Source organism: Neomonachus schauinslandi, chromosome 9 (assembly GCF_002201575.2).
Source record: "Neomonachus schauinslandi chromosome 9, ASM220157v2, whole genome shotgun sequence".
Classification (NCBI taxonomy): Eukaryota; Metazoa; Chordata; class Mammalia; order Carnivora; family Phocidae; genus Neomonachus; species Neomonachus schauinslandi.
Genome location: NC_058411.1, coordinates 89,601,878 through 89,673,966, shown reverse-complemented (window position 1 = coordinate 89,673,966; position 72,089 = coordinate 89,601,878). Strand labels below are relative to the sequence as shown.

Here is a 72,089-nt window from a genome sequence, read left to right as displayed (position 1 = left end):
GCTTAACCAACTGAGCCACCCAGGCGCCCCTACCCAAGATTCTTTTTAAGATATTTTAATTTTCATTGAAGTCTGAGAAATCAAATAGCAGTACAATGATATAAGGGATAAGAGCCATCCCCACTACGGAGTCCCACTTCCCAGAGGCAACTTTAAACACATTTTGCTGTTTCTCCTGGTATTTATGTCCATAATTCTAAATTGTATGTATAAACTGCTATCAATATTTTAGATGGCATCTATAATTTTTGGCTATAAAATATTAGGATATAGCTTTTTCACACAGCCCAACCTCCCCCACTATACATACACACACTTTCCTTCTATGACCTCATACCTATTATCTCAATATAATTATAATTCAGTCTTTAGCTGTACAGAATAACATTTATATCACTATCAAGACATAAATAGAATATAATTAGAATCACATAGTGTGTATTACATTTGTTTTCTTGTACAGCTTTTGTTTTCCTTGGAGTTAATAATAGCTTAAATTTGTCAATGCTTACTTTTTTATGCACTAAACTCAAACTTAGCCCAAATTCTTCTAGAGAATTCTAAAACCCTTTTCAATTTTATGTCAAACACAACCAAAAAAATTGTAAGTTCCATATTATTTTTTCCTTAAAGGTAGCCTTTCTGAAGCCTTCTGTCCTCTTATTTTGATCTCAACTAGTTACTGTGTAGTCTTACTACTCAGATATTGTCCTAGGATTTTTATTTACTGTCATCATGGGATTTCCTTCACATCTCCTCTATTGTCTTCTCTAGGTCCTAGATTCTAGGTCTTTCTCTTTCTTGATTTAATCCCTTACATTGGCAGAGCACATTTTTTAGGACTTTGGGAGGAAGAGTGCATGGGTAGTATATACAGACTCCTAAGTACCACAGAGTCACACCATTCATAAAAAAACAAACAAACAAAAAACAAAAAAAAAACTAACATTTTTAGAGCTAGAAGAAAATTTTGAACTACCCCTCATTTTACAAATGAAGAAAATGAAACTGAAATAGGTAAAGAAACTCTCATTAAGGTTATGCTGTTATTAAACCTATAATACTATTCCTATAAAGAATAAAGAAAAACTCTTCTTTGTTTAACTTTGGGAGGAAGCTTGCAAAAATAAAACCAAATAAATTAAAACTTTTCTGAAGAGTCTAAACAAGAAACAGATATATATATAATAATTATAATAATTATAAAATAATATTTCTTCTTCATATCTAGGCCCAAATCAATTACTTTTCGAACATTTGTTTTGAAATGACTGTTTAAGAAAAACTAAAGTCTTGGCATTTTCACCTGACTCAGCTACAAGGATTCAGGAGTGACAGTTTTCCCCTCCAGTGCTAACTGTACAAAAACTTCTGTCTTCCCTTATTTCCTTTTTTATCTTCTTTTTTCTCATTTATAAGGAAGATGGCTCCCTGTGTTTTTTGTGAATATAAGGATTATAAATTAGCTGTTGAAAGTGAATTCACTATTAAGTAATTAGTTTGGCCAATGTTTTCACCAAACAGATTTGCTTGATCCAAATAGGCAGGCTTTGTGGCAAGATGTGGATTTAGTAAGCTGAGACAAAATGGTTTGTTTTTGGATTTTTAACTCAGATGTATTCACTAGTCTTTCTAGACTTCTTATTTTGTTTTCCTTTCGGTTCCTATGTAACCTCTTAACATGAGAAACCAGGAAACAGATATATTATTAATTATTATTATTTTACCTGGAATACGAAATCAGTCTGGCAGGGGTTGATTAACACTGTTTCTCAGCTTCCTGGACAATGAAACCATTTTCCATTGCCCATTTTAATCCCAAAACAGGATAATTAACCCAATTCTGTTTTATAATCATAAGCTTCCACTTAACAACTGTTCTATAAAATCATGTTCTATGTCATAAAGTGAAACTCTTCCAAACAGAGAGGGAAAAATAGTAAGAATAAAGCCATCCCCACAATTTGAAAAGGCAACTGTATGTGCCTTACTGATGGTTGGTCAGGGCCATCTTCATTCCATTTTGGTAAATATAGATTCCCTGCTGTATGCTGAGCTTTGTGCCCAATTCTATGAAGGACACCATATCTTGCCCCCTTAAGGAGCTCAAAATTATATGACAGGGATAGGGAAGGCATAATGAAAAATAATCACAAATAGCTACAATAGAAGATATTATGTGATAAATACTATTAAAATGACACAAAGACATGTGAAAGACAATGTAAGCAAGATAGGCTTGAGCCACCTTGTGTTCATTTTCTTAGTGCTTGGTAATATATGTCTATACATGTCTATGTACATAGATGAAAATATACATGAGTAATACCATCTGACTTACTCGTGGATATGCAAGAAAATAAATTAATTGGTAACAAGGCTTTCCTTTAGACTCCTTTTCCATGCAGAGAAACCTTGGATATAATGAACAAATTCAGATGGTTTGGTTTTCCCAGCCATAGTTCCTTCCTTTTTCTCTCTTAGTGACATATCACCTTCATCCTCTGTCCTCTTTGTCTTCATTCATAAAGTCTCCATTATAAAGAGATAGATTATGTGCCAGGTTGCAGTATAATTTCAACCTCTGCCAACAGAATTCCACCCATCTTGTTCCTAAGGAATGGATCCAACATGAAGGTACCTTGACCCACAGCAGCTGGTGCTTTTAGGATCTTACCAGAACTGACCCTGTATGGTTCAGGAAATGTTCAAATGCCAAGTTGATTGACAGTGACCACAGTAGAGGGTAAGTAAGAGCACTCTCTGCCCCACAGTAAAAAGTGACAACACTTCTAATGATTGTTTTTGGATTTCCCATTACATGCATTCTAACATGCTCACAGCACCTCAAATTCTCACTAAATTATAGTGAGTATGTTTGGGGACATGTATGCATTTAAAGATCAAATGTTGTATGTTTAGTCAAGTTCCCTAGAAGCAGAGCCTGAGATAGGAATTCTTGATCAACTGATTTATTGGAGGAGTGCCCTCAAGGGAAGGGGAGTGAAAAAAGCCATATAGTGCAGAGGAACTAAGTAAAGGAAGAATAGGTTACTGGGTGAGGTGGCTTTTGTTTGGCTGAGAGAAATTCTCTGGGGAAACAAGAAAAAGAAGCAGTGATATATTAGCATCTAGGGGATGGCTATCCTGGATGGTGAAGGGCATCCATGTAAGGTACCAGCAGTGTCCCCTCCATGATACTGTTTCTAAAGAACTGTCACTTTTGGGTAAGAGAAAATTCATTTTGGGAAGCAGATGTCTTTAAAACCTGGTAGAAGTTGTTAAGCTGTGATTCAAATATACAATGAATGATCTTGAAAATGTAACTATTAAAATTTTTGCTTGAAAATTAATTGGTTGGCATTGTGTATCCCCAAAAATCTAATATGGTCTATAGGCACTATTCAGTTAACAAATATTCAAGTTATCAACACTTTATATATAAAAATAGGAAGTCTGATGCTTTACAGAGGAGAGCATAGAGGTTTCTTGGAATTTGTTCACCAATGTGATACAGATAATATAACTACTTGATTATTGAATATCAATTGTGATAATAGTCTAAAATGCTTTGTAAGCAGTATATTGCTTTAAAATTTAATATAGCATTACGGTGATGATGGTGATTAATGAATACATAAATGATAGATAGATAATTGGTTATGGGAGAGGAATAGAGAAGAAATGTTTCTCTATGTTTATGCTTGTGTTGTTTATATGGTGTATTATAATCACCTCATCTTAACAATTTGTTTTGTTTGGTTAAACATAGTTAAGATAATCAGGGCTAGCTTTGTTAAAAAAATAGAGAGAGAGAGAGAGATGTACCTGTTTACTACCACACATTTCGGTCAAGTGGCAATGAAGAGTTTTGGGAAAGGAGGGCTATGTGGACAAGCAATAAGGCTGGTTCCATTTTAGGGTCTTGCAAAATTGTTTTTCAGTCTTGAAATCTACCCTCCCCCCCCCCAGTTATACATTTGGTAAATGCCTTTACCTCTTTTATATCTCTGTTCAAATGATACCTTCTCAAGGGTCTTCCCTGACCTACTTAATATGCAAACTGCACTACCCCTCCAAACACATATTCCTGAAACCCCTAAACTTGCTCTATTTTTCTCATAGCATTTGTCCCCTTCTAATATGCCATACTATTTACTTATTTATTATGTTCACAATTTATTTTCTCTCTTTTCCACTAGAATATAAGTTCCACGAGGACACGGATTTTAGCCTGTTTGAATATGTGTATATCTTTTTCTGGGTCTTTACTCATTTGTAAGTATTGAAGCAAGGATTCAGTGGTATCATAATGGTAAAGTACTTGTTGAACACTTAGATAAAGCTCTTTTTATACTCTTTTCTCACTGTGTCTTCCCCAGTGATGAAAGTAAGTGATGGCATCTAGAAAATAAAGTATCTGGAGTGCTCAGACTCATATCTTCAAGATCAAGAAAGCATATTTGTTTTAAGGTCAAAGGTGGAACATTGGGAACTCCAGAATCAAAGCCACTCTCATGGCATGGTGCTCATGCATGTATGTACTTTCTTTTTCTCCCTCTATCTTTGTCTCTTGGCAAAAACCTTTCGTATTGATTTCATCCTCAGGCAGCAAAGAGGGTCCCAGGAACTTCAGCCTATTTGTCCTTTAGAATTTAGTATCTTACAAAAAGAGAGTCTGTTTCTCCTGGGCCCATTTGAATCCCCAAAAAGAGGACCCTTTGCAGCATATCTATGTCAAATACCCAAGCTTGGAAAAATCACTGTATCCAGAAGAATTGGCCAATCTGGGTAACTTCTGACTCTTGATGTGGGAAAATCGGGACTATGTGATTAAAACCTTGCCAGTGGAAGGAGTATCAATTCCAAAAAGACAAGACGTTGAACAAGCAAAATACTTAACAAATTTCCCAGTATAAGAACAATACCTGGACTGTTGTGGCACTCAATAAATGGACATATGCATTATATTCTCATTTTTCTTGGTCACACATCTCAGTAGTTCATTAGTATTTTCAGGGAACTGTTTTATTTATCATCCATTTTTAAATTGTCTTCCTATTCATTAATTTCCAATATTATCTTTATAAATTCCTTCCTTTTTTTTTTTTTGGTTTTCTTTTGTGTTTTCTTTTTCAGATTCATTTGAATCTTAGCCCAGTTATTTTCCACCATTCCGTCCACAAATATATGTATTGGTGGCATTCTATAAGTTTTGATGTATTATGCATTCATTGTATTTCTTTTTTTTCTAATTTTTAAAATTTTATTTTATTATGTATATTATCACCATACATTACATCATTAGTTTTTGATGTAGTGTTCCATGATTCATTGTTTGTGCATAACACCCAGTGTTCCATTCAATTCGTGCCCTCTTTAATACCCATCACCAGGCTAACCCATTCCCCACCCCATCTCCCCTCAAGAACCCTCAGTTTGTTTCTCAGAGTCCATAGTCTCTCATGGTTCGTCTCCCCTTCTGATTTCCCCCCTTCATTTTCCCTTCCTACTATCTTCTTCTTCTTCCTTTTTTTTTAACATACAATGTATTATTTGTTTCAGAGGTACAGGTCTGTGATCCAACAGTCTTATACAATTCACAGCGCTCACCATAGCCCATCCATACCCTCCCCAACATCTATCACCCAGGCACCCATCCCTCCCACCCCCCACCACTCCAGCAACCCTCAGTTTGTTTCCTGAGATTAAGAATTCCTCATATCAGTGAAATCATATGATACATGTCTTTCTCTGATTGACTTATTTCGCTCAGCATAATACCCTCCAGTTCCATCCACGTTGTTGCAAATGGCAAGATTTCATTCCTTTTGATGGCTACATAATATTCCATTGTGTGTATATACTACATCTTCTTTATCCATTCATCTGTCGATGGACATCTTGGCTCTTTCCAGAGTTTGGCTATTGTAGACATTGCTGCTATAAACATCGGGGTGCATGTACCCCTTCAGATCCCTACATTTGTATTTTTGGGGTAAATACTCAGTAGTGCAATTGCTGGGTTGTATGGTAGCTCTATTTTCAACTTTTGAGGAACCTCCATACTGTTTTCCAGAGTGGCTGCACCAGCTTGCATTCCCACCAACAGTGTAGGAGGGTTCCCCTTTTTCCACATCCCCGCCAACATCTGTCGTTTCCTGACTTGTTAATTTTAGCCATTCTGACTGGTGTGAGGTGGTATCTCATTGAGGTTTTGATTTGGATTTTTCTGATGCCTAGCAATGTTGAGCACTTTTTCATGTGTCTGTTGGCCATTTGAATGTCTTCTTTGGAAAAATGTCTGTTCATGTCTTCTACCCATTTCTTGATTGGATTATTTGTTCTTTGGGTATTGAGTTTAATAAGTTCTTTATAGATTTTGGATACTAGCCCTTTATCTGATATGTCATTTGCAAATATCTTCTCCCATTCTGTTGGTTGTCTTTTGGTTTTGTTGACTATTTCTTTTGCTTTGCAAAAGCTTTTTATCTTGATGAAGTCCCAATAGTTCATTTTTGCCCTTGCTTCCCTTGCCTTTGCCAATGTGTCTAGGAAGAAGTTGCCACCACTGAGGTCGAAGAAGTTGCTGCCTGTGTTCTCCTCTAGGATTTTGATGGACTCCTGTCTCACATTGAGGTCTTTCAACCATTTTGAGTCTATTTTTGTGTGTGGTGTAAGGAAATGGTCCAGCTTCATTCTTCTGCATGTGGCTGTCCAGTTTTCCCAACACCATTTGTTGAAGAGACTGTCTTTTTTCCATTGGACATTCTTTCCTGCTTTGTCGAAGATCAGTTGACCATAGAGTTGAGGGTCCATTTCTGGGCTCTCTATTCTGTTCCACTGATCTATGTGTCTGTTTTTGTGCCAGTACCATACTGCCCTGATGATAACAGCTTTGTAATAGAGCTGGAAGTCCGGAATTGTGATGCCACCAGCATTCATTGTATTTCTAAATAGATTTATAAACAATTTGGTTTCTTCTTTTGCTCACAGAGATTATTTGTTATTGAAATTTCTAAGAGAATAAACATTCTGGACTATCTTTTTGGTTTAATTTCTAATTTAATTGCATTTTGGTCAGAGAATGTAGACTCAGAGATTTGATTTGCTTTATGACCTACATAATCAATTTTTAAAAATGTTCCAAGAGTTTTGAACAGTCTATTTTTCTCTGTTTTATGTACCTATCATTGTTTATTTTTTTCATTTTCACCTTCAATAAATTTATTTTTTCTGTGTGCTTGATCCATCAGTTTCTGAAAAGAATATATTAAAAGCTACTATGAAGACTGAATTTCTATACATTTTTTGTGTTTCCAATTATTCTTTTCAATACATATTGTGTGGTTATATTGTTTGATACATAAACACACACTTGTGGTATCTTCTTTGTTATATTTAATGATCTCTTAAAATTCTACTTTGTCTGATATTAACATCATTTTTTTTTTTTTAAGTAGGCTATGGGACTTGAACTCACGACCCTGAGATCAAGATCCGAACTGAAATCAAGACTTGGACACTTAATTGACTGAGTCACCCAGGCACCCCTAACATTATCATTTTTGCTTTAACTTATCATTTGCTTAGTTCAACTTGGTTCATCCCTTATTTTTCAAACTTTTGGAACTACATATGGAGTCAGTTACCAAGGCATAATAAGTTTGGCATAGGGTACAATTGTAATAGACACCTCAATACAGATATCCAGAGTCTGACTGAAAGGAGATATAGTTCCCTCCACTCCCTTTCTCTTCCTCAGTCACTGACCAGCCATAGTTACAAGTTAGCATTTGTTTTGGAGTTTTTAACTAATTTCTACAATGAAATGGTGGAAAGTAGGAGAGATAAGAGTGGGCTTAGCCTGAGTAGGTGATGAAAACAGAGATGTCCTTGTGGGGGGTGGGAGGGAGAGGAAGTTATTCAGCTGTTCAAGATAATAGGCAACACTTTGGAAAGACTGTGGTGTTAAGAAGTCAGAGGAGCAAGAGTGCCTCCTTTGCAGTAGTCTCTGAGCCAAACCCTGTACATGTTCTCAATCATCTGCTCAAATACTGTGGGCTCTAGTTCCCATTTTTTGTGTTTCCAATTATTCTTTTCAATACATATTGTGTGGTTATATTGTTTGATACAGAGATGTCCTTGTGGGGGGTGGGAGGAAATGAATATCCCATTCAGACCCAGAATGATCCAGAATATCTACCTACAACAACTCCTACAAATAATTCCCTCATCCCTGTGGCCCCAGAGACAGAGCATCCTGGCTGGTGCACTGACAATTATGATGCATTTTACAACTACAAGAACTAACATTTTAATGTCAAAATGAGGCATGGGGTGGAGATGGGGTAAGGGTCAGTTGCACTCCTTGCCACTGCGCTCTGGTCTGGTGAGTATCTCCAAGAAGAGCTCCTAAGGATTTTCAGGCATATAGTGATAATAAAAAGCAGGCTAACAACTTTCATTTGGCTTTACTATTTTTAAAAATTCTCTACAGAAAATGCACCCTCCTATTTCCTGCACCCAGAGCAAATGGCTTCCACAGCCCCTCACTCCCTCTCCTTGGGAAGCCACTGCTGGGTTCTTTCAAAGATCTCAGAAACTCGTAATGGAGGTATCCCATATAACTCCACCATCCTCTTTCACCAAAAATTCCTCTCACAGACTTGCCAGCTTTGGCTGCTATTTGAGGAAAGCTGAGAAATCTCCGGTCTTGCTGCCTGCAGGAGATTCCAGAGAGGGGTGGGTATTGTTTCCTTAGATAGAAGTTTGGGCAGGATTAGTCAAAAAGAGTTTAATGAAGAAGGCTTTGATCAAGGTCAACAGAGTCCAAGTGAGGCTTTCTCTCAATAGTCATAGTATTTTCTTGATTTCATATCAAAAAGAGGAAACTGGACACAGTGACTGTTGACTTCAATGTATCATATTCACTTGTATGAATGGGAAATTCCATTGGGAACCAGCAGACCTGGATCCAGACCTAGCATCACCACTGATTTTATTATCTTAAATAAATTATTAAATTAATATGTATCTCAGACTCCTCTTTCTAAGATGGGTTGATAATATCTGTCTTATTGGGAAAGAAATGTCTTTCCCAAGGGCTGTTCTGTAACAATATGAAGGCAACTGAAGAATGGCTGGGCAGTGTGGCAACAAGAGCTGGAGACAACCTTTCTGCCTATTACTCACTGAAAAAAGGCTAGGCTTTTGGGCCTCCAATTCCCAAAGTAAACAAATAACCTCTTACTAAAAGGTATATTCCACTGCTCCTACTAGGTATATATACTCATTGTATATTATATTATTATATTATATACTTATTGTCTATTGCCATACAGACATGTATCTATTGATCTTTATTTTCTTTGTGCTAAATGGCATTTTGATCCAACATGGGCCTAATATCATGATTATCATTATTTCTTTTTACTGAAGTAAAACATACATATAGAAAAGTATATAAATTATAAGGGTATAGGTCATTTGTCAAAAATTAAGCACATCCATGTAACCAGTACCAGATCAAGAAACAGAGCACAAGCAGCACCCCAGAAGTCTCCCTCATGCCTCCTTCCAGTTACTACTAACCTTTCCTCCCAAGAGTAACCACCACCCTAACATAACCATATATATATATATATTTTTTTGGTAGCTCTTTAACAGAATAGACATGCTACTTCCATGTAGTTGCTAATAGTGCTCTCATCTTTGCCATGTGAGCTTTTGATGATTTAATAAAGTGGGGAGAGGTAGAAAGAGTACAAGCAGACACAGAAGATAGGACTGGAAATTATCTTCTCTATAAAATACTGTCGGTTAAGATCAGTGTGTCATTTCCAGCAGGCATATGATCTTACAACATTTTGGAGAAAGGAAACTTAATGATGTTGGAACTACTGTGTTTCTTTTGTCTCAGATAAATTACCAAATACCATTTATAGAAAATTTTTTAAGAGAAGGAAAACATTTCTTTGTGGCTTAACTTGGTACTTGTCCATACTTGGAGAGAGTTAGAGATGTACAGTATAATATTGTTATCTTAGATTTTTTAAAGGCCCTTATAGCACAATATTCCCAAGAAGATAAACAAAATCCAAATGCCAGATCTTACCCCATTCACCAGTATATTTCCTAGGTGATGAGGAGAGAGTTGGAGACTGGAGATGGGGGAAGGGAAGGGACCTGGGATTACGTGCCAACTGCCTCAGGACAGGAAACCAAGTTCCCTCTCCTTTCCCCCCATATCAAATCCCCAACTGCATTCCATTGTCTGACTGGGCTGGCCACAGCTGTGGCTGTTTCCAAAATGAAGATGGAATCTAGCCACACTTGGATTTAGTATTCTCTAGAACCGCTGTTCCTCTGGGCATTATTTTTAGAAGTATCACATTGCAGAGGGGCCCAATTTTTCTAACCAGCTTTGGAAAAATTTGCAATCCTTTTTCCCCCCCTAAGTATAAAAGATTGGTGTAAAAGGCTTCTATTCATATTTTCCCTTTGGAATATCTTTATCCCAATGGAAAAAGAGAACACGATTACTTGACCCAGCTATCCGCCTTAAATAACATTGTTGGTTTTTTTTTTTCCTAATGCAGATAAAGTATATATCATAATAGCACAACACAGCTGCGTATTTGAGCTTAAGAGTTACAAAGTGAAAGACTGCATGGTGACTTCTTATTACAGTTCTATGTGACTTAGATCGACCAACATTCTCTAACAGTTTATGGTGTACCAGGCACAGTGTTAGATACAGGTGACAAAAGGACAAGACTTTGCCCCTGTCCACAAAAAGTTCACAGATCAGTGGCACAACAAACACAAAACCAATAATTAGCATATAACAATTAATGTTATAATGAAAGTACTATGTACAATGTTTTGCAGAAGAAATTAACTGTCATAGAATGCAGGGCCTGGGAAGAAGTCACAGAGGAAGTATCACAGCATAACTGGCCAACAAAGACAAGGACCAGACATGCCAGGGAGAATAATGCAAAAGCAAACAGGAATGACATAGCCCAGTGTTTTCAGGAACTGAAAGGAAATGTAAATCACCTAGGCATAAGATAAAGGGTGGCAGTTGGTGAGACTAAAGCAGAGGACTGGGGTCAGATCATGAACAGACTTCATCCTCCAAAGAATTTTAAGAAAGGACCATCATGGTTAGATTTGCAGTGCAAGGACTGACTCTGCCATGGAAGGGGCTCAATCAGAGGAGGATGAAAATAGAAGCAAAGAGATCAATTAAGAAATAATGCTGATCTCAGGCTTAAAATATGCCAGGACTTTAGTCTCACACACACTCTCATTCTTGCTGTGGCCCATTTCCTTGCTCATTCCCTCGCTTCTATTTCTATTGCTGCCTTTCTTTCTCCGTACCTCTATAAACCTTACTCATATTTTATATAACATTATAGGGATTCTAGGAAAACTCTTTGAAATATCCTGCATCATCCCACAGTCAATATACTCAAGATCCAAAAACAACTTAGAGAAAAAAGAACTGGGTTTATATGACCCATTGAAATAATATGTCATGTTACTTTTTCCCATTATTTCAAATATGTTGGGAAAGATACCTGTTAAAGAATAGATTTGTCTGGTCTTCTCTCTGCTGGCTCTGTTTAAATGATGGCAGACTTGGAAGCAGAGCCAATATGGTTTCACTTCCATAACAAACCACAAAGAAGAAAGTTTCTCATTATTAGTGACCTGCTGGTAATGCCTACCCTGTCCTCAAGAGTTTGCTGGACTTCAGCCCTTGGCCAACCATCTCTAACCTGTTACTAGCTGTCCTCATGGGTTGTGATACAGGTGATTCCTTCACACATTTTTGTGTAAACTAGCTGGCTTCTTTGTGTCCTCTTTTCTGGAAGGCATGGGTTTACAGGGGGGAAGGGAGGAGACTATCAGTTGTAGTGGAAACTGCTCTATTTCTGGATATACAGATGAGCCACAATCTGACCATTTAGGGTGAACAAGACTTTAAAGAACAAGAAGACTGCCAAAGGATCCCCAGATGAACAGGTACTGATGAATCTGGTGGGGAGAAATGATTTGTACTTCCAACATAAGGTGTCTCACCCTGGAATGTATTTGAATCTTAGGAGAGGGGAACATGAGGAATTTGGGGGGGAAATACCCTAAATTCCTGAAAATTTCCTTTAAGTTAAAATGTTTATTTATTTAGAAAATTTAAATGTAATATAAAAAGAGTATAAGATATTTATATCTGTGAAAAGAGAATGTCTTTTTGTTGTTTTTTTCTTTTTCTTTTCTTTTTTTTTTTTAAAGATTGAGAAACACTGTTCTAACCTGCCTCTCTAACTCATAATGAATGGAAGAAAGCATGGAAGAGTAGGCAGCCAGAAGTGAATAAAAGCTCAACTTCAGTACCTGATGCAGTAGTTTAATAGATTTCTTTCCTCCACTATGCCTCAGTCTTCCCTCTACAGCTAAGGGAAAGTAAACTTTCCAAAAGGAAGTGAATGCATTACCTACAATAGCCAAATTATGGAAACAGCCCATGTGTCCATCGACTGATGAATGGATAAAGATGTGGGGTATGTATGTATGTTTATATGAGGAATATTACTCAGCCACAAAAAAGAATGAAATTTTACCCTTTGCAACAACATGGTTGGAGCTAGAGCATTATGCTAAATGAAGTAAGTCAGTCAGAGAAAGACAAATACCATATCATTTCACTCATATGTGGAATTTAAGAAATAAAACAAACAAAGGGAAAAAAGAGAGAGAGAGAAGCAATCCAAAAAACAGACTCTTAACTATAGAGAACAAACTAAGGGTTACCAGAGGGGAGAGGGAGTGAGAGGGATGGGTGAAATAGGTGATGGGGATTAAGGAGGGCACTTGTGATGAGCACCAGGTGTTGTATGGAAGTGCTGAATCACTATATTGTACACCTGAAACTAATATTGCACTGTATGTTAACTAACTGGAATTTAAATAAAAACTTAAAAAAATAAAAGAGTCAAAAGGGCATGCCTTTAATATTTGCATATACTAGGAAACTTATGTAAAACCTGTTTGCAATGAGCAATCAATGAAATAAAATGTTTTAAGTCTGTTTGCAAAAACAAAAACAAGAAACACTCTTGTACATTTGTACAATGTACAATGTTCTTGTACATTTCCTAAGTAGATTTTGACTTTTCCCTTCTAAGCAAAAATAAAACTTACAGTATAAAGATGAGTTTAAAATCAAGAATTATGTTGCACAATACATAAGGGATTGGGGAGCTTTTAGAAAAGGTTTTAAATGTTTCATTATAGCATAATGAAAATATTAACAAAAAAAATCTGGGTTCAAAATCCAACTTAAATTTCCACTGCTTGCCAAGATGAAGTAAGCCAACTACAATCTATTTCTCCCAGTGATTATGGACCACTTAAACAATACCATCGACCAACTGGACATTTAAGGAAACTCCAACAACAACAGAACATACATTTTTTTCAAGTGTTCCTGGAAATTCATAATGATACGTCATATCCTGGGTCATAATGCAAATCATAACAAATTTAAAATAATTGAACAAAATGATTTGTTCTCAGATCAACAAGAACTACATTAGAAATAAATAACTTTCTGGAAAATTCCAAATGTTTGAAAATTAAATGGCATACTTCTAAATAATCCATGGGTCAAAGAGGAAGTCTCAAAGGAAATTTTTGAACTGATTGAAAATGAAGACAAAATATCAAAATTTATAGGATGTAACTACAGTAGTGCTTAGAAGAAAATTTATAGCATTAAATGCTTATGTTAGAAAATAAAAAGGATCTCAAACCAATAATCTAATTTTCAATATTAAAATACTAGGAAAAAGCAAATTAAACTTAAAGCAAGCAAAAAAGTAAATGATAAATATGATAAATATAAGAGTATAAATCAGTAAAATTGAAATAAAAAGTAGAAGAAATCAAGGTAACAAAAAGTTTATTCTTTGAAAAATCAATAAAATTGATAAGCCTCCACCTACATTAATCAAGAAAAAATAGAAAACTATAGACCTTGTAGACATTAAAAGTATAATAAGAGTATCCTATGAACACCTCAATGCCCATAAATTCCACAAGTCAGATGAGTTGGACTCTTTTTTCCCCTAGGCAAAGAACTTTATTAAAGTTGTTTCAAACTTTATGTCCAGGCTTCTTCAGCTTAATTAGCTGCAAAGAATGAATTGTGTATAAGCAAAAACTGAAAGGAGCTGCAGTGTCCAAGGGGCTTGGGCTTAAAAATATTAGAGATCTAGATTTTTTCAGATCCATGAACAAAATTTTTAAAAGCATTTATAATATAAAAGAGCAGCATCCAGTAACTTCCTCAAGTTTTATCTTCTTCAGAAGTTAACTCAATTCAGTTTGCTTCATTCTTGGAAGCTTCATCAAAATTCTCCACAAGATCTGGAACTTCATCATCATCATCCTCTCCAGTAGCAAGTGGTACTTTTCCATCCACAGATTGTTTGGGCAGAGCTTCAGCCAGTCTTCTTAAACTAATCAGACTGTCTGCACCAAGTTGGTTTAAGATACTGGGTAGCATTTCTGTCAGCTGCTTTGTCTCAGCGTGGCCTGGAACGGTGAAAGTGTTCGCTGCCAGCGATGCCTGAACTTTGGGGTTGTTAAAGTGGATCACTGTACCTTAGTTTGTGAACATATTCACTTCTTCAATACCAGAGATATTGTTTACCCCTAAATTCTTTAAGGAGAACTAAAGTTTTTATCATCTGCTGTAGCCGTTCTATGAATCACCTTCTTTTGGCGAGCAGTTCCTTTCCCATCAATACACACTTGTGCTTGCAGTTTGGTGAGTTTCTCCTGGTTCATGATAGTTTCTTTCATCTTGTTGGAGCAGAAATGGGACCACACGGGGGGAATAGGGTTGGCGCTCAGGGGGTCTCAGGGGACCAGCTGAGATTAGGTGTACACAGAGGGACACAAGATGGAGAACTAACTCTTTAAAGAGATGAACTGCCAAACCTCACAGAAAGAAAGAAAGAGAGAACGAGACAGAGAGGGAGGAAGAAAGGAAGGAAGGAAGGAAGGAAGGAAGGAAGGAAGGAAGGAAAGAAGGAAGGTAGGTTGGTTAACCTAAATTTTCCTATATCTATAAAGGAATTGAATTTTACTCATAAACTTCCCCAAAATGGAAAATTCTAGGCCCAGATAGTTCCATTGGTCATTTCTACTAAGCATTTAAGAAAGAAAAAATACAAACTTACCCAAACTCTTCCATAAAACACAAGAAGAGGGAACACTTCACAGTTCATTTTGGGAGGCTATTACTACTCTGTTACCAAAACAAGAGAAAGACATAACTAAAAAACTATGGAGCAACATACCCCACAAATAGAGATGCAAAAATCTTCAACAAAATACTAGCAATATATCAAATATATTCAACATACCAGATATGTTGATCAAAATATATATCAAATCTAACAATAGATAAATAGGATAATACAATACAACCAAGTGGAGTCTATCCTGGGAATGCAAGGCTAGTCCAACATTAGAAAATATAATTAGAAAATTGTATTTTGCCATTTCAACAGATTAAAGAAGAAAGAACTCACAGATAAAAAAGAAAAAGCATTTGACAAAGTTCAAATTCCATTCATTACCTACATATAAACTCAACAAACTACAAATAGAAGGGAACTTCCCTAACCTCATAATGGGTAACGTGTAAACATGCATATGCACATATGACTTAAGGCTAACATCATGCTTAATGGTGAAGGTTTAAATGCTTTCCCCTAATACTGGAAGCAAGGAAAGAATGTTTGTTCTCATGTTTCTATCCAACATTATACTGGATGTCCTGGCCAACTCAAGTGTGCAAGAAAAAAATAAATAAATAAAAGGCATACTTACTGGAAAGGAAGAAACAAAACTGTCTATTCACAGTTGATGTGGTTGTCTATGCAGAAAATCCCAAGGAACCTAAAACAAAACAAAACAAAACTCACATAATATGTGAGTTTAGCAAATTCACAGTATATAACATCAATACACAAAATAAATCATATCTCTAAATACTAATAATGAACATTTGGAAATCAAAATTTTAAAGAACAGTCACAAACATAGTGGATATATCTGCCAAATAGAGGATGCTCAATAGATATTTGTTGAATAAATAAATGTGCAATTTGGATTTCAAATGTATTCTACTTTTGGTTTTCAATAAATTTACATTTCAAACCGTGTTCTTCTGGGTGGTGTTAACATGGCCTGATACCTCAAAAGTATAACAATTACTCATGGACAGTAGCATCTGAGAATAAGTTAGATAACTAGAAGCAGCCAGACAGGCTTAAAGCATATTAAATAAGCCACTAAGAATGATAGATTCCCTTTGGCTGTGGTATTTAAATGGGCATTGTATTCTTGGCAGGTAAGCTTCTAGTAGAATGTTAGCTTCTTATAACTCTGTTATAAGCAATATGCTCTGTACATTTGGGTCAATTAACATGCAACAGGAAAATTAAAAATTATACTTGCATAATCTTAGTGATCTTAATTACACTGAATTTATTAATCTTTCAATACAAATGAGGAGGAAGAATTCTCAAGATTAACATTGCTGATAACGGCAGAAGATCAGGTTCCCAAATGTTAGCAGTATACATCCATTCCAACTCTAATTTTAGAAGGTGAAACCACAGTTCTAGTCAGATAGTACTACATCTTTGGTAAAGTGAACACATATTCATTAGTTACTTATTATTAATTTTACTTTTTTGCATTATATATTCATAGTGCTACAGTTCTGGTACATGTACATGTAGTACATGTTTTTTTTAGTGGGTGAAACAGGGAAGGTTTGGCAGTCTTAAGGTCTTTGAGGCACCAAGAGGGAAACATTGCTTATTTTATTTTATTTTTTTATTTATTTATTTTTTAGAGAGGGAGGGGCAGAGGGAGAGGGAGAGAGAGAATCTTAAGCAGGCTCCATGCCAACACAGAGTCCAATGCAGGGCTCAGTCTCACAATCCTGAGATCACGATCTGAGTAAAAAAACAAGAATCAGATGCTTAACCGACTGAGCCACCCAGGTGCCCCAACGTTGTTTATTTTAAAGCACTTAGTAATAAAACTATTTGTATCCAACTTTTCAAGCAGATAAATGGGCTCTAAATCTATAACAGAAAAAAATGAAATAAGAACTTTAAACAATTCTAAATATATAAGCAGCTCATCTCCTGATGTATATTTCATGTATAAAAATTATGGTTGGAACAAAATTTCTTATTATATCAACACAAATACTCATCCAATAGTCTACAATAGAAGAATGGTTGTACCATATGACTAGATTTGAATAAAACATAGTACGCCATTTCTTTCACTGATTGGAAAATTTCAACTAGAAATAAGGGAAATAATCAATGAGTCCACATTGAAATCACCAATAAAAAAGCCTTAATTACTTAGAAATTTGTGGGGTTTCTTCCTTTCTTTGTTAAACATGAAATATTTTCTGTGGTTGCTTCTGTTTGCATAATTTCAGAATGGCTTTAAATTTACACTGTCATTGTTCCATAGAACAAAACTGCTGTTATGGTGATAAATTGGAGGCATTTGAGCATTGGGGGTGGGGGTAGATTAATGTAGTCAATAAACTTGAGCTTTTTTAAATCAGAAAGACCTAAATTTAAATCCAAGTTCTCTTACTTATTTGCTTAGGTAACTTTCACCAAATTACTAACCTATGAGCTTTGTTTGGTTGCTTTTTGTCATCTTAAGATGAGGACAATACATAATCTTTGGATGCTGAGAAAATTAAGAGATTGTATGTAAAATCCCAGGTGCATAATTTCTCATTAGATGGCAGTTTTTATTATTATTATTGTGTAGTTTGTTTTTAAATAATTACATAAGCCTATGTATTTTAGATAGTCCATGTATTGTAGAAAATTTTTACTTTTGGATCTCTTTTGCCTGGTAAACCTCATGTCTTGTAGGGAAGAATCAGATCAGATACTCCCTTAACTAATTTTCAGAAGACCAGTGAGGACTTTCTATAGCGGGCACAGCTGGCTGTCTATTCAAGTGGCTTTCAAACTCTTTTACTTTGACCTGCGCTAAGAAATTCATCTTACATCATACTGAATATACACACACACAATTGAAACATAAGTTTCACAAACCATATTAGCACCTATTAAGTATGATGAAGTTATCATTTGTTTTATTTCATTTTATTTCATTTTGTAAAATGTTGATTATATTTCACTAAATAGATTTCATGATCCTCTAATGGGTTGCAACCTGAAGTTTGAAAAATATTAATCAACCCTCCTCCTCCCCTCTCTGTTTATATAACAAAATGTGACTTCATTCAGATATGTACCTCCTCAAGGAAGTCAGTCTAGTTTAAAGGCAAGTACTGACTGAGCTACCCTTGTCAATGATTAGCTTGAGTGAGCATGTGGTGTAGTTCAGACCAATATAAGGAGAGATTATCTCTCTGGTTTCTTTTCTTATGAAGGTACTAGTTCCATCCATGAGGATTCCACTTTCATGAACTAATCACCTCCCAGAGGCCCCACTTCCTAATACCATCACACTGGGAATTAGGATTTCAACATACGAATTTGGGGAAGGGGGCAAAAACATTCAATCCATTGCACCTTGAAAAGAAGATCTTAATACAGGTAGATTGAAAAAGCAGCATCTCTTGATTCAAATTCACTGCCTCTATTATCATGAAGAGCACTGAGTGATGTATAGAACTGTTGAATTACTATATTTTACACCTGATATATACTAATATATATATATATATACATATATATATATATACACACACACACACACACACACACACACACCCCAATATAGGACTATATGTTAACTATACCGGAATTAAAATTAAAAACTTAATAAAAAAATTCACTGGCCCTAAAAGACTCTGATTGGTTATCATTTAATTATAATCAATTGTTCACCAACCCATAATCAAAATCTTTTATATAGAATGATATATATACTATAATGATATGCCTTGCTTGCTAGAAAACTGAAATTTGAAATACCAAGTATTTCTTATTATTACTAATAGATGGATATAAAAAGGTGATTTTCAGCAATTTGCAAACCAACTTCAATGAGCAATATGCTACTCACTATTTTTAATGTGCACAATATATTTAAAGACCTAATGTTAGCAATCTTGGGGAAAAAAGCAATGACTGGCAAACCTTCAGTTTTCTTTTTCTTTTCTTTTTTTTTTTTTTTTAATGTAGGCTCCATACCCAGTGTGCAGCCCAACATGGGGCTTGAACTCACCACCCTGAGATCAAGACCTGAACTGAGATCAAGAGTTGGATGTTCAACCAACAGAGCCACCCAGGCACCGCTCCAGTTTTCTCATATATGGTAAAAGCTGTCAAGTATGGTTACTTTCATATTACAACAGAATCACTGACTAGACAATGAAAACTATTCAGTCAACTACCTGGTTGCTTACTATAAAGATTATGTGGTAGCCAGTTTAAATATTTTCTATAGCTGCTTCCAGGGATGTTAACTCGGTTTGTTGTTGTGGCTGTATTCAGCTGGTGGCTAAGTTGAGCTAGAAAGTGCAAGAAGGTCTCTCTAACTTGTCTGGGGCTTTGGTGCTATTGACAGGGGTACTTCAATTATTCCCTAAGTAGCCTTTCTTTTCACATAGTGTCTCCAAGGATCTGCCACATCTCCAGCAGGATAGCTTGGATTTCTAGAGATACCATGTTCCAGCTTTAAATATCTCTGTACATTGATTTCATCTGAGAAGTAAAATCAATTTACTTTTGGAATAGCGTCTTAACTCCCATTGTTAAAATAAATTGAGGTGTCCAGGCTTAAATTTGGAAAACATTTTTAACTTTACAAAAGTATGTTCCAAAAGTAACAAAGGCTTCTATTTTTTAAATACAAAAAACATGTTCTCAGTGAAATATGTCTTGGAAAGAAAAAAAGGATTTTTTTTCCCCCTTAAGATTATAAAACATTAGGCCACTTGGTTCAGTCAGTGTATTTTTTTTTCCTTTCTTCCTTTCTTCTAGACAAAGTGCTTTAAAATCAGAACTTATCATGTGTTAAGGTATTAAAGCTTTCTCTAAGGTTTCCTAAAGTGTTCATGAAATATTTACTTGAGAAAGTGGAGGAGAAAAAGAGGTTACAATAGCAAATGTTTAATAATCTATCACTGTGGCAAAAAAAAAAATCGCCTAAAATAAGTGATAAAAAGAAAATTAGGTAACCTTCTCTGAGAATAGAAGAAATCTAGAATTGCTTTTATTCCATTATACTTACAATCCATTATACCTAGACTCTAAAAACTCTGAAGGTGGGGCGCCTGGGTGGCTCAGTCGTTAAGCGTCTGCCTTCGGCTCAGGTCATGATCTCAGGGTCCTGGGATCGAACCCCGCATCGGGCTCCCTGCTCAGCTGGGAGTCTGCTTCTCCCTCTCCCTCTCCCCCTGCTTGTGTTCCCTCTTTCACTGTGTCTCTCTCTGTCAAATAAATAAATAAAAATAAAAATAAAAAACTCTTAAGGTAACAAAACAATTTACTTCTCAGATTCAGGGTAATTATAAAATTCTAAAATGTATAATCAGTTAAAAAAGAAAAGGAGTCATCAAATTAGAAAATTTGATTCAGTAATTTAGATTCTATCTGCAGCATTGCCAATGATATATATTTGTTAAAAGAAATCATTGCCCTTGATAATAAGGTTGTAAACATTAAGTTATTAATGTTTGGGAATAAATAAGATAAATTTTGTTTTGTAAGTATTTGAATTGTTTTTTCAATTCCCGGCAGAAAACCAGATGCAATCAACACTTTTCATATAGGACAATCAAACATAAAGTATTTCTTATGCTAATAAATGATTCACTTTCACTTTAAAAATTTCACCAGAACTTTCATTCATGTTCCTTTCTGCTTCAGAAATGAACAGTTGTTTATTAAACATCACGGATGTTTATGATTATACCATATTTCATTATCATGAATGTTTATAATGCACTTAATAACAAAATAGATATTACCTCTAAGTTTAACTTCTATTCATTTTCAAAAGTACTACTTCCAAAGTTCTTTATGATGAGCTAGAGAGGAAAGTAAAAAATGTAGACGTCATATCCTCCTATAAACTCAGAGCGCATCCAGAACAGTCTCTGAAGTGTTCTCTACCAGTTTTATTCCCAACTTGACCAGCCACAAAAATTTTTTCAACGGTATAAATAGTCTCAGGGCAAAGATAAAAAGCCAAGGTACCAAAATTAAAAAATAAAACATGGCCTCAGGGTTATGATAAATCAGAGGCTATCAGACCCTTTAAGATTTTAGAATGATGCCAAGCAATGCCTCATATGCCCTGTGGGCTACAGAACACTATGAGCATTTTCAACAGCACCCTGAATCTCAGCCCATGGTAGAAGGGGCCTGTCTAAAAGTGATTTACAGAACTGATTTTTGTCTAATGGAGTAGACTAAGTTGCTATAGAAGGCTCACGAAATTTTTAAGAAAATTGTATTGATGAAGATACCACCAGCCAACTAAAGAAGACAGAGGCATGTTCAAAATGAAAAGCAATCTCTAACCTCCAGCTCTCTACAGGTCTTTTCTTCATTAAGTCTTTTTTTCCTCAACCCCTCCTCTACAAACAAAAAGATTGCTGCATCAATTATCTATTGCTATGTAAAAAACCATCCCCAAACATAATGGCTGAAACAATGATTTTTAAATTTCCTATGTTTCTGTGGATTAACTCGTGGCTCTTCTGCTCTAAAATGGTGGCAGCTGGAATCACTCATGTGGCTTCATTGAGATGGTAGCTAAGCTGAGCTAGGAGGTTCAAGAAGACCTCTCCCACTTGTCTGGGACCTTGATGCTACTGATGGGTATCTCAGTTCTTCCCTATGTGGTCTTTCTTTCCCTGTGGTATCTCTAGGGACTCTCCAAATGGTCCCTCTCTCCATCAGGGTAGCCTGGAATTCTAACATGATGACTCAGGAAACTAAGAGCATGAAAGCAGAAACACTCAGGCCTTACTTTCACCACATTTTATTGGTCAAAGTAAGTTACAAGACCGGCCCAGATTGAAGAGGAAGGAAAATGGACTTCACCCCTTGTAGGGAGGAATGGTATGCTTGTAGAGGAAGTGAGGAACTGTTTGGGGGCCATCTTGAAGACTCTCTTTTACTGTCCACTCTCTGGCCACAATTCTTGCCCAACCCATATGCAAAAATATACTCACCCTGGACTCTAAAAATATCATTCCATTATGACATAAGTTTAAATTCAGTATCTTATTGTCTAAATCAGGATAACAGTCCTCAGGATATTGTTCCTTAGGTGTAGCTGTTTGGGAGTGGCCTCTCAGTCCAGGTTTTCTAGGATAGAAAAACCACACGGACACTCCCAGTCAAAAGGCAAGGGGCAGGAAAACAAGAGCTAAAATTGTCAGAGCACCCATACTAAGGGCAAGGAATACTCCTTGATTGTAGTTCAATTCATCCCTCTGGTAGTGATTTTCTAATCCATCACTTGCCTTGCTTCTTGAATCCTCCCGTCAGTCTGCTCTACCATTCAGTTATACATGCTTCCTTTTTCATAAGAAATGACAAGTGCTGGGTTGGAAATGTTCCCTCTAAATTCTTCTTTAAAATTGAACAGCTCCTTCTTTTGCTCATTTCTCTCTTCTTGTACATTACCGTCAGTAGTTATAAAAAGTTAATTGATGGGGAACCTGGGTGGCTTAGCCAGTTAAACATCCAACTCTTGATTTCAGCTCAGGTCATGATCTCAGGGTTGTGAGATCGAGACCCAAGTCGGGCTCTGCACTCAGCATGGAGTCTGGTTGAGATTTTTCTCTCTCTCTTTGCCTCTGCCCCTCCCCCCCCCACTTGCTCTCTTTCCCTCTTGTTCTCTCTCTCTCAAAATAAATAAATAAAATCTTTTTTAAAAAGTTAATTGATACTTTCACCACTCTGCCTGGAAATCTCCTTAAGATATCTGTAAGCTCGTAAGGTTTATTTTCTATCTTCTCTTATGACAGGCAAAAGTATTGCTAAGCATTCCTTCATTGCATAATTCAGGTCCTACATTTTTTAGCATTTGATGATTTTTTTTTTTACCGCCTTTCCACCTTCTCCTGTTCATTCGCTATTCTTCAAGCCTTTGCTAACAGCCCCCAACCACCGGTTTTATCTTTCTCTCGCTTCTGTAGCAAATCACCACAAACTTAGCAGGCTTAAGCAACATAAATTTATTATTATATAGCTCTGTAGGTTAGAAGTCCAACACAGCTCTCTCAGGAATAAAATCAAGATGTTGGCTGAACTGTATTCCTTTCTGGAAGCTCTAGGAGGGAATCTGTTCCCTTGCCTTTTCCAGCTTCTAGAGGCCATCTGCATTCTTTGGCTTGTGGTTCCCTTCAACCATCCACAATGCCAGCAACAGTGGGCTGAGTCCTCATTTTATATCACACTGACCTTCTCTTATGTATCCCTTTTCCACTTTAAGGATCCTTGTGCTTATACTGGGCCCACCTGGATAATCCAGGATACTCTCCCCATCTCAAGATCCTTAATCACATCTGCAAAATCCTTCTTACCACAGGAGGCAATATATTCATAAGTTCTGGGGTTTAGGATGTGGACATCTTTTCTGCCTCAACTAATAGTATTCTTGTCATTCTTCCAAACTCCACCTGCCACCTTGTCCTAAAACCAACACTGCATGTTTCAGCTTCTTGTTAGAATACCCTACTCCAGATACCAATTTCTGTACCTATTACTAAATAACAAAGCACACTAACATGTAGTGTTTTTAAATGATTCATTATTTCTCTCAATTCTGTTTGACTGCTTAGGTTTTTTGCTCTGCATGCGTGCTGGGATCACTTCTGCAGCTGTATTCAGCTGACTTCATTCAGTCACCAGATGTGGCAAGGGCATGACTCGCTCTCTGCAGTCGAGGCAGACTCTGAAGAGGCTGATAGCTGGAGGTTGTTGACCTCCTTCCTTGCAGCTAGGCAACAAGTGACTGTTGAATCTTTCTTGAAGGTGAATCTGGGCAGCATGTCTCTTTGCTTACCACAACCCACCCTTTGCTCCATGTAGGTCTATTTCTCCATATATGTTTAGGGAGTTGCTCTGACAGGATTGAAGGGGCCACTTTTCCTGAGGGAAAGATGGAGGTTGGTGGTACAAACTACAATTCCCCCTGCTGTGGTCAGGCTGGAGAATTCAATCAGTACTCATCATCTCCCCGCTCCACTATTCATTCTAGATTTCCCTTAGTGTCCACTATTACTTACACTGCCCTCAATGGCTTCACTGGTGTTGCAACTCAACCCTCATTCGCTGAGAGGCCTGAATTTCTGTCATCATGCATTTTCAGGGTGGGGTTGCTATACCTATTCATTAGAGTCACAATTTGGTAAGTGTCTCATGTGCACCTCCTGCCCTGATTGTGTAACAGGATCTCTGCCTCCTCCTGATGACCAGTCGATTATCCTTGGCAAGATGTTGACTCCTTTTCTTGCCTGCTGGTCTCTGGACACAAGGAGCCCAGAGTACCAAGGAAGCATCTGAAGCTTGTATTTCAATATGATTTTTGCTGTATTTCTTGACAAAAGTGTGTCTCTTTAGGGACCAAGACCTCTCACTATGCAGACTTCAGAACTGTGAAGATAGGGAGCACAAAGTACCCCAAGCTTCATTAGAGGTGATGTGGTGGGGGGCACTTCTACTTCCACCCCTTGGTTCCTACACCCGTATTTTTTGTATTGGGGCATAGTGCCATATAAAAATTTTGATCCAATGCATGTAATACATTTTTGAGTATGGCATCCTTGCAGAGTATTGTTTTGGAACCGGTGTTCAGCTTTACTTTTAGCTGGTTGTTCCAATACTGTCAAGTCTCGCAGTTTCTGGGTGGTGAGATATGTGATATTATCAGTGGATCCTGTGGATATGGGTCCACTCTTGTACTTCCCTGTTATTATGTGGAATCCCATGCTAGTGAACATTATATAAGCACTCAGATGGTGGTACTGGCTGAGATGCTGTGGGCTGAAAAAGCAAACCCATACTTACGTAATATGTGTCTAGTTCTGTGACGAGGAACTTCTGGTTTCTCATTGGAAACTCAGTCTTGCTCTCCATTGCTGGTAGGTAGGGCTATTCAGCAGCAACAGGAGCTAAATGAGCCTTGATCAGAGGAAATTCATGCTGTTGAACCCAGGGTCAGTTTTCATCCTTTCCACAGTGGACACTGCATTCATGGGCTTGTTGTGCCAACATTGGGTAGCTAATGGCTAAGGAAGAAGGATGAAGTCAATGGGGCAATTTGTTCAGTCTTCTTTATTGTTAGTTGCCTCTTTAGTAGTGGATGCTCACCGGTGGGAGTTACATGTAATTCCCTCTTTTACAACAAAGAGTAATGACTAATATTAGCACTATTGTCAGTAAGTAACTTTCCCCTCAAGGTTTTTTTTTTGTTTTTTTTTTTTTAAACACAATGTTAACATGTAGCTTATGGTTTCAAGTACAACTTTCAACTAAGGTTGAACTTTATTGGGACTTAAAATTTTCTACTCTTATGCCATATTTTATCTTCCAGCTCTGATACTGAATTTTTATTTCAGCAATCATATTTTTCAATTTACAGGATCTCTTTTTTTGTTTATTGTTATACTATCACACAGCTATACAATATAATCTCTTTCTTTTAAAGATATTTAGTGTTTCTCAGAGTCCATAGTCTCTCATGGTTCGTCAAACTGAGGGTTCTAGAGGGGAGGGGGGGAGGGGGATGGGTTAGCCTGGTGATGGGTATTAAAGAGGACACGTACTGAATGGAACACTGGGTGTTATACGCAAACAATGAATCATGGAATACTACATCAAAAACTAATGATGTAATGTATGGTGATTAACAAAATAAAATAAAAAAAATTTTTTTAAAGGTATTTAGTGGATTTTTTTTTTTTCTTTTTTTATCAGCTTGTCTAGTTCCTTTGGATTTTCCCCTCCTTGTTAATCGCTCCTCCCCCCACTTTTTTTATTCGGAGGATTTCATTTTACCAAGTGTTTAGTGATGCCGGGCTTTCATTTATGGGTGTTGATTTTTTGGCTGGTGGTCTTCATTAAACTCTCATTACGTGCTTTAGCCAAACTTTAAGAGAGTATTTTAATTGTTAGTATTTGAAGAAAAAATTCTGGTAAAATTATTGCCTGCAGTAACATGGAAGACAGAAAATGTACCTAATGCACACATGGCATTGGGTGAGATTTTAAGGCAGAATTTTGAAAAAATAAGTTGGCTGCTATTAGCTGTAATTGATAAAGTACTTACTCTAAGAAAGAAACAAGCTCAAAAATAAGGAGGTAGGCAAGCAAATAGAATTGAAATGGAATACAGAGCCTAGGTGGGCAGGGTTGGAAAATGAAATGTCTTTCACCAAATCAAATGTGTGATAGTTAAATGTAGCTTTAGGACAAAGACATTACCATGGACTCAAGAAAAAGACCCAATAAAGAGTATAACAATATACTCATTCTTTTAAGACCTCTGAAGGGATGAAAGGGGATGCCTTTCCCTTGAACGAAAGAGCTACCTCAAAGATTAAGGGATTAATTGATTAAAAGTAATAAGAAGATTGATATGCTCAAGATATACAGGTCTACAAACTAAGTCATGAACACTCGGAACATCTCAGGCTGAACTAGTTAGTGACAGTTTCTCCAATCCTTTTCTGCTACAGTCTTCCAGATCTTTACTCATACGACTCATATTAAACCTCTTTATTCATGTAATACTTGTAATGAATCTGCTTTCCTCACCAAATCCTAACACATATGGCTGCCCTAGAAAGAGAGCCTAAGGCAAAAAATTAATATATTACTTTATTAGAAAGGGCAATCCATGCTGGTGAAAGTAAGGAAGAAAGAAAGGCTAGCAAGGATGAAAAGCAAATGCAAATTGGTAAGTTATTGCATAGCACTTGGTTTCTGTTTCATCAAAAGCCACGATGAGACTTCCACTCACTTGGCAAGTACACTTGCTTAGCTACATGGTGTATTTCTGCGCAGGAGAGTGAAAAACTGTGCCTCAAAGCAGTCTATCAGGAAAAAAGAAAGAAATTGATCTGACAGCTTCTTCTAGTTCATTGATCCAAGTTTTCCAAACAGTTAACTTCACTGCTCTTCCACATACATCACCTAGCCCTTCTTCTGACAGTCAGTGGGGAAACTTTGTGGCATGATACTTCCTAGAGCGCAGAAGTGTTGGGATAGGTCTGGGATTCTGAGCATGTGGCTAGTTGACCTCAGGCAGAGGAATCACTGTCACTATCTATGCAGGGTGGTAGCTATGGCAAAATGAGTGGTTAGTGGCCTGGGAAACAGTGAGGCCCAGAACCTGAGAAGGCACTTGAGGAAGATGTGTCAGATACTGAATCTAAAGACGAGGTTATCTATTGGCACAATAACGCTGTACAATAAACAGCTATAAAACTTCAGTGGCACAATGGACATCCCTTGCTAACACATCTAGAATCAGAAAGGTGTCGGGTGGTTCTGCTGATCCCAGAAGAGATCATTCACATTATCTGGGGGTTGACTTGGCTGTCAGCTAATCTAGACAGGATTCAGCTAGAGTAACCAATAACTTGGCTCTACTCCATGCATGTCTAACCCTCCAGCAGGCTAACCAAAGCATGTATGTGCTTATGGCAACAGCAGAAGCACAAGATTCAGTAAAAATTCACTAGATCTTTGAAAACAAATATGGTCCAGAATCAGTGAAAGGGTACTTCAAAGGAGAATGAAAAAGGACCATGAATATAGGGAAAAGTAAAGAATTAGGGACATTTTTACAGTCTATCATACCAAGGAAAAACAATTCATTGTTCTAAAAGGTATTATTATTTTCTTTGGAAAACCTTGAGATTTTATCTGGCCTTAGCTATAAATTAGGCTCTTACGAAGTCTGTGGGTCATCATTTTTATGCCAGCTGTGAGATGGGGGCAAACCCCTCCCTCTTACCTGTTATGTTTAGTTGGTTTGTAGAGCCAGTTAAATGGCAATAGATTTTGGCTCAGGGAAGTCCAAATTTAGCCCAGAGAAATCCAACTTTGGCCCTGCTTAAATCAATTTGGGGCTTCCTCTGTTTCCAAGGCCAAGTTCTAAACATGAAGAAATCCATTTTAATTCCATTCTTGTAAAATAAATGCTAAATAGGCAAGCCAGTTGATTTGGCTAAGACTATGGGACTAATCATGTTCAAACCTTATATAATCCCCACTACTGTTTATGAAATAGCATAATAAAATGGTCACTTCACTGAACCAAATCAGAAGTCCCAGACGCTAGACCAGATCCTACCACTAACTAGCTGTGTGACCCATGAGCAAGTTACTTAATCTCTTTAGATCTCAGCTGCCTATATAATCAGGGATTGCTCTAAACTGTAATGTTCCAATTATCCTATATCCACAAGATGTGAGTAGGCACTACTTATTCAAATAAGTTTAAGAAATACTAACTTAAAGTTCAAAATGTTTATTTCAAGACTTTCCAGCACTTTTAAGCTGTACCTTTTGAATCTCTAAGAGGGGAATATGATGTGCAGCAAATAAATTTCACCAATGGCTCATTTTTTCATAAAACATGTTATGTGTTGCCCTGAATATACTTAGGTAAATGTATCATTACTGCTAGCATCCACATGATTGCATCTATCAATCAGGGTCCCAGAAAGAAACAGAGGGACACTGGAGAAGAATATAATAAAATGACTATTTACAAAGGTATAGGCAGGGTGTAGGGAAGCCAGCAAGGAGTAATGAACTACTCTGGGGCTAGTTACACCTGGGGGGGGCTCTTCCCTCCTGTAAAGGGATGGAGCAGGGACGTGAAATTAGAGAGAATAACCGGGATAACTGCCTGGAAAGCAATGCCTGATAGAATGGTCTCCAGGAGAGGTACACAGCCAATCCATGGTGACCTGGCAGGAAAGGAGCGAGGGAAATAAATAATACAATTTAATTTTCCTTCAACCTCCAATCTCTTACGAATGCTTTCATCTGTTGAACCTAACCAAAATCCAGAGGGGAAGGGGACCCACCTCACAGAGCAGAGAGCAGAATGGAAAAAGGTAGAGGGTGAATCCAAACAGAAGCTATCTGGCACAGTACAGCTCCATTCTTAAGAAGCTAGATTAGGTGATTAAATGATGTCCTCGGAACTCGGTCTTAGCTCTCCTCTCTGCTTTCCTTTGCTGGCTTCATTCTAAGGCAAGTTCCTACCATCTGCAGCACAGATGCCACCAGCAGCTCTCAGGTTATAGCATGGTTAGTCTGCAACTTCAGATAAAATGATAAAAAGAGTAAACACATATACAGCACTTAGTATATGCCAGGTGCTGTTGAAAGCTCCTTAGATACATTAACTCAGTTAATCCTCATAATAATTCTGTAAGGGAGCTACTGTACTAACATCTCTTTAGAAATGAAGAAACTGACACATGACCGGTAAGTGGAAAAGGATAAGCTGAGATTTACATTCAGGTAGTTAGCTCTAGAGTCTGTGCTTTTAACTACTGCATCGTATTGCTTTTTGAAAAGTAAACCTTATCTCCTACAGCATTCATATCACTTATCAAAAAGGATGCTGGGTCATGTGCTTATCCTTGGATCAATCACTGGGCATTTTGCTTGCTAAACTGGGTCACATGTCCACATGACTGCCAGCAATTTCTCCCCAAAAGAAGATGTCAGGCAAATGTAAAAAGCAACAGATGTCCATCACAGGCAGTATGGACTTAAAGAAATAGCCCTAGGGACTGAAGCCACAATTCCAGTTCTGCCTGTGTTTGCCACAAACCTCCAGTAAATTATTTATGACTTCATTTTCAGCAAGGAGATTCTGACCCCTCCTACCTCCAAATGTGGTAGTGGGTACAGAAGGAAAAATATGAAGATCCCTAAACAAATATCTAATTATATCTAATTACACAGATATATTAAAATACAGTAATAAAATTTAGATATGCCAAACTTCAGCAAATAGCTTCTAAAATGAGTTTTTCAGTCAACGCTGTCTCTGAAAATTCCTTTAGAAATAATTCCCTTTAAAAAAATGAGATAAATGAATGAAACCTTATTTTTTCAAGTGGTCTTACAGACACTATACATTAATATTTCCTAAGAATAAACAAAGCACAATTATAGGTTTATTGATTTTTAGCAAAATAAAATGACATAAGTAGCTTCTTAAAAACTAATGGATAAGTTTTCTTGTTTCCTTGTCTCCAGAGCATTTGGCATTCTTTATCAACTGGTACATAAAAGAGTAGAAAAATAAGAGATTGTCATATTGTCCTTGGTATTTCTCTTTTAATATATCAGTATGGTAGTCTACCAGAAAATAGTAAATGGCTTCAATTGTGGAAAGGAAGGTATCTGGCTTTCCTTTTTGATGGCGCCAAAAGCAAGTTTTTCTTGTTTTCAACTCAACTTGTAACAATCCTGCCAAAAACAAATTTAAAAAAGTATAAATATTTCTTCTTAACCACAGAGTCTGGCACAATGATAAGTTCTCTTAATTATTTTAAGAATTAAAAAAAGGATTCTTTTAAGAGTACAGATGAGTTCCTTCAATCCCAATTCCAAATAGAATATTTTCTTAAATGCATTAAGGCATATACAGAAGCAATATAAAACACAGAACAAAATCTTCTATATGACAGTTACTTATCTATAAATCTTAGAACTTGCAACCACGAGTTAAAAGTAGTTAACAATTAAGATGTTCACCTCTTTCTATCTTCTATTCACCAGTGTCTTTTTTTACTTTAACCAGTGACAGGACTAAATTCACCAATATTCAGAAGGGTTACATTTCCTTGATGACCTGACATTTAAAACATCATTATAAAACTCACGGAAAAGAGATAGGCAGGTTAATGGCTCTTAATATGGTTAAAAGTTTATTTCTGGACTATCACTTCATGAACAGAGTACCCTAGAGTTGTTTCCTTAGCTCTGCCACATTTGTTGAGTGAGACCTCAATGACACAGTCGGCTAGAATGCCTTACTCCTGTGCATTTAAAGAGGAAATTATTCATGAAATCACAGAACAGTACTCTCATTTCTTAAAACTCAGATGTTAACCCAAAATGCTTTTAGAGCCTTAGGCCAGTACTTAGGCTCACATTATATTTATTTTGCTATACTTTTTAAAAAAGTATATTTATTTTAAAGTGAGAAATAAAAGGGAGAAGATGGTATTAAAATTAGCATCTTTACTAAGATTCGGAAACTCTGAGTTACCAGTGATTTCCTACTATCACACCTCTCCTTAACCTAAAAGCTACTTCAGAAATGCAGCAGAGGGACACGAAATAAATACTATAAAAAATTAAGATTTTAAGATATAAGGAGGATCCAATGTCTAATAGGACTCCCAAGGAAAGAGAACAAAGAGAATGGAGAAGAGATAGCATATAAAGAGATAATGCCTATGACTTTTCCAGAGACTATTTTTAAAAATGCAAAGTCACAGATACATGAAATAATGTATCTCAAGCAGAATAAATACAAAGAAATTAGTGCCTAGACCTATCACACCATAGTGAAACTGCAAAAGAGCAGGAATAAAGAGATCTTTAAAGTGGCCATTAAGGGACACCTGGGTGGCTCAGTCCATTAAGCATCTGCCTTTGGCTCAGGTCATGATCCCGGAGTCCCAGGATCGAGCCCGCATTGGGCTCCCTGTTCGGCAGGGAGTCTGCTTCACCCTCTGCCCCTTACCCTGCTCGTGCTCTCTCTCTCTCTCAAATAAAAATAAAATCTTAAAAAAAATAAAGTAGCCATTAAGAAGAGGCAGATCATATATAAAAGAATGGTAATCAGAATGACAGGAGATTTTTCATTAGCAACAGTAGAGTATTGAAGACTATGGAATAACATCTCCAAAGTGTTAAAAAAAAAAACAACTAACAACCTAAAACTGTGTACCCAGCAGAACTATATATTAAGAACAGAAGTGAAAACATAGTAGAGAAACAAAAATTGAACATATGCCAACAGGAAACCAAATGAAAGGAATTTCTAAGGAATATATTTCAGTCTGGGTTAAAAGAATAGTGAGCAAAGAAAATGATAAACATCTCTGTAAATCCAAATAAACACTGCCTGAATGACACAAAAAACAATAACAATATCTAATTTGTGGGTGAAGATAAAGGACAGAACAAAAATAATAAAGAAAATAACAGTAACTTGGTGAACTAGGACGGAGCTGAATCAAACTTAAGTGTAGTAAATCCTTAGAGTGTTCAAAGGAGAGGTAAAAATATTGACTTTCAATTCTTCTAAGTCACAAGTGCATAGTCCAGTTTTCTAAAAGAACCAAAATAGGAATATTAAAAAATGAAATAAAAAATAAAAGCTCAATCAAAGAAAAGTCAAGAAAAAAAGTAAAAAAAAGGACAAACAGAAATAAAATTCTAGATGGTAGAAATATTTCCAAAAATATCAATACTCATAGCAAATGTGAATAAATGAAACCTGCCATGTAAAAAAGACAGAGATTCTCAGATTGAAACACAAGGATTACCTCTACAGGGCTTCTGCTCAATGTACTTGAGGTCTTAGCTGACATAGTAATAAAAACAATAAATTAATTAGATGTATAATAACTGAAAAGGAAGAAACACAACTGACTTTACACAGAAAATACTTTTAAAATCTATAAACAAAATTTTAAAAAACATATTATCTTAGGGTAGAGAGGATTTAAACAAGACACAAAAAGTGTTCAACATGAAAGATTGATAAATTCCACATGAAGAACTTCTGTTCCTCAAAAGACACAATAAAGAAATTTAAAAGATGAGTCATAAACTGCAAGAAGATATTTCAAAACATTACTATTTATATTCTAGTAGATATAAAGAATTCCTACAAAAATCAATTAAAAAAACACTAGAGGGGTGCCTGGGTGGCTCAGTCGTTAAGCGTCTGCCTTCGGCTCAGGTCATGATCCCAGGGTCCTGGGATCGAACCCCACATCAGGCTCCCTGCTCCGCGGGAAGCCTGCTTCTCCCTCTCCCGCTCCCCCTGCTTGTGTTCCCTCTTTCACTGTGTCTCTCTCTGTCAAATAAATAATAAAATAAAAAATCTTTAAAAAAAAAAAACACTAGAAAAATGCACAGGTATTTCACAGAATAGGACATATGTGACCAAATAAGTAAAGAAAATGATGCTCAATCCAATTATTAATTAAGGAAAGGCAAATTATGATCACAATGAGACCCCACTTTATATCCACTATATTGGCAAAAATCAAACATTTGACAATACCAAGGTAGGAGGCATCATGGATCAATGGGGACTCTTATACATTAATGACGGGTGTGTAAGTTTATATACCCATACTTTGGAAGACAATTGGCATTATCTTGGAGAAGTGAGCATTCCCCAACAATTCCACATCTAGGCATGTTTCCTAAAGGAACCTTGTACCTGCATAAGAATGTTCGTAGGTGCACTATTTTTAAGTGCAAAAACTAGAAACAACTCAAGTGTTTCATAAACAGGAGACTGGATAAACTGTAGTATATTCACACAGTCAGATATTATACAGCAGTGAAAATGAATGAACTATAGCTAATCATATAACAACATGGACAAACCTTAGAAATAAAATGGTGACTTTAGATTTTAGGTCCCCAGGAATACAACATGCAGGTCAAAATAAAGAAAACTAAGTAATAAAATGATTATGAAAATAGATGTATTTAATAAAACACAAAGGAATGATAAAAACATAATTCAGGAGAACAGTTAACTCTGTTGGGGGGGAAGAAGCAGAGTGGCAGAGGGGAGAACATAGGTAGATAAAAGTTACCAATACAACTCTGGTGCTTGGGTTCTTATTTATTATCTCACTATGTGCTATAACATTATATCATATATATTCTTTCACATGTATCATAATTTAGTTTAAAAAGTAATATAAAAAACACCTTTGCCTATTTATGGCAGAACTGGAGCTAGAAGTCAGGTCCTGGCCCTATTCTTTCCATTAGGCTTACAACATAAATCTAATCATGTCAATGTCTCGCATTAAATTCTCTAATACTGTCACAGCACCTGTGGAAAAAAAGACCAAATTCTCAGGCATGATATTCAAGGGCATTCATAATTTGTATTCCTTCAGTTGCTTCTCCTACCATTCTCATGTATGTACACATTCTACACCATATTCAATTTTTTCAGTCTCCTGAATGCAAAATGATGTTTTTGTATTTTTGTGTATATGTCATTCCCTTTGTCTGAAATGCCCAACCCTTAGCCCTTTATCCATCAAGATTTCAAAAGAAACAGTTAATCCATCCAGGGACTCTAGGTAGAGCAGGGTTGTGTCTCCTCAATGCTACCACTGTATCCAAAACTTATTGAATTTTTTTACCTGCTTACCCGCCTGCCTCCCACAACAGATTACATGGCAGACAACGTCCACTGTCTTCTCAATATTCGTTTTCCCCTTCTCTCAATATTAACAAACTCAATCCTGTTCAGTGTGGCACGTGTCCAGCTAAAAACAATTTCCCAGCTTTATTTATAGCCAGAGTGGTCAGGTGAACCATTCTGGCCAAAGAAAGGAAAACTGCAATCTCCTAGGTGGAAATTCCAAGAAAGCTATTATTATTATTATACTTATTTTTTAATGAAAGAGCCAGACTCAGTGGGCATATACATATTGCCCTTTATCCTTTGTCTTGCCTGCAATATATATGGGATGTCTTGGGACCTAGCGGCTATCTTACAAGTATGAGGGTGAAAGTGATGGAGGAAGAAAACAGAACGAGTCTGAGTCCTTACAGGCATTGTGAAGTTTTTGTAACAGCTTTGGACTACCCATTTCTGGACTTGAACCTGTAAAAAGTAAACCCACTATTTGTTTTCAGATTCTATCTGGGTTTCTGTTTCATGTGGTGAAATACAACCCTAACTAACAGCCATTGTGATCAACTGGAAGGTAGAGATATTGCTTTATTCTCCTTCATATCCTCCAGTCTAGGACACCACCTGTCCAGGAACAGGTGTTCAACAAATATTTCTGAATAAATGGACAAATCACAAAAGCTTTAAAGTATTCTATGTATTTTGAAAATATTTCAATTTGAATAATTTTGATTCAAAGATACACAAAAGTTGTAAGAACCCAAACCAAACCCTTTTGAACTATTTGTATTAATTGTTAATTATATCCAAGAAGTAAAGGGAGACATCTGAAAATGTTCTAAGTAATTAGTATAATTAAAATCTTAACATAGGATTTGACAGCACATGCAATTTCTAAAAAAAAAAAAAAGAGTAACTGTTAAATGGTGCCAGTTTCTGAAACACCTAATATGTTCTAAAATGTTAAAAATAAAAATCAAGATTTAGTGATTATTACCACTAATCCATCCTGCTTTAAAGATTTGCTTGCAAGTATACAGAACCTTTTAAAACACACTGAAATACACAGGCATAGGATTTATTTTTAAAAGTTCAACACATACATTAAAAAATTATTTTGCTAGCATTTCTGGGAATCAATAACTTTATGATGAATTCAGCAAATTAGCAGTAGAACTTTAAAGCAGATAATTATAAATGGTTTTCTCTTCAAAATTATTGCCTGAATTTCTTCAACTGAAGAATGAGAATAAAAATCTTGAGCCATTCTCATACTGTTGCTGGGAGGACTGAATGAGGCAGTATATGATGCTGCACTCACAGACACACTGAGTACAGTTCAGGCAATACCTTTAATCGGAAAAAAGCAGTCACTTTAAACATTTTATCAATGTAGTCAAAATGAAGGGAGAAAGCTGGCTAATTTCTAAAACAAATTACAATATAATGCCATTTTTATCATTTGGACTGCCTCCCCAACAAAAAGAGACCATCCTTCCCTACCATGTCCTCCCAAGGCTTCCTACAGTCAATCTTCAAGAATGTTATGTCACTCTTCACTTTTTATGATTAATTATACAGTCAACCTTCAAGTGTTTTATTTTAGCAGCAGTAAAACATTCAGAGCTATTTCTCTGTAAAATGTGGCGAAACAGTATGTTTTCACATTGTTAAGGGGATTCTTAACCTCAGCATTCATAAGATAACAGAAACACAATTTCCAATACATTACATTTGAGGGTTTTATCTGAGGTTTAGAGCTGGTTTAGCTTAATCCCATCAAATGATAAAATGTTTTAAAACCTAAAGGCAATGATTTATAGCAAACATGGGTTGTTTCTTGAGGAAATAACTTGGTTTATCTGGAAACTGGTATTTCACATATACAGAGGCTATAAATATGTGCAGAGCCCCAAATACTCCCTATGGTGCAATAAGGAGCCAGAAGGGGTAGGGGTTGAAGTAGGACATGCAGAGAACACTGAATCTGTTTATTTCATGATTTTGAAGGAATTAAGAAATCCCTTTTAAAAATTTTCATATAGCACAGAACTGAAATATATGATACTTACTATGTGATCTGGGAAGGAATAACAGAAATTTTTCCAAATCTGATTTTAAGCCTTAAGCTCAAATATGAACACTCTGAAAACAGATTTTGAATTGTGCCTCAATAATTCCTTTTATAGTTTTTTCTACTGTTCTCACTCATGTTCTTTCATTTGATCCTTTCAATTACCATATATGGTAATTATAAAGAGAGTGGCTCAGAAAAAATCTTCAAACTGAGGAATAAGTTGGTGCTGTAACCATCCAAGGTAATATTGGCAGGTAGTACTCCAAACAGCAGGGCCTTAGGGTTCCATCTCTCTATTAAACATCAGCAAAAGGTTCTTCCAGGTCTTATGCTCTATAGTTTCTCTCTCTCCCTCCCACATTCCTCCTCCCCACTGTCTCTCTCTCTCTCACACACACACATACACGTACACACACACACACTTTCTCTGTATCTTTCTGCCTATCTTTCTCACATACAAACACAGAAACATATACACGATAGAATGACAATCTTACTAACAGGTATGTTGACCTCAGAGGTATGAACTATGCATATTAAACTAAATCTAGTATTGTCACTAACTTTAGTTTGGGATTACTTACTACAAGTTAAACTCCCAAAAAGTGTCATAAACTTTCTCTTCTAGGTGAAGTGCATTTTTAACAACAGCCTGAGAAAAGCTCTATTTTGGCAACCACCTAAAACCAACCGGGTAGCTCTCTTGCCTTCTAATCATACATGGTACACATACAAGGCCATCAAGAGCTAGAAATATATCTAACGTTTTTAGAGAAACTACTGGAAAAGCCTAAAGAACTGAGTAAGGTGCAAGTAAACAAGAGAGGTAACATGAGTTTCTGTTCTTCATATTACTAGTTGTGCTACTTGGGCAAGCAAAGCAACTCTTTTAAACCATTTTATTAGGAACTGAACTTTTCACTCTAAGAGAGTATAAAGATAAAACAAAAGAAAATCCCTGTAATATTAAATCTTGGAATTGGAACTATCCATGTGAACTCATGATATATATCTATTTTCCTTGGCTCTATCCACTGAAGCAATGACACCCAAGTTGTAATAAATTTACCAGATCTTGGTTTCTAATACCACTCCCCACTAAAAAGAACCACAGCTCCTTTGCATAATCATTGGCTCTATGTCTGGGGCAGGAAAAAAGTACATGTGAACTTGGGACATCCTGTTGTACCAGAAAGACTAATGAGGCCATGCCACAGAGGACTTGAAGGGCTCCCACTGGCAAAATTCGAGACAATTTAGACATCAAAAAGAATACAATCACAGCATATTACATATGATGAACTAAAAGGAAATCTATAAACCCATAGTGACCTCAAAAAGGGGCAGGAGAAAAGAAAAAGGGGGGGAGAGGGGAGAAGAGTTCTTTACATAAGAATGCCAGCTAACAAATATAAAAGAAATAATACTTTAAAATGTCATCATTTTGCAATCCTCAATGTATTTGCTGATTTAGGCAAATCATCAATAAATACTAAAACCACTCAGTGAAAAGCAGCTGGGAAGTAGATAGTTCACAGTCTCAAAGCATCACCCCAAAGATTACTACTCGTTTCAAAGAAGAAATGAACTTTTATAATAGAGAGATCTGGCAATCACCACTTTAATCAAATAATTAAAGTTATTACCAGTAATGAAACTTACATTATATGCCTCCTGATTTGATGCAATAAGTATACAACTTTACCTATGAACAGGGTAATCATATAATTTATCAGCTAAACAGCTACATTTCTCTTTTTTTTTAAAGATTTTATCTATTTATTTGAGAGAGAGAGAATGAGAATGAGAGAGCACATGAGAGAGGGGAGGGTCAGAGGGCGAAGCAGATTCCCTGCTGAGCAGGGAGCCCGATGCGGGACTCGATCCAGGGACTCCAGGATCATGACCTGAGCCGAAGGCAGTCGCTTAACCAACTGAGCCACCCAGGCGCCCTAAACAGCTACATTTCTAAGACTGAAAGGGAATGCTATTAATAATTATACCAAAACAACAGGTGTAAACTGGAATTGTCATGGACAACCCTAGATTGATCCTTATCTCTAAGTATCCTTACAAAAACACTAAACTGAATCAAATCATGATGAAGCATTCAGAAAACTGACCTGTCCTCTTCAACAAGTCTAAGTCAAGAAAACAAAAACAGGGGACTGCTCTACATTAAGAGACTGAAGGGATATAATAACTACATAGAATGTGAGCTTACATGCTGAATCAGAAGAAAAAAGCTACAAAAGATATTTTTGGAACAATTAGGGAAATATAAATATGGACTGTATTAGATATTAGAACTTCTGTTAATTTTCCCAGAGTGATAATGGCATTACGATTATGCAATTATTCTTAAAAGATGTACAGTTAGATATTTAAGGGTGAAGTATTGCAAAGCCTGCAACTTACTTTCAAGTGGTTCAACCAAAAATGTATATAATATCTAAGTATACACATACATGTAACAGAGAAATAAAACAAATGTGGCAAAATGTATGAGTATATGATGCAATTCTTCCAATATATCTGCATGTTTGAAGTATTTGAAATGAAAGTTGGGGGAAGGAACAATCCACAAAAATTTTATTTTTTTACCTTGAAGTCTCTCATCAGTGAATATTTTGTTTGTTTGGTTCCAGGTGCTATCTATAAATATAATTTTTTTCAGTGTTGTGTCTTGGCCGTTGCTGTCATTCAAATCCTGTTCTTCAGTTTTCTTGCGTTTAATAAATGGCTTGTCAGGGTCATCATTTTTGCCTTTAACATTATTTTGAATCCTTTTTTGCAGATGAAAAGAAATGTCTTTTACTGAGACAGACTTAGGTCCAGGAAAAACAAGTGCAACCTAAAGCAAAGAAACTTAAGTTAGTAGTGCGCTGTTATGATCTTCAAAATGAATAAATTCTGACACTCTTAAAACTTTAAGAGAAACAAACATGTTGAATACTTGAGAAACAAGCATTAGGTTCTATAACAAGCACTTCAGCCGTTTGAAAGTTTATATGTTTCTTTAATAAGTATGGTAAAGTTTTTGGCTCTTCCCTAGGATTTAAAAATCATAATATACTAGCTAGAAGTATTGCTTCAAAATAAGTTATTCACCTCTTGATAGAAGCCAAGTTAGTTGTATCGTGAATCAAAAAACTAAATACTGTAATATTTCACAGCATAAAAGACAAAGTACGTGATGCCAGGTAAAAGAACCAATGAAAAGCACTCAATAATTAAATACAATTTTCACCTATATAATAAGCAGAGATAAAACAAATAATACAGTCAATGCTGGTGAGGATATGGTGTTATGGGCCTTTATAGCCATTACTGATATCAGGTTTCAATAGTATAACTCTTCATGAAAGCAGTTTGGCACTTTAAATCAAGAGCCCTGAAATATTCAGACCCTTTGGTTATTTCACTTTTAGGAATTTATCTTAATAAAATAATTGTAAATATAACTCACAATACGAGACTATCTGTTAAAGTATATTTATTACAGTTAAAAATTAAAACTGAAAAATCTGACTTTCAAGGAAAAATTCTGTAAATTATGCTACCTTTCTTTCAGCATGTTTTTACTGAGACCTTACACACTGTTAGAGGCTGCAACGTCTGAACAGCTCCTGCCACAAAGCAGGTGCCCAATTAGTATTTGTTAAATGAACAAATGTTGGTTAAATCGTGGGTATTTTATCTCCCATACTTTTCTGTATTTCCCAAATTTTCTTTAATGAGCACATATCATTTTTAATATGAAAAAATAAGCAGTATAAAAATAAAAGAACAAATCTTGAATTTAAAAACTTCAGAGTTATAGAAGTTTCTCAAACATTTACAGTGTGTGCCTATATTTCCCCTATGCCCAATCAGCAAAGTTCAGGACTTCGTAATTTTCTTGGACTGTAAGCATATCACATCTCTTTGTAGAACCTAGCACCGTATTCTATTCAATTGACATAAATGATACCTTGCTGACCAGAGAGGGAAACACAAATATATTCCTAGATCCAAAACTCAGAAATCACTTACAAACAACTTTCTATATAAACTCAACCAAAAAATAAATACATATATATTGATGGGAAAGGAAAAACTAAGTTCTGCCTAGAACAAATGAACATATTAATTTTTAATTATGTTTCCAGATTAATCACACCAACAAATGGTCTCCAAGAAACCTAGAAGGGTTTACATACTTTTTTTAGAAATACGCAAGGCCTTGTTTTTTTTTGAGATCTATTACTTTTCAACAAGAGCAGTAATATCTCACCAATTTCAACTATGTGAAAACCAATTTAGAATCTAGAAATGATCAAAGGAAGGCCTCTGAGCAGCCACAAGATGTTACAAAGGCCATGTATTAAAGCTCTTAATTCAGGGAGAATTCTTGAAAATCCTTCTAATTCAGACTTTCTTTTCTTCTTTCAGAGAAATTCCAACAATGTTTGTAATATGGTTTCTTAGTTTGTATAAAATTAGACCATCTATATGTAGTATCGGGAGGAAAATGGAGAGGAGAGAAGTAAAGCAGACACAGTAATACTGGCAAAGAGTAAAAACCTGAAGATATAATGCAGAACAACTATAAAAAGTGGAAAGACAAAATTCAAAAAAGCCTTAACAATCTAAGATCATTTGATCTTTGAAGATACCAATGAAGTAAATAAATTGTATATTGTTTAGTGCTACATAAAGATAACCCTAGGTCACTAAGAAAAATATTAAATTATGTTCAAGTAAATTCAGAAAGGTGATGGAATTTAAAATTCTTTTTTAGATTCAATGTGAAAAGTTGTAAAAAATAAGTTGCCTACTTCATGGTCCTTTTCTTCATATTCTGGAATACAAGGATACGTGTAAATATTTACAGATTCAGGTGCTAATAGTTTTGCATGTATAGCAGTACTTTTGCCATCTGTTTCATTTGGATGTTTAATGATATCAATCTTCAGTGGAAGCTAAAATTTAAAAAAAAAAAGACAAATGAACACAATATAAAAATTCTAGTTTTTATGTTAAGAAAAATGACCTTCAAAGCTTAAATAACAAGCTCACACTAAGTTCCTATAAATATGATTTGAAAGGCATACTTTTCTAAACCAGAATATTAGGAATGCTAAGAGTCATAAAGCAAACCTAAATTTCTTCCTCAATATTGTTGATCATGTAATAGAATAATTATTTCCAACTTATTTAACATAAAATCTGTTCTTAAAGCAAAGCTTCAAGGCCATTTTCATTTACGCTACATAGGCATTAAGTCCAATTCCTTGCATTTCAGTATCTGTGTCAAGAACATTTTTTATAATTCCTATAAACTTTAGGATTGTTAATTTTATGACACAATAAAAGGAAATATAAGTTTGGGCAAAAGCTTCACATCTAAAATTCAAGTCAAAATTTTATTCCCTATACATCCTTTGAGATCAAAGGTATTACCCTTCAAAGGGTTCACTCTTTGTTGTGAACATCATGATTCTCATCAGTGGCCTTTAACAGCACAAATGAAATTATCAATTGGAAAAGTAACAGAATAGGTCTAGGAGGTACACACTTTATATAAAAATCAACTCTCTTTAAAATCATTTTGTCTATTTTCCTTAAAGTTTCATTATTTAATTGTTATGAATTACATCCTGCCTCTTTGCAAAAAAATAATATTCTCTTGTATTTTTTGAGTTAGATTTTTCTATTATTTCACTGACTTAAGTTTGATTTAGTTTCCTGTGTAACACTTGTGCAAGTGCTGTAGTCAGTCATGATTATGAAAATGAAAGCTGAGTCACATCCCCCCCCAAAATATATACGAGAAACTGAGATGGATTCTTCACTGCAGATTATAAATGACTTACATATTATTACAAACTCTTCCAGCTCCCACCCAACCCATTAACAGGCAGGATTCTAGGTATTTACCCTGGGGCAAGCTAAATTTATCCTGGAGTACAAAACTATTTTTCTTTTTTTAAAACAGCTTAAATAGGTAAAATTGGTATAATAAACTCCACATATTTCAAGTGTACAATATAATGAATTTTAACACCCTTGAATTCATCACCATAATCAAGATCATGAACATATCTGTCACCTCCAAAAGCCTTCTTGTGCCTCCATCCTTCCCCTTTCCCCATCAACTACCACCCGCAGTCCTTAGGTAATGATTGATCTGTTATCACTATAGGTTGGTTTGCATTTTCTAGGATTTTATATAAATGAAATAATATGGTATGTACTCTTTTCATCTGACAACTTTCACTTGGAATAATTATTCTGAGATTCAACCATATTGTTGTATCATTACTTCCAGAGCTGTTTTTTAAAGGAGTAGTTGCTGCATGCTACTGAATGATCCCAGCTGCACATACTTTATCTTTCTGGATGATTGTGTGGAAAAAGGATGGTATATACCCCAGAAGGGCCATAAAAATGTATCCCAAATAGTTTTCACTTTAGGGTTCCAAACCCCTTATCTCCTTCCCTCCCCACTTAGGCCTAGTGACCAATTAGGGCCAACTGCTTTAAATCATCAAACCAACTTCTAGTTATAGAAAATTTACCATTTAAGTAGGCAGTTCACAAATGATTTTACATCAGTCTACTTCTGGCTGACCTCTACATCAGAATTTCCTCATGATGCTCAGTCTCGACACTACATTCCCTTTCCCCAGGGTCTCTCAGTCCCAGATCAGCATTATCTTAGCCCAGGGAAGATAGGAAAGAAGAAAAAGAAAGCACATCATGATATAGTATTCTATTACTAATAAAACTGACTTTCCTACAGGGCTAATGAGTAGAACTGAAAATTCCAAAGGTGACCATCAACATTTCTCACCAGCTGGCTATGTCTGAAGGGTATCATTTATATCAAGGACACAGGACTGAGTGTTATTCATGTATTTAAATGTCACATACCTTGCCTATTATGGACTAAATCCTATAGGTATAAGACAATTATGCAAAATTTGTGCTCAAGAAGTATTCTTGGGACCTAGTCTAGCTACTTTAGTTCTCCCTGAGCAAGCCTGAAATTTCTGACACTGAAACAAAAGCACAGACACAGATCAAATCATGGAAACATATGTTTGTGCTCTAGTTCACACATTTTAAAGGAAGATATTTCCTAAATAATGACAGGGTACAGAGTAACACCAGAAAGTAGAGATATTCTGTTTTCAAACATGAAGAACATCAATCTGTTCTCTAACACTTATATTTCCTATAGGAGATTTACCAAACCTTTCTGCCAAATTTATCAAAATGCCATTAGCAGGAGGTCCTAAGTCTTTTCCTATGTGATCATTAACTTTCCCAAAGAGAGTCTTTTAAATTCTAGGACTCTAAAAAAGAGGAAGCTTTCTTTGACCTCATGATTTTTTTTGCTCCTCTTTTAAAAATACCAAGAGCATCTTTTACTTTTACTCATGCATTTCTCATGACATTAAAAAAAAATCATATTCTGCATGAAAAAATCAGTATTTATGAATTTATTCTGTAGATTAAAATTTAAAGCTTGGGAGGCACTTACTCATTATGTAGTCGTCTTCCCTTCCCAAGCAGGCTATCTAAAAGCAAATGCTGAATGATTTGTAAAAATAAAGTAAAAATTAGAAAAAAACTTTATAGAGCTTTTATTACTATTAATATATATTAACACACTGAGTTTCATATATGGCCATTAAAATATAAACACTTTTAAAAAACTCTGCATGCTCCGGTAGGCCATTTAGAGTTGATCAAACACTTGGCATAGTGTTTTAAGTCACTTCTATTAAATAGTGGACATTAGATCACTGATTTGGAAAATAATCCTCTATTATTAAATTTCTGTGAAAATAAAGTATGTTACTGACTTTTATTATTCTGATCTTCAATCCTTTTGAACACAATACATCTTAAAACTTTTAAAGGGATATTCTCTTTATGTGGTTATGATATGAACAGAACATAGAATAATTCTGTTTATACTTCAAAAACTATACTTTGAAATGTAACATTCTTACAAGATAATAGGAAACTTAAAGAAGATTATTTTCCTCAAGCTCTCAGTTTTTCTAAGGTAACTATGAAGCTGATTAGAGTCCATACTTATTTCTCTTGTCCAGTAAACTTTCCAATAGCTTGTGTGATTTTAGACCCCTGAGGAGACCCTGGACTTGCCAAGATGACATATAAGCTAAACTGAAATTCAAGTAACAAAATATAAGTATTAAGGTATTTTACTTCAAATGTAAATGAATCTTAAAATCACCACATTAAATATTTTTAAATATAGTTTTAGCTTATTTTCTTACTAGCAAGTTCTAATGTGTCCATGTGTAGAGTTTAGTCTCTCCAAAGTCCTAACAGGCAGCTAATTTTATACATTATTTGATTTACTCCTAAAGTTCGTGTCAATGTTAGACAAGTTGACATATATGTAATAAATTCTTTGATTACATAGACATCATGGTTTACAGACCTTTTACCTACACAAGAGTAGTCTTGGTAAGCAACAAAACATGTAAGGTAAGCAATCAATGCAAATCAATTTTTTTAAAATCTGGCTTAAATCACTAAAATTATAACATATCCCAATGAGTAGGTCTTAGTTGTTTGTTTGTTTTTTTAAATAGGCTCCATGCCCAGTGTGGAGCCCAACGTGGGGCTTGAGCTCACAACCCTGCAATTGAAACTTGAGCTGAAATCAAGAGTCAGACACCCAACCGACTGAGCCACTGGGCAACCCCAGGTCTTAGTATTTTTAATTTTAGTTTAGTTTTGGTCACTGACATGAGCTCCATCTCCATGTAGGATGGGACTAAACCTGTTCTACAAAAGCCCAAGCAAAAATCAATCCTAGTTCCTTTAGGATATGTTTTCTTAAAAAGAAGTCCAAGGTCCTGAGGTAGTTTTTGAAGTTCCTTCAGGCAATCTATACACTTGTCTCTTGTAGTATTCATGTTTATGCCACATCTATGTTTTAGATGAATTATAATCATTAATGAAAAAGTAATTGATTTCTTTCAAAACAATACCATTCATCTCAGACCCAAGTGTTTTAGCAGTGTGTGTGTCTTTTTCCAGAGACAAGAAAAACAAATAGGTTTACCAGTCTATAAGATTAAATTTTCTATTAATATTATTCATTTCCATAATGATGCTACTTACCATGCTTATCAATTATATTACAGCAGGTATAAATGAGATGTCTTTTTAAAACCTCTTCTCCTACTTTCAGATAATTAAATTTTTTACCAACCTTCACAAGTGGCATCTGTTGAATAGGTACATTTTCAACTGGGACATAACACGTATAGCAATAGAACATTCTTGAACCACCACATTTGAGACATTTTGATCTTCCACTTTGCTGAGCTTTATGAAGAACTTCTTGAGATGCTAAGCGTAAGTTTTGAAGAGGATCTTCTGCAGCTATGGAAGCAGTTTGTGAATGTTGTATTTCTACAAATTTTGAATTATTTTCTTCCTTTTCTTTGAGAAATACAGGTGGGTTGAGAGACATTTTTCATTCAAACCAAAGTTTAACATCTATTTCTAAAACATAAATCATAGGTGCACTGCAAAAGAAAAAAAAAAAGTGGGGGAGGGGTGGAATAAAGACAGGAAATATTTTATTCCTTGTCTCCACAAAGAAAATTACTCAATTTAATTCACAACTGCATACTGTTTTTAGTATTTATTAACAAGTATTAATAAGCTTTTTAAACCACCAAATTAGCACAATTTAAAATACAAAATTAAGAAGCAATAAACTCAAAACAATAAATTACCCTTCTGAGTCATCCCCTCCATAAAAATAAAAGGTGCTCTCTTAGAAAAACTATTTCAAATATAAAATTTAGGTACCAACAATCCATTTTTCAGTGACTCTTATTTTGTTTTATATTAGGAATACAATGTTTTAATGTTAGTATCAGCCAGGAATGTATTCAACTCTGTAGGTTCTGACTTTAAACTGATGTTATATGACATCAAATCTCAACCTGAATCCTAATGAAAGTACAAGGTTCTAGTGAAATCAGTAAAATCTAGTTGGTTATGTTCTAAAAGACATATTCTTCTCTAACTTAAATCACACGCACAAAAATATAACTAAACATCCATTAAAACAGGACAGGCATCTACTACTACCAATTACAATTTGTAAAATATCCCAAAAAGGTGAAATATATGCCCAGAAAAATAAAGTGTGATCTTATAAATTTAAAAATTTTAAAGAGCAATGTTAATGTCCTTTCACTCAAAGATTTCATACCACTTTTTAAAAATATAATTCATTTAGAGTCTTCAGTTCTAGAGATAAAATAGTAAAATAACTTTCCCACTTATATATTTTCTTCCAGGAAGAATGATGTCTGTCTAAACTGTTATTTGAATACTCTGTAAGCACAGTATCTTTTGAGGGAGAAAAGAGACTGGGGCCCTTTTGATTTGATATCCATTCCAGAGCTGTAAAATGAGTCTCTCATTATAAAGCTTATGGCATTGTGGTGTTTAACTATGAGGCCCGGGCACTTTGAGTACAAACACTGACAGGAGAAATGCTGTCACTGCAACAGGAAACTTTTTCTTTTTTTTTTTTTTAATTTTTTTTAAAGATTTTATTTATTTATTTGAGAGAGAGAATGAGATAGAGAGAGCATGAGAGGGGGGAGGGTCAGAGGGAGAAGCAGACTCCCTGCGGAGCAGGGAGCCCGATGTGGGACTCGATCCCGGGACTCCAGGATCATGACCTGAGCCGAAGGCAGTCGCTCAACCAACTGAGCCACCCAGGCGCCCAACAGGAAACTTTTTCGTGGTATCCCAAATAGAAAGTTAACAAAAAGTCCAGTGGAACATAATATACAACATAATTTACCAACAGGAAGTTAGTGCTACTAATTTAATTACTCATCAAGAGTTTTTTAATAGATTGTAAATCCCAGTAAGCTTGAGACCCAAATAAAAAGATGCAAAGAAAAAAAATGCTTGTCACTGAAGGAAAAAATTAAACATACTCGCCAAATTTATTCAAAGTAAATTTACCAAGCTGTCACCTTTTCTTGAGTCTCAGATCCTTCTAAGATCATGTGAGTCTTGGACCTTATCTGCAGAAAATGCATACACAGACACAATATTTTGTACACAATTTCGGATGGTTTGCAGATCTGTAAGCATCCATCTACAGATCTAGGTAAAGAAATCCTGACTAAGGTCAAACAGTCATTCTAAGGACAGGAGCAGTTTTAAAAGTCTGGGAAGAGATCCTATTAGTCTCCAGAAATCAGAGCTACAAACCCCCTGCTGGGCAACCAGAGGTCAGCTGTCACAAGCCAATCGAGGTCTCATTACTGCACTTAGGAAGGTAGTTAATTTGCACCCAAGTCTTGGTTTGGGTTTGCTCTGGTGTTGCCTGAGGTCCTTACAGAGAAACATTTTTAGGTTGTAATAGTCTTGAGTTATCCCATCATGGGACTCATCCTAAAAAAGAAACTGGACTGGACTAATTCAACCTGACTCCATTTTCCTGGGTGTTCTAATAGTTATTTAGGGGGTTTGCATATGCCACCAAAGGCCTCAGGCAATAATGGGGCTGAAGGACACAGTTCCTGGGGATGTCATGAAAGTCAATGTGTTTCCTAACATTCAATGGAAAACTACTGATGAGTTTTTCTAGGGCCCTCCAAGTGCATTCTGCCTCTGAAATATTCCCCTATATTTCACTTGGCCTTCCATCCATAAAGCCAAATGGACATTAGTGAAGCCTTATATAAATGTTCTTCCTCTACAAAAATCAAATGTAAACACCTATGAGGCAGTGAAAGGGAAATGTTTATGGCTCCTTTCCCTGCCTCACCTATACACTCTCCAATGGATGTGGTGGCCACACACAGAAGAGGCCAGAAATAGTAAGTCATGGACAGCTCCCCCCAAAGGTCTCTGACACCGTATGACAAGGGCATCTGTCCTGACCTAGCCAATAGCCTGCCTCAAATGTGTACAAATAGTTTCTTGCAAACGATGGTTCACAACCTTCAAACCATACTTAACATCAAATTCGTGCAGGGAATACAAGTGGAGTTGTGGGAGTTACTTAGAAAACATAAAAAGAATGTATTCCTAAAGAACTAATAAATATTTTTACCTTGATGAGACATTCATCACTCTGCAACTTAGGTTGAAAACTATTTTTTTACTCCCCCTCTACCCTCTTTTCCCAAAAAACCAATTACTCACCAAGTTCCATCAATTCTACCTTGCATATAATCCTCTATTTTTAGTCTCAAAGTCAGGACTTTACATGATCTATGACAATCTCTTACATCTTTTTATGTTTGCCCACTTATTATTGGCTCCACATATTTAGCATGGAAAAATCTGCTTTAGTCTGGAGTTGCCTTTTAGTGAAGCTATCCCTCCTAGCAATCAACTCTGCAAGAGCAGAATTCTTTACTGATCTCACATATCTCTCCCTGTGTCTTATGCAGCAGGAGGAATTCAACAACCACTTATTAAATCAAAACCATTCTGAAAAAGAAAGCATATGTATGCATCTCCCTACTGAAGGACCTGACAAACCACCTTGATGGGCCATCTGCAGCCTGGCACGAGTGGCAACATGGCAGGTTGTTTTTTTTTTTTTTTTTCCAAAACAATGATGTTTTAAAAACTCCGAGGTATGTCACCTCCCAATGGAATACTATAACAACTCCCCTACCATGTATTGTAGACCAATTCAGTACTAGATAAAACCCACTTCAAGTTTTTTTTTTTCAAGTATTTTTAAGAACCTGGTCAGGTCACATAATATACACAGGTCCAACATTCATTTTTTTAAATCCAACGTGCCACCTTTTTCAAACAGGACCAATGGCCCCTCCCACATCACCCATCATTTGGTAGGCAGACTGTCTTGCCTTAGTTTTTCATGGTACACTAGGGTTTAGACAGAAATAATCCTTAAACGCTGTGGTTTTCACTCAAGCAGAGATTTTATCATCCAACTCCGTGAATTGGCATCTTAAACTATTAATATACTTCTTTACTTGTCCTACATTCCCAAGAAACAATTTAGACATAAGAAACAGACTCCTTGGCTTATTATGTAACCACTATCTTAATATTTTAAATACACTGCATGGCGGTACTAAGCTTCTCGTTCTGTGATTACCAATTCCCCGCAAACCACTCCAAACACTAAAAAATATAGTTCCTAGGGGACTACCTGCCAGAACAGACTTTCCTTAGGGCGGAAACACTGAAAATGATTGTTAGGGCAAAAAAAAAAAAAGTTTTCTGAGGAAAAATTTGGAAGCCTTTGTCCCAAAGGGCACGCAGGACCCTAAAAACTGCAAGCGTTCGAGCCCAGGGACCTGGGCCCCGCTCACAGGCGACACCCTGCACGACCTCCACTAGGGCCCGGCCAAGCAGCGTCCTCTCCCTGCAGTCGCACGTCTCCCGCCAGACCACTGGTCCGCAGAGGGGCTCGGAGACCTGCACCAGGGATCGGAGTGGGACTCAGACCTGCACTGCCCGCGGGTCCTCGCACAGCTCCACGCGTCTTCCGCTCCGCCCGAGCCCGAGGCGCGCGCCCGGCCGAGGTCGCGCTCGGGCGCGGCGGAGCGCTTTCCGGGAGACATAGGAGGGAGGAGCCCGGCCGTTGCTAGGGCCGTTGCTAGAGCCTGGCGCCGCGCAGGTCCCGCAACGAAAGTAACGGGCGGGGAGGGACGCGGGGCGTGGTTAGAGGGGGAAGTCCCGCCTCAGCCTTTTGGCGGCGGGTAGTGTCGCCCCCGTCCTGGGAGACGTGATCCGAGAGCGAGGCCCGATCGGTGAGACTGGGCCTCACAGCCCGCCAACCCGGGGCAGAGTTCCCTTCTGACCCTGGCGGAGGCCCCCTTAAATGGGACGCGGCTCTGGAAGTATACTCTCAAGGTGTAGTTGCAGTGAGTGGTGAACAATGCCGATCCTACAGAACACTTTTCCATTTTTCCTATTCCAGAACTGTTTTAGTCGTGAGAACTTGGTTCTTTTATTTTTTTATGGCTATGATAAGATGAGTACTAGTAGTAATGAAAGCTATTAGAAAAATTGTGTGTATCTTGATGCTTTGGTTTGCTTGAAAACTACACACACGTCGAGTTGCAACTACTTTGTGCACTTTTCCATTTTGGAATTAAGTATAGTATGTGGGTAGATTGTAAAACCACTTTTCCTTGCCCCACCCCAAGGAAAATCCAAACCTAAGGAGTGCACGTCAAAACTGTGAGATTCAGAAACACAATGGCATTGTATTTATTGAGTGCTTTGAATTTAGCATGTGAGGACCAAAGCTTGCCCTAGAGGAGCTTAGGACATCAAGTTAAAATGGGTAGTACAGAAAACACAACATGACTAATAAATTGTAGGAATTTCACAAGAGCTCAGAATGGAGGGGTCAATGAAGGCTTATTGGTTGGACTTGAGTAAGGTTTTGGAGAATGATTATGGCTTAGAGCAGTGCTTTTCAAGGGGATTGTGTGGGACCCATTGGTGGAGGTCCCTTTTGTAAGCAAGGAAATATATTGAGTCAAAACACATTTAATTTTTTTTTTATTTTGTTAATTTTTTTACAATAAGCTCTAGGCCCAATGTGGGGCTTAAACTCACAACCCTGAGATCGAAAGTTGCTAGCTCCACAGACTGAGCCCGTCAGGTGCCCCAAAACTACACATTTTAAAAAATGAATTAGTATAGTGTGAAAATGTCCGTGCATGGCACTTGGGAAGGTTAAGAATTAGTTCATGGAGTTTTTTGTTTTGTTTTTTTTTTAGATTTTATTTATTTATTTGTTTGTTTGACTGAGAGAGAGTCCAAGCAGGGGAGCAGTAGAGGGAGAGGGAGAAGCAGACTCACTGCTGAGTGGGGAGCCATATGCGGGGCTTGATCCCAGGAGTTGGGGATCATGACCTGAGCTGAAGGCAGACGCTTAACCAACTGAGCCACCCCGGCGCCCCGCTTTATGGAGTTTTAAATTACAGATGGTCCATGACTTAACATTGGTTTGACTTAAGATTTTTCAGCTTTATAATGGTGTGAAATCAATATGCATTCAGTAGAAACCATGCTTTGAGTTTTGACTTGGTATTTACCTGAACTAGTGAAACGTGTTATGAAACTCTCTTGTGATAATGGGCAGCCACATCAGCCAGGCCATCACAAGAGTAAACAACCAGGGGACGCCTGGGTGGCTCAGTCGGTTAAACGTCTGCCTTCGGCTCAGGTCCTGATCCCAGGGTCCTGGGATCTAGCCAGCATCAGGCTGTCTTAGCGAGAAGCCTGTTTCTCCCTCTCCCACTCCCCCTGCTTGTGTTCCCTCTCTCGCTATGTCTCTTTATCTGTCAAATAAATAAATAAAATCTAAAAAATAAAAAAAGAGTAAACAACCAATACACTTAGAACTATTCTCTACCCATACAATCATTCTGTTTGCCACTTTTAGTACAGTATTCAATTACATGAGATATTTAACATTTGATTATGAAATAGGCTTTGTGTTAGATGATTTTGCCCAGTGGTAGGCTAACATAAGTATTCTGAGCACATTTACAGCAGATTAGGCTAACCTAATTCAGTAGGTTAAGTGTATTATATGCATTTTCAATTTAGGATGGGTATATGGAAACATAACCCCATCAAAAGTCAAGGAAGATCTGTGTGTGTGTGTGTGTGTTTGCACGCATGCACGCGCACATCCTTGTGTCATGTTTATAAAATGTATTTCTTATTGTGTGTTTCTCCTTAAAAAGTTAGAAAGCCACTGCTTTAGGAAGAAAGATGAGCTTTCCGGGTAAGAAAAGTAGCCATAGCAAAGTCTCCAAGCTAAGAATAAATAATTTACACCCTTTTCTTTTTTTAACAGCTTTAGTTCAGGTGCACAAATTACAAAAGCAAGTGATGCTACTTATTACTTGAAGTGAGGTAAGTATTGGCTTACTATTGCTATGTAAGAAGTTACTCCAAAATATGGCTTACAACAACCTTTTTATTGTGTTCGTGAATTGTGTGTTCAGGAGGGCACAGAGGGGCTGCTTTTCTCTGATAATTCAGCTTGGAAGTCTACGAATGCTAGCAGAGATCATATGTGTAGCCTCTTCATGTGGCCTGAACTTCCTCACAGGATGGCAGCAGGGTAATTAGACTTCTTAGGTTAGGCCCAGTGCTCCAAAGCCAAGTGTTGCAATGAATAAGGTAGAAACTACATGTTATTTTCTGACCTAGTCTCAAGGAGTAACACAGTATCACTTCTCACACATTCTTTTGGTTATAAGTATATTTTAAAGCCTGTTCAGATTATAGAAGGGGGGACATAGATAGATGACACTTCTCAAAAGATTATCAAAGAATTTGTGACCATTTTTTAAAAACCACCATAATGAATTTACTGCTGTCACAGACAACGCCAACATTTCAGTGGTTTAATACAATAAACTTTTATTTCTCACAGGAAATCCGTTGATGTTGTTAGTAGTCTGATGAAACATTAGATTTGAGGATGCAGGTTGTTTGTTTTTTGGATTTGGGGTTCTTTTTTACAGTTTTAGTGGTTCTACTGTCTCCTAAGACTTGGATCCAACAGCTTATTTGACAAAAAAGAAAGCATGGAAAATCATACAAAAGCTTTCAGAGGTCATCCCTAAAAGTGACATATATCACTTTGCCCACATTCCAAAGGCTCCCGCTTTAGCTGCAAGCAAGCCTGGGAAGTGTAGAGAAACATATACATATTGGTAAGCACCAACAGTTTGCCCTATTCTAGATTTTTCACCAAAACCCCATATTCCCCAGTTCCTCCATTCTATTCTCAGTTCTTTTTTCAAAAGGAAAATTCTTTCAAGTCTTTTCAATATCTTTTCTGTTTTTTATTGCATATGTCAAAATATGCTTACATTGCAATTTTTTTTTAAAGATTTTATTCATTTGAGAGAGAATGAGATAGAGAGCATGAGAGGGGGGAGGGTCAGAGGGAGAAGCAGACTCCCTGCTGAGCAGGGAGCCCGATGCAGGACTCGATCCCGGGACTCCAGGATCATGACCTGAGCCGAAGGCAGTCGCTCAACCAACTGAGCCACCCAGGTGCCCTACACTGCAATTTTTAATTGACAATTTCAGATATTATCCATTGACTTTCTCCTATAAAAGTCAGTGATTAAGCTCTTTTACAACACCACCCTCAGGTGTATGAACATTCCTTCTCTCTCAACCCCCACACGTTCTTTTTGTCCCCTCATCTCTCAATATAGTGATATGCCAATTTTTGTTTAAATCAATATTTGTAAATATTATTCAACCCTGATATGTTTTGTTTCCATTATCTTTCCTTATCATTTAGTTAGAAATTTTTTCCAGTTTTCTCTATTATTTTTTCTGTGAGCCATATTTTACTTAGAAATGGATTATTTAGGGCACCTGTATGTCTCAGTTGGTTAAGCATCTGTCTTCGGCTCAGGTCATGATCTCAAAGTCCTGGGATGGGGTCCCACGTTGGGCTCCGGACTCCTTGCTCGGCAGGGAGCCTGCTTCTCCATCTCCCTCTGCCTACCATTCCCCCTGCGTGTGCTCTCTCTCTGTCAAATAAATAAATAAAATCTTAAAAAAAAGAAATGGATTATTTAATATTTAAGATTTTTCTAGATGTCCTTTTGTTGCTGTTTTCTCTTTTATTGCTCTTATTGTCAGAGAACATACTCTGAATGATTTCAATTATTTGTAACTTTTGAGATTTGTCTTATGGTACAGTGTAGGTTCATCTTGGTGAATGTTCTATGTTCCATTAATTTAAAAGAGTGTGGATTCTGTACTTGTAAGGTATAGTTGTTCTGTAAATGTCAGTTAAGTTAAATTGATTGACTTAAGTATTGTTCAAATCTTTTATCTCCTTACTGATATGTGTGTGTGTATGTGTATGTGTGTGTGTGTACATACTTGATTTATCAATTACTCAGGTGTGTTAAGATCTCTAACTGTAATTGTGGTTTTTGCCTATATTTCCCTTTAGTTTTATAAATTTGTGCTACATGTATTTCAAGGCTCTTTTATTAGATGCAAACACATTTAGCATTGGTATATCTTCTTAATGAATTGGCCTCTTATCACTATGAAATAACCTTATTTATGCCTGGTAATACTTCTTGTCTTGAAGTCTATCTTATCCAATATTAATGTTGACATAATAGTTTCTTATGATTAATAGGTGCATGGTTCTAGAATTTCCATTTTTTTTTTTAGAATTTCTATTTCTCTTGAAATATCCCATCTCTTCATGCACCATAATCTAACCTATATTGTAAAATCTTTAACATATTTATAACAGATGCTGTAAAGTCCTTGTCTGCAAGTTACAACTGGGTTCTCAGTGAATTGGTTTGTATCAGCTGTGCTTTCTCTTGATTATGGGTCCCATTTTACTTCTTGTTTGTATTCTTGTAACTGTTTTATTGTGTATTAGACATTATGTGGAAAAAGTGTAGAGGATGACGTGTAATTTAGTGTTATTTAGTCTTCAGAAAGCACAAACCTATTACTCTCCTTGGCATTCAAATTGAGATGTTGATCTTTTTATTCCTCCTAGGCTTGAGTTGAACTTTAGGGTTGGCTTCAGCTTTAATTGGATTGAGTTCACCTCTGACTAACCCAACTTCCAACTTCCCTCATCATAGCCAACTCATATCTCATCAATATTGAATTAGGAGAAGTTGGGACTGAAGTTTTTTTTACATTTTTGCTTCACCTTTGGAGTCAACTCTGTCAGGGCCCTGGAACCCAAGTACCATAAGAATGTGTTGGCCCCAATAAGTTCTCTGTCTTTCCAGCCCCTCCTCGACTGCTGCTTTTTAGACAAAACTTGGAAGTGAGGCATAGGGGTCTGGGAAGGGATTGTTTGTCTGACTCATTTGTTTTTGTATTTGGGTGTCTTTCAGACTCCAGTTTGTTCCTCCAGCTCATGCCAACAGCTAAGGTCCAACTGATTTCTCTTCATCTTTGCGAAGTTACTGCACCATGGCAGGCCAACACTTTCCTCAGTGGATGGTCAGAGCTCACTGCCGGGTAAGGAAGCTGCCAGAGCTTTATACTCACTTATAAAGAGAATATTTCTTTTTGGATTTCTGGTCATTAAGGCTTCCAGATAGGGAGGCTTCACAGGCTTGCAGTTGCACAGGGCTTCGTGATTAAGTGGACCCCACACTTGGTTTAATGGTCTCATGTTACCATCTTAAAATTCTTAATTTTTGAACAAGGGACTCGGCAATGGCACAAATGATGTAGCCAGTCCTGCTTACTGGCACCCACTGCTCTTCACCAACCTCATAGAAAAGTAAGATTTTTATTTTGTCTGGGTTTCTTTTGTTGTTACTATGGGAGCATAGGTGTTTTGAATCATTCTACATTATACTGAGAGCAGAAGTCCATTTAATTTATGCCTACCTCCTTTTAACATTTACCTTAGAGAACTTTGGGATTTTATATTGAAATTAACTGGAGCTTTCTCATGTAAGTTTCACTTCCTTAATACATTTTTCTAATTTCCTTTAATTGAAATGTGGGTATTATTTTAATGGATAAAGAAGATATCACACACACACACACACACACACACACACACACACGCACGCACCCTGGAATATTACACAGCCATGAAAACGATGAGATATTGCCATTTGCAACAACATGGATGGACCTAGAAGGTATTATACTAAGTGAAATAAATCAGACAGAGAAAGACAAAAACCATATAATTTCACTTACATGTGGAATCTAAAAAGCAAAACAAATGAATAAACAAACAAAAGCAGAACCAGAACTATAAAGACAGAGAACAAACTGATAGTTGCCAGAGTTAGGGGGTTGTGCAAAATGGGTGAAGAAGAATAGGAGATACAGGCTTCTAGTTGTGCAATAAATAAGCCACAGGAATAAAAGGTCCGGCATAGAGAATACAGACAGTGATATTGTGATAGTGCTGTATGGTGATAGATGGTAGCTACACTTGTGGTGAGCAGAGCATAACCTATAGAGTTGTTGAATCACTATGTTGTACACCTGAAACTAATGTAATGTATGTCAACTGTACTCAAATAAAAAAAATTTTTTTTTAAATGTGGGTATTATTTTTAGTGCTTTGTACTAGAAATGGTTTGATAACCATTATAAGAAAAAAAGGCAACATTTGGATTGTTTTAATTAGCCTCTTTATATTCCATGTATTTCTAAATATACTGATAGCTTCCTTCTAGCAAAACTACTACACTCACTCTCTCTGAAGATATTGTATCCTGAACATTTTTTTTTGTTTCTAAGCATTCTGTGCACACCATCTCTTATTTATTACCTTCTCAGTCTAGAGTCCCATGTTTTCCATTAAATTTTTTTCACAGCTCTATGCAGCTTTGCTTTTGAATACTTATTTTTATAATGATTGTCACATATACCTTTTATTTTGTTGTTATTGTCTGTTATATATTTGCTTATATTCATCATATATTTTAACAGTATTAGAGAATGAGATATTCTCTTCAACCTCAAGTGTGTAGATATTTTTACAAAAATGTGGTGATTTTTGTAATCTTGATCATTTTATATATTGCTGTGAAATATGTATTTTAGTAAATTAAAATATACTACAATCTTTTCAGACATGTCAATATCAGATCATTAGGATACTGTATTAGGATATTCTGAATTCCTCTTTTTTTTTTTTTAAGATTTTATTTATTTATTTGACAGAGAGCGAGAGCAGGAATACAAGCAGGGGGAGTGGGAGAGGGAGAAGCAGGCTTCCCGTGGAGCAGGGAACCCAAAGTGAGGCTCGATCCCAGGACCATTATCATGACCTGAGTTGAAGGCAGATACTTAACAACTGAGCCACCCAGGCATCCCTAAATTCCTCTTATTTGTCCTTCTTCTAACTGGTTTTTCACTCTCTAGAATTGGTCTTATTATTCTTCTAAATAACAACACATTTCTCTGACATTTATCTACTCATTTCTTCATTAATTTATACATATTCCAAGTACTTACTATGCACTAACCCTGAGCCAGTCACTGTATGAAATTTTGACAGTTCAGCAGTGATTATACCATAGTTTCTATCCTCATATAGATATGAATCTGCTGTGTGTTATAATAGATAATCTTTTGGGGGAATAAGGAAGGCTTCATAGAAAAAGTTACTTTTAATTTGATCTTTAAAATAAGAGTTAAATAGGCCAAGAAGGGATTGGAGGGAGAGGGCTTGGGACAGGGAACCTTCCAAGCAGAAGAAAGAATGTGTACACAGTCTCTAAGGCAAGGAAGAACAAGATGTGGTCTTGATTAAAATTAATTTGTCTAATGAAAGAATATGTTTTCAACTTAGGAGGAAACTACTAATAAAAATGGGATTATTATTTATTACACTGAAATATTCAAATATTTAAATTATTTTCACCATGTCACTAGTGTGGCCTTTTATTTTTTATTTATTTATTTATTTTTTAAAGATTTTATTTATTTATTTGACAGAGAGAGACACAGCGAGAGAGGGAACACAAGCAGGGGGAGTGGGAGAGGGAGAAGCAGGCTTCCCGCCGAGCAGGGAGCCCAATGCGGGGCTTGATCCCAGGACCCTGGGATCATGACCTGAGCCGAAGGCAGACGCTTAACGACTGAGCCACCCAGGCGCCCCAATAGTGTGGCCTTTTAAATACGTCATCAGCAAGAGGGGCAAGTTACTATATTTTTGGCTCTGAATTTATTGTAGACACCATCCAAGATAGTCCAAAATATCTCGGAACTCTTGTAGGAATTTGAAATGAGGATATTCAAGAGGATTCATGTGGAGTTTTTTTCTAGGAGCAATATATAAGAGGGAAGCCTTTTATGGAATTTGGTTTGGAGGCTTGGGATTTAAACATTGACCTCTGTACCTTTCTAAAGTGCAGGGACTTTACAAAGTGAGTATTTTACAATGTCTTATGGCTGTGAAAATTATAACTTAAGTCCAGTATCATTTACTTAAGTAAATTATATGTAAACATCATAAACAGTCTGATTTTATGTTAATTGGCAATATTGATTTTACTTCATTAGAAAATGCAAAAACCTCCAAAGAACATTGAAGAATTCTTAAAGTTTCAAAATTGGGTGAGTAGAACATCTATTTTATGTGCCAATACATCTTTTAAAATATCACTTGTGGAGGGGTGCCTGGGTGGCTCAGTCAGTTAAGCGTCTGACTCTTGATTTCGGCTCAGGTCATGATCTTAGGGTTGTGAGATCGATTGAGCCCCTGCTTGGGATTGTCCCTCTGCCTCTCTCTTTCTCTCTCTCTCCCTCCCCCTCTCTAAAAAACTAAAAAATAAAAAAAATATCAGTTGCGGAGATGTGGGAGGCTTTGGAAAAGACTTTAGGAATAGAAATTCAAAAAACTACATTTCAGTGTGGGAAATACTTATAAATATTTATCTCTTTTCAGTAGGCTCTATGTTGTAGCCTTTCCCTCTTGTCAATATTCTGTTCTCTTTTTGACTTTGAGAAAATTCTAGTTTTATATCCTATCATAAGAATTATACAAACATTTTAAATAATTTTGCTGATGTAAGGTGTTTGTCTAAATACACCTTAAAGACTATCCGATAGGGGCACCTGGGTGGCTCAGTTGTTAAGCATCTGCCTTCGGCTCAGGTCATGATCCCAGGGTCTTGGGATTGAGCCCTGCATCGGGCTCCCTGCTCAGTGGGAAGCCTGCTTCTCCCTCTCCCACTCCCCACTGCTTGTGTTCCCTCTCTTGCTGTCTCTCTATCAAAAAATAAATAAAAAATCTTAAAAAAAAAAAAGACTGTCTGATAATTATGAGTACTTACCTCATTTATCCATGTACCACAGCTTAGACTAACAAGTAGTTTGCAGAGGTGTTCAGTTTCCTTGATTGTTGAATCAGAGTGAAATATTCAAAATGTATTTTCATGTTGAAAGCTCTAGTTTCCATTATTATGAGTAATACTGACTTCTGGGGTTATTGGGCTTGCTACAAGCTTTCCCTTGGGTCTATACACTTGTGAGTCTGAAGGTCAGGTTTGTTTTGCATTGAAGAATGGCAAGAGGAACACCTGGGTGGCTCAGTCGGTTAAGCCTCTGCCTTTGGCTTGGGTTATGATCCCAGGGTCCTGGGAAGTAGTCCTGCATGGGGCTCCCTGCTCAGCAGGGAGCCTGCTTCTCCCTCTGCCTGCAACTCTCTCTGCTTATGCTCTCTCTCTCTCTCTCTCAAATAAATAAGTAAATAAAATCTTTAAAAAAAAAACCTCGGGGCGCCTGGGTGGCTCAGTTGGTTAGGCGACTGCCTTCGGCTCAGGTCACGATCCTGGAGTCCCGGGATCGAGTCCCGCATCGGGCTCCCTGCTCGGCAGGGAGTCTGCTTCTCCCTCTGATCCTCCCCCTCTCATGCTCTCTGTCTCCCATTCTCTCTCTCAGATAAATAAATAAAAAATCTTTAAAAAAAATAAATAAATTAAAAATTAAAAAAAAGAATGTCAAGAGCTAGGATAAAGATGTTAGTGTGGAAAACAGAGAAAAGGAGGCTTTTTTTAATGAGGTGTGTACATTGGACTTTAAATAATTTGCACCTATTTATGCTTATATATAAACAGAATTTGCTATAACTAAAGTGTTGAGAATAGAATTTCAAAAATATCTATTTTTAAACATCTATTTTCTGTTCTTTAAATAATTTTTTTTTTTAATGCTTTAGAAAAGCACTGAGTGTCCTTTAGGAGCAAATAGAAAATGAAAATATTCCTAGTTTATAAGAGTTTATTTCAATCACTGTGGCAGAGCCTAATTTTTTAAACTACTATTAGGACAAGCTTTTTGCAATTATTTTGATTTAAATGATGGAAATGTGCTGTAACCTAATCACAATGTTTGAGGTCTTTTAATGCCAAGGGAAAAGGATTATAGTTAAAATCAAGCCAAACTCAGTGAATAATTATGGAGACATTTGGACTATACCATCATACATGTTTAAGAATCTATGATTTCAGATGAAAATTTCTAATTATTTGAATTGGAAAATGCATAATCACTCTGCTTAAGAATAATGCTAATCAAATCAAGATCATAGGTTTATGCCAGCCCTTCACCAAAGACAATAAAATCAAAATCAAAGCATATGTCTTACTAACGGCATGTAAGCAGCACTATCTTTGTCTGCACTTATATTGATAGCCTTCAGTTTTTATCAGATGGCATTTGATAAAACAACGTATATCCATTTGCACCATTTTATCATTTATAGGTTTATCTGTAAAATGTTTTTTATTGTCTGGATTTCCCAGCCAAATACTTGTATTCTGTAATTACTTTTTTTAAGGTATGTCTATGTCTCTGCATTGCCAAGCTATTGGATGTTTGAAAACATCCAGGAATAAAATGACTGGATATTTAATTTTTTGTTTGCTGGACAAAACTTTTGTCTAGAGGCATTGGTAAGAAGGTAATAATAACTTCCTCAAATTCACTCAAGAAATATTTTTGAGTACCTATTACATGCCAACCACATGAATAATTAGAATATATCAGTGAATAAAAATAGAAAAAGATCCCCACCTTCATGGAGCTGTCATTTTTTTAGAAATGAGGCATATGATAAACAAACAAATGAATAAAACAAAACAGAAATTAAAATATATTCTAAACTGCTTATGGCTTCCTGGAAAGCCTATCTATTTAATTTCCCTCTAAACTATAAAAGCAAAGGTATGTATGTGCATAGTGGTGTAGTGGTTAAGAACAGAGGCTCTGGTGTCAGATTGCCTATGCTCAGATCCCAGCTCTGCTACTAGCTAGCAGTAGACCAGTACCTGGAACCTACATGTTAGCTGTTAGTTTCTCATGTCTTATAATTTATCTTTTGTCACATCATCTAAAGGTGTCCATTTTGGCTGATTCCTACCATTTTTATCTTTCTTTTGTAATTTTAATATTTTATAACTTCTACTCCTATCTTTCCCCTCTTCCTTATTATAGTTATGTCTACTTTTTTTTTACCTTCAGTCATTTCTCATTTATCTATTTGATCAATTTCCGTATTCTCTTCCTGCTTCTTTTCCCCTTACTCCATCACCATTCTGTTTCTATTTTTATTTTTATAAAAACATTTTATATTCTATTTTTATAACAGCCTCTTGTTCCTTTTTTGTAATTTAATTTAATTTTATTATGTTATGTTAGTCACCATACAATACATCATTTGTTTTTGATGTAGTGATCCACAATTCATTGTTTTCATATAACACCCAGTGCTCCATGCAGTACGTGCACTCCTTAATACCCATCACCGGGCTAACCCCCCCCACCCCCCCGCTAAAACCCTCAGTTTGTTTCTTGGAGTCCATAGTCTCTCATGGTTTGTCTCTCCCTCCAATGTCCCCCCCTTCATTTTTCCCTTCCTTCTCCTAATGTCCTCCATGCTATTCCTTAAGTTCCACAAATAAGTGAAACCGTATGATAATTAACTTTCTCTGCTTGACTGATTTCACTTAGCATAATCTCCTCCAGTCCCATCCATGTTGATGTAAAAGTTGGGTATTCATCCTTTCTGATGGCTAAGTAATAATATTCCATTGTATATATGGACCACATCTTCCTTATCCATTCATCTGTTAAAGGGCATCTCAGCTCTTTCCACAGTTTGGCTATTGCAGACATTGCTGCTATGAACATAGGATTGCATATGGCCCTTCTTTTCACTACATTTGTGTCTTTGGGGTAAATACCCAGGGGTGCAATTGCTGTGTCATAGAGTAGCTCTATTTCTAATTTTTTGAGTCACCTCCACACTGTTTTCCAAAGTGGCTGTACCAGCTTGCATTCCCACCAACAGTGTAACAGGGTTCCCCTTTCTCCACAACCTCTCCAGCATTTGTTCTTTCTTGCTTTGTCAATTTTTGCCATTCTAATTGGTGTAAGGTGGTATCTCAGTGTGGTTTTGATTTGAATTTCCCTGATGGCTAATGATGATGAACATTTTTGTGTGTGTCTGTTAGCCATTTGTATGTCTTCTTTGGAGAAGTGTCTGTTCATGTCATCTGCCCATTTTTTGAGTTGATTATTTGTTTTTTGGCTGTTGAGTTTGAGAAGTTCTTTATAGATCTTGGAAATCAGTGGTTTGTCTGTAGTGTCATTTGCAAATATCTTCTCCCATTCTGTGGGTTGCCTCTTTGTTTTGTTGACTCCTTTGCTGTGCAGAAGCTTTTTATCTTGATGAAGTCCCAAAAGTTCATTTTTGCTTTTGCTTCACTAGCCTTTGGAGATGTATCTTGAAAGAAGTTGCTGTGGCCGATGTCAAAGAGGTTACTGCCTATGTTCTCCTCTAGGATTTTGATGGATTCCTGTCTCACATTGAGGTCTTTCATCCATTTTGAGTTTATCTTTGTGTATGGTGTTAGAGAATGGTCAAGTTTCATTCTTCTGTATATAGCTGTCCAATTTTCCCAGCACCATTTATTGAAGAGACTGTCCTTTATCCATTGCATATTTTTTCCTGCTTTGTCAAAGATTATTTGACCGGAGAGTTGAGGGTCCGTATCTGGGCTCTCTATTCTGTTCAATTGGTCTATATGTCTGTTTTTGTGCCAGTACCATGCTGTCTTAGTGATCACTGCTTTGTAATAGAGCTTGAAATCAGGCAACGTGATGCCCCCAGCTTTGTTTTTCTTTTTCAACATTTCCTTGGCAAACAGCCTCCCCTTCTACCAGTGTTGCATTATTATCAATTTTCTTACTTATCCTATTCATTCATTCATTTAATGATTTTTATTCACTACCTACCAGGTCACAGGTATTGTTCTGGACACTGGAGATATGACAATGAACAAATCAGAGAAAAATCCTTGCCATCATGGAATTTGCATCACCCTGCTTTTGCACTATTTCTCTTTAGTGTCATGCTTTTTTAGTCCTTTTCAGTTCTTTAGGTACTGGAAAATTGAATTCTTTCCTTATTTATACATCACATTTGATCTTCCCTGTTATTTATTTCTTCTTCTGTGTCTTGTTTTTCTGCTTTCATGTGACTTTTATCTAGAAATGCTTTAATTAATCTTCTCTTGGTGCACTGGTATCAATTTTCATTAACAAGTCTACTGCATTTGTAATCAAGACCTAGAGGGTACTCAGATTCCTACCGTGATTTTTCTCACAGGATCAAAGGTACTTTATGATAGAATAATTATTTCAATCCAATTTTCTTTATTTAGGGAACAGCCTGTTTGTTTGTTGTCTGTCTGCTTATTCATCTACCCATCCACCCATCCATCCATTTAAATCCCTCCTTATATTAAAACTTAAGGGAAGAAGAGCTAAAAGTCACTTCTAATAATGTCATTCTTCGTATTTCTTACCCTTTTTTTTGGATACTTTGGCACTGTTTTTTAGGGCTTAGGTCATGGGTGAAGACCTAACCATATATTCAGTAAACAATCTCTTTTCAAACTTCAAAGTCTCTCTAGTGGCTACTAGGCTCAATCTCTAGTTGTGTACTAGCATGCAATATTTTGTGCTTCTGCCACTGCCAAAGTTTAATTGCCATAATTAAAGTAAACATAACAAGTACAGAGCCAGTTCTTTCTTCACTGGCCTTTTAAATAAGATAAATGTTTTCCTGAAGTTATCACTGAAGAGTATAGTGCTATAATGGAGAATTTAACTCTTCAGGGAACAGAAATTTCCAGTCCAATTCTTTTGTCTCTTAGGAATTAGAATACATTTGTTTTATAAAGGAATATAATTGCTGTGGACTCTGGATGTTTAAACCCTAGTAGTGCTGATTTTCTCTCTGGCAGTAATGACTTCACTTTAGCCTGGCAGCTTGTTGGCTTATTGGCTACTCCTGTTTAGCTTCCCCCTAGGTCTGGCTACAGAAGTTACTTTCAGATGATATTCTATTCAAGGAGCAACTGGATGAAGCCAAAATAGAAAGGAATAATAGAGGAATGTAATTAGAGAAGTGGAGGGGAAAGGCAGGTATGAGCTACTACAAGATCATCATCTGGTATCCATTTAATCATGCAGCCACAAAGAAGCCAGTAAAAGAATTAGGGCTTATTTACACATCACCTTCTTTACGTTAATGGCTTTGGGACACCAGTCAATCTCCTGATTACCTTGAGAAAGTACAGAAGACAGAGTCTAATCAGGCTTATAGGATTTCAGGATACTTTATTCACCTTGTAATATACCTCAGTATCTTAGGAATAAGGATTGTGATATCTCAAGTCTAGCATAAAGGATATATTTTCATAAAGGTATGTGTATATTGTAAAATCTTGTCAAATGCCATTTCTATTTTCGCCTCTTTCCTCTCTCCCAACACCCCTAACAATAGCAACACATGACCCATAAGGACTGCGTTTCCAAATGTGGCTGTCATTCTGACTTGACAGTGTTTGTCTCCAGGGATTGTATCCTGTGATCATATCTGATTCTTCTGAGGTCTTTGTACTTTTTGGCACATAATACGCAAATTTTAATGCAGGAAAACTTCTCCAGGTGGTTGTGTCTTGTTTAAGGTACACATTTGTAGGATTTGGGAGATGGCACTTAATGTATCAAAGTATATTCTTTTTTCTAAAATGACAGAGGGACCTAGATATCTGTGGGAAAGTTTTCCAGAATTAAAAGCTGGGTATTTTTCAGGTACCTGTTATTATTAGAGAGCATAATTCATAAATCAGACGTGTATGATGGGTTTAGGAAGCCTTTAAAGGAAGAAAAAGGCAGGTGGAATAAACCAACACATGTTTATAATTCCTGATCTGCAGACATTAGATTTATTCCCATTTAGCTAAATTCCCAGAGTATCTCACCCAAATTCCGTTAAAGAGTTTTATCCTCTGCAGATTTTCCAAGATATTCCAAAAATATCTTTTACTCATAAACCCTTAATTATGTAGGCTAACTTTGTTTTGCTATTAGTTGATTATATTAAAAGATAATCTTATATTTAGATTTACAGATATGGTTATGATTCCCCTTCCTTTACCTTTCTTTTTTCCCCTTCCTCTCTTTCCCTTCCTGAACAATTTAGTCCCAAAGCCATTTGGGGGCCCAAACAAGGCAGGTGTCCGTATTTGCCCTGGGGAGGAGGATATGCTGTGATGGCTCTGAGCAAGCTCTCTGAACTCAACCATGATGAGGAGAGTATTCATGTGACACCAAAGGTGTCAGAGCTCAAGGGAATGAGATGGTAGCCACCTGCAGCTGGGGACGAAGGTTTTTTCAGGGAGGTGTGGAGGTAGGCTGTGGCTTGTATGGGAATTCAGAGCCCAAGCAGGGGTAACAAAGGTGTCCCTGCAGAATTGGCAGCCTGGGATTGGATGTCAGAGTCAAAGCAGGATGAAAAGGGCATCTACATAGAAAAGAGGCTCCCAGTGGATAGGAGAGATTGGTTACCTGAAAAGATTGATCAAATATGTACATTAAAGATAATGGCAACTAGATTTTCCACTGTTAGAGATGGTAATTGTGATATGGAAAAAGAGAAAACTAAAATGTTTGGAATTGGAATTTCAGGTTTCAGGGTGAACTACATGGAGGCCAAGAAAAGACTGGGGAATTTTTAGACTGAAGGAGACTAAAGACATATGAAGCCCAAACGTAATAAGTGATACTGAACTAGATCCTTTTGCTATAAAGGGCATTACTGTTTCAGTTGGTAAGACGTGACCAGAGTCAAACTTAGATGGGAACAATGTATCAATGCCAATTCCTGATTCTGATGGTTGTATTTTGATTATGTAGGAGAATGTTTTTGTTTTTGGGAAATACACACTAATGTATTCAAGGATGATGGGGCATCAGTCAAGTAAGCAACTTACTTTCAAATGATTCAGAAAGGTTTTTTGTAAAACATGTGAAACTTTTGGGGTACCTGGGTGGCCCAGTTGTTAAGGGTCTGCTTTCAGCTCAGGTCATGATCCCAGGGTCCTGGGATCTAGCCAGCATCAGGCTCTCTTAGCTAGAAGCCTGCTTCTCCCTCTCCCACTCCCCCTGCTTGTGTTCCCTCTCTCGCTGTGTCTCTTTCTGTCATATAAATAAATAAAATCTTTAAAAAAAAATCTGAAACTTCTAAAGTTTATGATTGTTTCACTTTTTAGAAATGCATTTAATGAAAAGTAATGCTGTGTTGTACAATATGTTGGGCACGTGAAACTAATATAACATTGTATGTCAATTATACTTCAGTAATGTAAAAGAAGGTAATGCTGTGGAATTAAATCTCAGTTTTAGTTCATTGATTTAGAACTCTATTATTTAAATTTAAATATAATTAAATTAATATAAATATTTTTATTAATATAAATTTAATTATATCATTATAATTAAATTTAAATAATTAAGTTAAAATTAAATATAATTTAAATTTTTAAATTATTTCAATTTAAAAATGACTTAGGTTATATTCTCTCACATTTTTTGCAGGATTATTGGCCAAGGGAAATCCATTTTGGAGATAGTGATGAATGGTTACACACTGTGAAGAAAATAAAAGAAGATAGTTCATTTACTTCAATTTATACACATCTGTGGGAAACTGTCCCTCAAAAACATGATGCACTCATGGCCATGGAGTCAAGATTAGGGGAATGTTCAGTCCTTTTGAAAAGCCATGCCTCTAAAATATTTGATTGGAGGAGCATAATTTTTGATACAAGTAAACCTTATTTTTGATGAGTAAAGTAATGGTCAGTTTTGTGTGTCTGTGTGCATTCTCATAAAGGATGAAATCCTAATGTATAAAATATCTACGAACATAAACATTATTTTATTTTTAAAACTTCTTCATTTCCACAGAGTTCAATCAAGATTTTTAGTTGAACATGAACATGTGGATTTAATGAAAGTGTTGTTAGGACAAAGCCTAAAATAGTTGTGAACTTTGTTAAGCTGCAGCGGAGGTGGCTGAGTATCAGGGAAACAGGGTTGGATCAGTTCTATATTGGTACTTGAGACAAGCAAGTCAGCAAGGGTCAGAACATAAGAACAGAAACACATAAAATCCAAAGTAAGTTGAGCTACATGAACTAGGTTAGCTTGTAGGAAGTGTTTAGAATTCAGTGGTGAAAAACTGCAGACTGAGGAAAAAGTGTATCTGCCAGTAACGATCATTTTTACTTCTTTTCAGTATTCATACAACATTTTTCTTATCTAGTTGTATTTATTAATACTTCCAGAATAGTTTTAGATACTAATGGTGATTCTTGTATCATTCTTTATGTAATTGGCAAACTTATCATAATACAATCCTTAAAAATGATAATATTAGTTGTACTTATAAAGTATTTTCTAGGTATTAAATGCATTTAATTAGTTATATTACTTAAATATTTAATATCCTTTTTTGACCTTGGTTTTTCAAATTCTGAGAATTTGTTTATTATACTACTAATAAATTCACTACTATTTTATTTTAAATTTTCATATTGAATTTTTAATCACTTTTTAAATTAAAAAAATATTTTTGAAATTATATAAGCTATATATATTATATAGAGAGAGAGAGAAGGAGGGAGACATATAGAGAGCGTGAGCAAGCACAGGTGTGCACTTTCAAAAAAATAATTTTATACTCATTATCCTCAATATGTAAATATCTGAGTTTGGACTCCAGTCTGGGTTACCTGACTTCAAAGTTGTCCCCCATAAACTTTCACTAGGCCTTGCTCCAAAGTACTGTACTTCACTGAATTTAAGGTGACCATGAAACAAACAGACATAAGTAGCTGAGCTATTTGAAAAACATGGGCTTGTTCAGTAGGAAGGTATTGAGGTAAAACTTTAGATTTATGAGTAAGTACCAAAGATATATTAGTTGGAACATGAGATTTCTAAAAAGAGGAAACAGAAGATACAATATTCATTCATTCAACTAAGGGTATGCATGTCTAGCATTATGCTTATCAAAATAGTTGATCTCATTGAATAGTTTTATATATAATTTCTTTAAAGCATTTAAATTTTTTTCACTTTAAAAGATATATATGTGTGTACATATATGTCTCATTCTTTTAAAGGTTCTAAAGGAAATTTGGAAAGATACAAGGCATTTCTAAGGAAGTACCATAGGAGAAAGAAGATAATGGTATGGTATTTGTTTTCATCTTCCTTGAAAAATTATATTTTCACAGAAAATTATTATAATTTCACAGATAAGCACTGATAGAATATTTTTTTAATTTTCTTGTTAGTCTTTTATTGTCTATTTGTGTATCTATCTATGTGTTTTTAAAATAGCTAGACTCATATTCTTCTTTACACACTTAATATTAGAATGCTCGCATTTTCACATTACTATAAATTACTTGAAGACTTAATTTAATGTATACATTCCAACCTCCAGTTATTTAATAATTTATAATAACCTATACTTAGTAGTGCAGGTTCTATATCAGTCCTCTTCTTTAGAAAAAATTAACAATTCTTTCTGATTATTTAGAATTGCTTTGTAAATTTAAAAAAAAAAACTCTGATTTTTTTAATTAGAATTATAATAGACTTTGAATTACTTTTAGAAACTTAATCCTTTTCAAAAATACATTCTAAAATTATATAATGTTAAGGCTATAAAGACTTTAAGTGCCACCACTAGTCTATCCACCTCACTAAATGTTATTTTTCAATTTTCAAAATTACTTTATTTTTTCCTGATTATGACTAAAGTAGTCATTTTAGAAAATTAGAAGAAATAGATGAGCAGTAGAAAGGATAAGCACCCTAATTCTATCATTTATAGATAAATCGCATGTACGTCACTATCTAGTTGTTGCTTTCATTCTTTTATTTAATTTTAAAAAATAATTTAGAAAATTCAGAGTAAATTATATATTTGTAATTCATTAAATGTATTATGAAATTTTCATTAATATATATTCTCCACCATCTTAAAAGTAAACTAATGTAATAGCCCTTTGGTTAGACATTCAGGTAATTTTCATTATTCACTATTATTTACAAAGCTGTTGTGAACATATTTGGAACTAAAGATTGTGCTTGTCCATGATTATTTTCTTAACATAAATTTCCGGAGGTGGAACCACATAGGAAAAGAAATGCGATAATCTAAGTGTTTTGATACCTATTGACAAATTGTTCTCTAGAAAGGCAGTACCAATTTATAACAATAGGGTTTGTGATTGATCTCTTATCCATTTCCTTGTCAACATTTAATACTATATTTTTTGTGGTTTGCACAGTTGATAAGCATAAATGTTATCAATTGTGTATGTTTTACTAATGAAGTTGATACTTTAGGTTTTTCTTAGTCTTTGTGTTTCTTTTTCTGTGAATTGCCTATTTATGAAATTTGGCCTTTTTTTTTGGCTGTTCTTTTTTTTTTATTTCTAAGAGCTGTTTATGCTTTAAAAATATTAACCCCTTCAGTAATATGTATTTCTTTGTTGCCTTTTAAAAGGGTTTTTTTGACATATAGAATTTTACATTTTTATGGATCTATAATTTTCTTTTGAAGTTTTCTGCCTTTAGTGCCATATTTAAGAAGACTTTCTTTGTCAGAAGATCATACATATATGCACTTGTGTTCTCTTCTATTATTATTGCAGATATTTGTGTGTGTGTGTGTATTTAATTCTTTAATCTACCTAGTGTTTATTTTTGTGTAAGAAAGTAAAACAAGGATTTTATTTTAGGTCATCAGTAAATTTGTGTGATTTTCTTCATATAAGTTCTAAATATTCCCTGTTAAATTTATTCTTAGGTATCTTAAATTTTTATTACTAATGTCCGTGAAATTGCTTTTCCATTATGTTACTCAGTGGGTTATTGTTGGCATATAGGAAATTATTTTTGGTATATACATATTATTCAAGAATGTTAATGGTTTCTCATCTTGTCTTTGATTTGGAAAGAATGCTAGTACTTTGCTACAAGCATCATTTTAAATGTTTAGATAGCTATCTTTTTTTAGATTAATGAAATTTATTTCTATTCCTAGTTTATTAAAGCTTTGTGGATATGGTGTAGATTAGATATAGATCAGTTAGAGATCTAGATACAGGTATTGCTGTGCTCAGACACTTGAAAAAGAATCTTCATGGTTTGAAATGGAGAGGAAAATAATCTGTGATGATAGCAGAAGCTACTTTCAACCTTTAATCTCTGTGGCAGATTACATTAATAACTTTTTTTTTTTAAAGATTTTATTTATTTATTTGACAGAGAGACACAGCGAGAGAGGGAACACAAGCAGTGGGGAGTGGGAGAGGGAGAAGCAGGCTCTCCGCTGAGCAGGGAGCCCGATGTGGGGCTCGATCCCAGGACCCTGGGATCATGACCTGAGCCGAAGGCAGACGCTTAATGACTGAGCCACCCAGGCGCCCGACATTAATAACTTTTCCAAAGTTGAGACATTCTTATATTCTTAGGGTATACTTTTTTATTGCATTACTGGATTTGATATGCTATTGTTTTGTGTGGATGTTTGCATCCATGTTTGATAAGATATGATTTTCTTTTGGTTTTGGTATCAAAATTTTACTAAACCCAGAAAATGGGTTACTTAGCTTTATTTCTCTTTCTAGTCTGTAGACTATAGAGCATAGTAGTTATATAGGGATATCATTTGTTTTATATATATATGTGTGTGTGTATATATATATGTGTGTGTATATATATGTATATATACATTTGTTCTTTGGATGTTTGGCAAAAGTCAACTATGCACTTCAGTTGATTTGATTATTATTTATATTTTCCAGAAGGGAAGAGGTAGGCCGGTAACAAAGCTGTGTGGGGGCGCCTGGGTGGCTCAGATGGTTCAGCGTCTGCCTTCGGCTCAGGTCATGATCCCAGGGTCCTGGGTTCGAGGCCCGCATTGGGCTCCCTGCTCAGCAGGAAGCCTGCTTCTCCCTCTGCCTCTCTCTCTGTCTCTGTCTCTTATGAATAAATAAAATCTTTAAAAAAAAAAAAAAGCTGTGTGGAAGTTAACAGATTTCATAAATATCAACTTGGGTAGATTGTCAAAACATAATATTGAGTGGAAAAAAGTGAATTACTAAATAATATGTACAGTTGATACCATTTCTTTAAATTTTATTTATTTTTAAAGATTTTATTTATTTATTTGACGGACAGCGAGAGAGGGAACACAAGCAGGGGGAGTGGGAGAGGGAGAAGCAGGCTTGCCGCCAAGCAGGGAGCTCGATGCAGGGCTCGATCCCAGGACTCTGGGATCATGACCTGAGCCGAAGGCAGACGCTTAACAACTGAGCCACCCAGGCGCCCCTCATTCTCTTTCTTTTAGCAATCTGTTATCATTCTTTCAAATTTGTTTCCTATGTCATTTCCTCTATAATGTGTGTTTTGTATAATGTGTGTGTGTGTGTATGATTTGCCTGTGAGCTTAGTTATTTCTGGAAGAAGTGGGGATGTGGAAATTAATAAACAATTTATCAACATGTCTGGATGATCAAAAACTAATGTA

At 36.1% G+C, this 72,089-nt stretch overlaps 2 protein-coding genes and 1 pseudogene across 4 annotated transcripts in view; 1 reads left to right on the top strand and 2 right to left on the bottom strand.

Moving 5' to 3' along the window:
• Positions 1 to 14,392: 14,392 nt before the first annotated feature.
• Positions 14,393 to 14,862, bottom strand: LOC110583981 (annotated as a pseudogene).
• Positions 14,863 to 30,258: 15,396 nt separating this feature from the next.
• Positions 30,259 to 50,238, bottom strand: DTWD1 (DTW domain containing 1). Of its 3 annotated transcripts, none has more exons than XM_044917937.1 (5): positions 49,806 to 50,238; positions 45,840 to 46,158; positions 41,416 to 41,559; positions 39,200 to 39,449; positions 30,259 to 30,572 (listed from the first exon to the last, which is right to left on the bottom strand). In XM_044917937.1, exons 2-5 carry the CDS (start codon positions 46,101 to 46,103, stop codon positions 30,325 to 30,327), a joined length of 906 nt encoding a protein of 301 aa, XP_044773872.1. In that variant the 5' UTR covers positions 46,104 to 46,158; positions 49,806 to 50,238; the 3' UTR covers positions 30,259 to 30,324. The 3 variants fall into 3 exon arrangements, with proteins under 3 accessions (XP_044773872.1, XP_021549545.1, XP_021549546.1); XM_021693870.1 differs by having other exon boundaries at positions 50,105 to 50,238; XM_021693871.1 differs by lacking the exon at positions 49,806 to 50,238 and adding an exon at positions 47,627 to 47,688.
• An 8,449-nt stretch (positions 50,239 to 58,687) lies between these two features.
• Positions 58,688 to 72,089, top strand: part of FAM227B (family with sequence similarity 227 member B) — a 207,468-nt gene continuing 194,066 nt past the window's right edge. Inside the window, 3 exon segments of the mRNA XM_044917859.1 lie at positions 58,688 to 58,738; positions 67,073 to 67,304; positions 68,665 to 68,732. Coding sequence (XP_044773794.1) covers positions 58,688 to 58,738; positions 67,073 to 67,304; positions 68,665 to 68,732 — 351 coding nt within the window.

Bases quoted from the DNA above. Each gene is read 5' to 3' on its own strand.
- DTWD1 (XM_044917937.1), bottom strand. From the start codon at position 46,103: ATGTCTCTCAACCCACCTGTATTTCTCAAAGAAAAGGAAGAAAATAAT. The intron at 41,560-45,839 runs GTTGGTAAAAAA...TTTAAATTTTAG, and splicing joins AACAGATGCCACTTGTGAAG to CTTCCACTGAAGATTGATAT. The intron at 39,450-41,415 runs GTAGGCAACTTA...TCTTTGCTTTAG, and splicing joins ATGAAGAAAAGGACCATGAA to GTTGCACTTGTTTTTCCTGG.